Source organism: Echeneis naucrates, chromosome 13 (genome assembly GCF_900963305.1).
Source record: "Echeneis naucrates chromosome 13, fEcheNa1.1, whole genome shotgun sequence".
NCBI classification, from domain to species: domain Eukaryota; kingdom Metazoa; phylum Chordata; class Actinopteri; order Carangiformes; family Echeneidae; genus Echeneis; species Echeneis naucrates.
The window spans coordinates 9,368,786-9,420,940 of NC_042523.1; the positions used below are offsets into that span (position 1 = coordinate 9,368,786).

The 52,155-nt window shown below is 41.4% G+C and overlaps 2 protein-coding genes across 2 annotated transcripts; both read left to right on the forward strand.

Annotated features, from left to right (window-relative positions):
- The first annotated feature begins 823 nt into the window (after positions 1-823).
- On the forward strand, positions 824-10,082 carry nek8 (NIMA-related kinase 8). The gene is made up of 15 exons (XM_029517583.1): positions 824-895; positions 1,795-2,000; positions 2,608-2,840; positions 2,942-3,073; positions 3,263-3,471; positions 3,626-3,705; positions 3,794-3,978; positions 4,320-4,467; positions 4,914-4,990; positions 5,443-5,560; positions 5,715-5,865; positions 6,353-6,516; positions 6,628-6,780; positions 8,044-8,202; positions 8,953-10,082. Exons 1-15 carry the CDS (start codon positions 849-851, stop codon positions 8,979-8,981), a joined length of 2,091 nt encoding a protein of 696 aa, XP_029373443.1. The 5' UTR covers positions 824-848; the 3' UTR covers positions 8,982-10,082.
- A 1,197-nt stretch (positions 10,083-11,279) lies between these two features.
- Positions 11,280-44,141, forward strand: traf4a (tnf receptor-associated factor 4a). The gene is made up of 7 exons (XM_029517440.1): positions 11,280-11,842; positions 35,247-35,298; positions 37,839-37,943; positions 38,111-38,272; positions 39,351-39,512; positions 40,232-40,387; positions 41,228-44,141. Exons 1-7 carry the CDS (start codon positions 11,700-11,702, stop codon positions 41,858-41,860), a joined length of 1,413 nt encoding a protein of 470 aa, XP_029373300.1. The 5' UTR covers positions 11,280-11,699; the 3' UTR covers positions 41,861-44,141.
- Positions 44,142-52,155: the final 8,014 nt, after the last annotated feature.

Genomic DNA, 52,155 nt, shown 5'->3' on the forward strand with positions numbered 1-52,155 from the left:
CAAGAGGAAGGCGCTTTATAATCACTAGGCATCTAGATGTAAAACTGCAGTATCTGAAGTCCAAGATCAAGATGCAACACTTATCATAAATGTCTCACCGTTTCTCTCATCACATAGCTGTCTCCATTTCAGTTTTCTCTTTCAGTGATTTGTGGTAGGTTTCGCAACATACAGCTAAGTCATGAAAGTGTGACATATTTTTCACTTTCTTGGTCTTCCCTTAAATTTTTAAGGACCTGGCATGTTACAGTGCGTTTGCTTGTGGTTGCTCATTACATTTTTGATTATTGAGTTTATGAAATGTGGTGAACTTTCATCAAAGACAAGTTGATAGGAGTGTAAATAAGCAAGCAGAACTTCCCATTCAACTAATGTATAGCAATATAATTGTTAAAATATCTGTCACAAAATATATATTTTTTTTTATGAAAGCCTCGTCATGTTTTTAGTTCTGAACTTTTATGATAAAAACAATCAAATCTTGTTTTGTCTCAAAGACAACAAATGGACCAAAAAGTCCGGATTTCATCACATCTGAGGTTCTCTCTTCTCAGACTTTGAAAAGAAATTGTCGAACTTTTGTTAAATCTGTGCTTTGATTGGTTTGATTGGTGCTACAGGTAAATCCAGGTAAATCAATGCATCTGCATTGCAAGTCATCACCTGGGGTTGTGTTCAACCGTACATCGCTTTTATTTGACCTGTTTTGAAGCTTAAAGAAGCAGCCCAGTATATCTACGTGTCCATCGCGTATTTCTTTTTTACCTTCGCCTTTGTCCCTCGTTGCTTTCTGTAGTTGTAAGGTTGCCTGGAGACGGCGGAAACGTCTGGGAGCAGCAGCAGCAGCGATGGAGAAGTATGAAAAAATCAAAGTTGTCGGAAGAGGAGCTTTCGGGTAAGCTCCCAGTTTACTTACACGTCTTAGCTTTACAGCTGTTGTCCTCATCTGTTTGTATGAAAACGTAGTGATGTCAGGCGAGTGCTGAGAAAGCTACAAGTCCGTGAGGCCTCAGTTTTTCCCCCCAAAAAGTAACTGGGTGCGTCAAAAGTGCACCTCCCTCCGAAATACTTAAAAATAACGGAGCGTTCAACAAAGTTTATATAAACAAGGTTTGAAGGGTATATTAAAGCAAGCTATGTGAGAAACTCAAATGCTTGTGCTACTCTGGGCTGTTTCAGTATTTCATTTTGTTTTATCGGCCAAGTAGAAGATACAATCAGAACAAGCTTTAGTTGGGTAAGGGTGGTGGAAAAATCCTGCTCCACTACGACACTTTTGGACTGTTTGACCACTTATCTCTTTGTTAATGTTTTCGAGTTCAGATTAAAGAACATTATTGTAACAAACACATCTGCATTTGTTTTTGTCCCTAGATTTGGACTATTTTCAATTAACAGCAGCCAAAATCCACGTCAAGTTTAAAGCCTCAAAGTAGTATAGTCAGACTGGGCTGGGGGGTGATTCGACACCTTGCAAACCGAAAAGTTGTTACATGTGATTTTAAGTAGAATTTCTTTGTATTAATTATGGCGTGATAAAATACTGACTGGTACAGTGTAAGAAAACAAGAGTGTGTGGTTTTCTTTTTATTGTGTGCTTAAAGTGGACACAGCCGTGCAGTTCAAAAGTTAAAATTTAGAAATTTCCTTTCCATTGTTTTCTTCCTCCAATCATATAAAATGCCTGTCTGTCAAAAAATTTGCAAATGCTCTGTAATACTAGCACAGGATATCTCTGCTCTGTTGTTTATGGAACAAACTATGTAAAAATTTTCTTCATTTTCCTCTCGTCAGGATTGTTCACCTGTGCCGCAGGCGCAGTGACGGGGCCTTTGTCATTTTGAAGGAGATCCCAGTGGAGCAGATGTCTCGAGATGAACGGCTGGCGGCTCAAAATGAGTGTCAGGTGCTGAAACTGCTCAACCACCCAAATATCATCGAGTACTATGAGAACTTCCTGGAAGACAAGGCCCTCATGATAGCTATGGAATATGCACCAGGTAAGCTGACTGCAAGATCTTATTACATGTCCCCCTTTTGTTCATTCTATGACAAGTCACAATTCCCATGGTTTAATGCTTCAGGGTGACATGCAATTTTCAGTCCCACTTGATGCCTGAGAATACCACACGATAACAGTTTTTGGTAACATTATAGGGCAAATGTGAAAGAGGTCTTATACGGACTCCAAGACTCCAGGATCCAGCACTCATGTCATTAGACGTAACACTTGTGGCTTTAGGTTTTGATCAAAGTAAAAGACCAAAATCTTTGTTTTTAACTCTTTGAAAGCTGAATATCTTGAGTATTTCTCTACATCAGATTTTTTCATCATGAGGATTTGGTCTGTTATTTGATTCACTCCCAAAGATGACTGAAAATTATAAATCCTGTTAAATATAACAGTATCTCATATTCAAAAAGTTGATATGACTTGCTGGTTTTGAAATCATTTTACATTTGTTGTAACACTACGTGTTGTAGTTATTTATTTTAATAATTTATGAATAATGAATTTGTTTAATCTCAACATGAATCTATAGAAAACAAGTAAAGTCGGAAATCATCTGTAATTTAATTTCTTTTTTCAATGTTTTTTTCATGTAGGTGGCACTCTGGCCGATTATATACAGAAGCGCTGTAATTCTCTGCTGGACGAGGACACCATCCTTCACTTCTTTGTGCAGATCTTACTTGCTTTGTATCATGTCCACAACAAACTCATTCTGCACAGAGACCTCAAGACACAGAATATTCTTCTTGACAAGCACCAAATGATTGTCAAAATCGGTGATTTTGGCATCTCCAAAATTCTCGTCAGCAAGAGCAAGGCATACACAGTGAGCTGATTAAGCTTTGTTTTAGAAAAGTAATTACTTTACCAACATATATATGCTGATTCGTAAAACCGTGTGCTAACATTAAGTCATTAACTATGCAGGTGGTTGGGACCCCTTGCTACATCTCCCCAGAGCTGTGTGAAGGAAAGCCGTACAACCAGAAGAGTGACATTTGGGCTCTGGGCTGCGTTCTTTATGAGTTAGCCAGTCTTAAGAGAGCCTTCGAGGCTGCTGTACTGAAAATATGTTCTTTAAAAAATAATACTACCTTTGTATTGGCTTTTATAGTATTAATGTTTTATTCATTGCACAACAAATGAAATATATATCTGTGCAAAGACATTGATCCATACAAACAATTAGTAAATAGTTTTATCTTACTCTCAGATCAGATTTTGTGATGGTATTTATTTTGCTTTCAGAATCTACCTGCCCTTGTTCTGAAGATCATGAGTGGTACATTTGCGCCAATTTCGGACCGGTACAGCCCAGAACTCCGGCAGCTCATCCTCAACATGCTTAATCTGGATCCATCCAAACGGCCCCAGCTCAATGAAATCATGGCTCTACCCATATGCATCAGGCCCCTGCTTAATCTCTACACAGATATAGGCAGTGTGAAAATGCGCAGGTGGGACCTTAATGCTGAGGTCATCAGAGGAAAGATAAAGCTGATTAGGAGACATGGACCTGTTTTTGGGATTAATATCTTGTGAATACTTTGTGTAATGAGTCATGTCTTTATAGATATATGCAAATAAATCACTTCCTCTGGGTTTTTTAAGGATTGAGAAACCACTGTCTACTGTGCAAACTTGTCCTCAAGGGAGACCCGGAGGCAGAGTTCCCACCAGCAGGTCCAGAGGTGAGGCACATGATGCCCAGCAGAATCGGCTGGACGAGAATGATTTCAGTACTTATGAATTCGATTGTCATTTCTTTTTCTTAAACAGATGGATCAGTGGGTCTAGGATCAGGTAAGGTGCACTCCCTCCCTCTGTCTTCTGTGTACACCTGGGGAAGTGGCATCTCAATGCCTCTCCGCCTGCCAATGCTCAACACTGAAGTACTTCAGGTGTCTCTGGGCCGCACTCAGAAGATGGGTGTCACCAAGTCAGGCCGTCTGATTACATGGGAGGTCTGTGTAAACGCTTTAATATTAATTTATTATTAGAATTTAAATTTATTAATACTTGTTTACAACATAATTTTATACAATGTGCAACTACATTTACACATATATAGTGTTATTTCAGCAGTTAACTAGCTTGAAAAATTGCATTCCACTTCATTGTAACTCAAAACTACTGTTAAAGCAGAAATCCCAAATTCTTTCCCAGCAGTAGCTGGAACTCTTCACAATGCAAAGAGTCAGCACGAGTTCCTATAAAATGATATGTTTTTATGCACTCTCAATCTCTTGATATAAAGACTAATTTTCTTTATAATGATATAATGAACAATCATTAATTATCACAGGCTCCATCAGTAGGGTCTGGTGAGGCCAGTCTGCCTGGCATGGTGGACCAGATGCAGCCTCTGTTCATTTCTCGCTTCCTAGAAGGTCAGTCAGGAGTCACCATCAAGTCTGTGTCCTGTGGAGATCTCTTTACCACCTGCATGACAGGTTGGTGGGCCATTTCTTTTCTGATAGTCATCAGAAGGATCACAGCCATGCCGTCCACACAGCAATTGTGGCTGTAAAACACCAAGACAGCATTTGAGCCTGCCTATAGAATTTTATCAGATACTGGGATACATTGTGAAATAAACAACTTATGCTTGACTAGAAATTTGAAAGTACAATTTCTTGAGCCCAAAACGTGGTGCTGCATTAGTCAATGTTTTATTAAGCTGTTGTCAGTACATCTATCCTTTCAGAGCAGATAGCACAGGAATAAAGACCCATTTTCTGAGATTAGTTCCCACTCTTTCATCACTTCTCACTGTAGCGCTACAGATTATCATGTGTTAGATAGGGATTAGAAGCATTCTGTTGGTCTACACAAGAAGACTCCTATACACGTCAACAAATAGTACCTTTAATCCTTTCTTTCTATTTTCAATTTGCAGACAGGGGCATTATCATGACATTTGGGAGTGGGAGCAACGGCTGTCTGGGCCACAGTAACTTCAATGATGTAACACAGGTACATATTGAACCTCAAAAGGCAAATGTTTAAATGCTACTGTAAACTCATCCATATAAAAAAGCTTATAAATTACATGATCAAATTTAATATTTATGCAATAATCCTTTCTTTGCAACATTTTTTTTTTGCATACAGTGCATATGATACTGTTCCCTGTCATAGGCTGTGATGAAAGCCCTATTCTTCAATTTAACTTCTGAACTTCTTTCTCTAAATGGAAGATATTTTTAATCTCTATACATTTTTGAGAGCTCGTTTTAGCATTTGATATTTTTTAGACAGAGAGATGGCCGACAAATAGAAACAGGGGCTATGAGAGCCAGCAACGTACCCTAGCTTACCTAGCAAACACTAGGTGGTTAGTATGCCACATCACTGTGGTTAAAAATAAATAAATAAATACATCTACCACAAATGTAAAATCTCTTTCTCTGTCTTTTTTCACTCAGCCCAAGATAGTTGAGGCCCTCCTCGGTTATGAACTGGTTCAGGTGTCATGTGGTGCCTCTCATGTTCTCGCTGTGACCAATGAAAGAGAAGTATTTGCCTGGGGAAGAGGAGACAATGGTACACTAAATAATCCAGTTCCCAAATTTTTCCCATTTATCTTGGTATCCACCTTTTTCTTGCTTTTTATGTATGCTGATTATTTATAGGAGTCCATCGGCACACGGATTGGTTGATGCCTGTCTGACCTTGTATCTGTTGCTCTGTCTGGAAGGTCGCCTTGGGTTAGGCACCCAAGATACCCACAACTCTCCACAGCAGGTGGGCCTACCTGTGGAATTTGAGGCCCAGAGGGTAGTGTGTGGAGTTGACTGCTCTATGATTATCAGCAGCCAATACACGATCATGGCATGTGGCAGCAACAGGTATTCAGTTTTTCAACCCAAAACAATATCCGCTGAACACTGAAGAACAGGCCTTAGTGGTCAGCAGTGAAACATTGCTTATATATATATATATATATATATATGTTTTTCAATATTTTATGAAAGTGAGCTTTTGTTGTTAAGCCTCAGTAAAGTCACACCTCCCATTGGCTCACTATATGCTAAAACATATGCTACAACATTCTCTTAAAATGACAAACACTTGTCACACTTGTTAATTCCCCACTCTCTGAGAAGTTGAAGACAGCATGTATACTGCATGTTTGTAGGACAAAAAAAAAAAGAAACCTGCTGCTCAACAGCTACATGCAGGAATAATAGAAAACACCAATCATGTGACCATCATGTGTTTACATACTGTATACCTACGACATTATTTAAAAGCAGCTAATAATTTTTGATATTGTCTATTAACATACAGCTGTCTCTTATGACTACTTAGATTTAGTTGTTTTGTTGTTGTCAGGTTCAACAAGCTTGGCTTGGATAAGATAGCAGCTGGAGAAGAACCAAATCCCTCAAATCAAGTGGAAGAAGTTCATTCTTACACCCCTGTCAAATCTGCCCCTCTCAATTGTGAGAAAATTGTTTACATTGACATTGGAACTGCTCACTCTGTTGCTGTTACAGGTAAAGAAGTTCCTGATATTACGTTATCAAACACAATTTATTTACAAGTATGACAAATCTCTTTCCGCATGTGGTTTCAATCACCTCTTTCACCTGCATTGTCATCTCTAGAAAGTGGGCATTGTTTCACCTTTGGCAGTAACCAGCATGGTCAGATGGGCTGCAGTTCGCGTCGTAGCAGCCGTGTGCCTTACCTGGTGCCGGGCCTGCAGGGTATCACCATGGCTGCCTGTGGAGATGCTTTCACCTTAGCTATTGGATCTGGTGAGTAGAAAGAACTGTGATATAGTTGAACCTGTTTTCCTCACAGGGGTTTTTAGCTATTTTGACTTATCTCTGCTAAAGATGATATTGTGCCTGGGTTTGAACAAATTAGATATTATAAAACAAGTAATCTTTCCAAACTTAACAAGTACAACACTTTTTACAGAAGAATCATTAAGATATTATTCAAGTGCTCCCTTTAAAGATCTACTCACAAACTTTAAAATGGAGTGAGATAAAAAATAACGGGGACAAGGAGAGCTTGGATAGAGTTATAAATATAAACTGCAGACACAGTTATAGCTACCATGGGTATGAAGAGCATGCAGGGTTTAATCAAAGATGTTTCTGTCTTTAACATCATTACTTGCCCCACAGTTTAATCAATTCCTCTTCACTGCTGCTTTTATTGTGTTGAAGTGCATTTATAAAACAAGAATATAAGTAAACAGATACTGAATGCCAGTGAGGTGTTATTTCATGTCAAAGTCTGAACGAGTGAAACTGTTTCAAATCTTTGACTACTCCACTCTATAGTTATATATGTACATAAAAAACTTTGATTTTGACGATGAGCAAAAGCATACTATCTCCTTATACCTCCTATACCTGGAGGATAAATAATAAGCTCTTATACACCTAAATGTCCCCAGAAAACACACAATAAGCATTGTAAAAAGGAACAGACTCTTTTTTCCCTCAGTTTTAATCCTTCACTAAAAAGAATGTTTATAGCTGTTTATGAGTATACACAGGACTTGGCCAAGCCCTAAGGACAAGATTTTTCAGATATCTGGGTTTAGCTGCTTTTGGAGAGAAGAAGACTTTTTCAGTTTAAACAATGTGATCACATGAGTGTAATGTAAACTCAACTTGAAAACAAAGTTGAAATATTTACTGTGATACATTTTGTCCATCGTATGCGTTTTATGTGTACAGGGGTTTTGGCCAATGGGCTAAAACTACTGGTATGGTTCTCTAAACACTCTGGTTAACAAATAACAGATGTGTGCGTGTTTTGTTCTTAAAGCTGAGGGTCAAATAGTATAATGTCACATTGTGCCAGTACATGACGCCCTGGGGAGAAAGCAGCAGTGCCAGTCATGCTTGTAAGTTGTCTTTGTTAGAGAAGAGCTTTGTTCAGTTTCCTGTGGATGGAGGCATTATGCTTCCACTGCAGGAGGACAGAGTTGTCACTTAAAGATTTGTGTGGATTAATGGTAGGAAACAGCGACCAGCTCCTCATTCTCCTGTTTTCCACAGAAGGGGATGTGTATACTTGGGGTAAGGGGGCCCGCGGCCGCCTTGGCAGGAAAGAGGAGGATTCTGGGATACCAAAAGCGGTGCATCTTGACGAAAGTCACCCATTCGTGGTGACATCAGTGGCTTGTTGTCATGGCAACACTCTGCTGGCAGTGAAACGTAATATTTTCCTTATTACCCTTTGTTAACAAACACTATAAGATGTTGGGATGTGGTAAAAACTGACAGAGGGGCGAATCCCCCAGATGAAAGAAATGCCTTCCTCATAGAATCATGCCTTTCCTCTGCAGAATTATAAAGACATTCAGTTGTAAGTTTGACAGCTCAATGAGTAAAAACATGACTATTGTTTGAAGGTGGTCTATATGCCAAATATAAAAATGCAGTACAAATTTGCGAAGTGCTTGTTGAGTTTAGCCACAGAATTCTTACTGAGGAGACATTAATTCAGCAGTCCACTACAGTAATAGTGCACAACCCAGAGATTCTGATACAAACTAAAAAAAAACAGTGAAGGTTGGATTAAATCATCACTCCACAGTCCAAATTGAAAATAGCTGCAGATTTAGAGATTAAACTACACCATGATTTAATAAGTAATAGAGATGTTGGTAATCCTTGCCACAAGCTGCAGCATTTGGCCAAGGTAGTGCCTTCAGATTCCTTTTTCTATTTTTTAATCCAAACAGAAGTACAAAACTCAGAGACATTCAGTTCATTTTATACGCAATGGAGGCATCTACAAATGTCTGTATATGAGATTATGTAAAGCAGTTATTGTTTTTTCTGTGAAATGACAAAACTATTTCTGCTAATTAATATTTTTGTCCATCGACTGCTTAATAAACTGCCTGGTAAATTCTGGTTACCTGATATTATAACCATTTCCTTTACTCCCTCCTGTTTCAGCTTTGCTTGAGGAACCTGTTCCAAGATGATTTTATCTTAAAAAGAAACCTATACCCAATGGTGATGTGAGGTGAAGGACAGCTTCCTGTGAATACTCTTCCCAGAGGCCCATCTGCGCTGTATTTGAAAGATTCCTTTTCATACTGCACCTGTGGCCTCAGATTGTCACTTGGTCTTTCCTGAGCTCTCTATCGATTTTTTTTTTTTTTTTTTTTAGGAATGAATGTTTGTTTCATTCTGTGGCTGGATATCGTGCAGCAAGGCATGGAAGAGGTCAAAGCCTGAACTCTTGTTGCAGGTGTTGTTCTCAACAGGTTGGTGAAAGGGATGTTGTAACACTGTTACTGAAAGTGGATTGCAGGAAGTCGTTATGCAGCTTTCGTGTAGTGAACTATTGTCCTCTGCCATGTGATAAACTATGAAAGGCCAGTGAAAGCCAAACTGGTTTGAGCTCTCTTGAGCAGCTGGTGAATGTGATGATACAATGCACAGGCATACCAAAAGAATGAAGCCACTTCAGAGTTTATCAGTCAGATGAACCAAACACATTAATCTTGATCACTTCGTCAGTGGTCACATTGTGCTTCATTGGATTAGTCCTCCAATACATTTGTAACTGAACAGTAGGATTCAGACCAGATAATGACATGCTGTTTAGCATTGGACTGAACCAGGGCTTTCAAATGTCAAATGTTTTTAAGAAGAGAGTGGCTGTGATTGAAATCACTCAATTGTCCGCTCATCCATTACCACCTTAAAGACTAATGAGCCATTCATATTTTATTATCTACATTTCACAAATGTAATCACTTAGGTGAGATTGCTATACTAACATTTTCTTTCACTCCTTTCTGGGACCCATTGAGGGAACTAAAAACTGAGTAAATTTCACTCTTCGTCACTGCTCATGGAAAATGGCAGACAGTGACTATAATGCCCTAAAGGGTGAGTGATAATTATATATATATATATAGGATATAAATATAGGATGACCAATAACTGTCGAGAAAAGAAAATGGCCAAAGCCAGAGCTCACATGGGCATAGCATTGGTGAAAGAAACTGTCAACTCTCTTAATTAGGCGAAAGTAGCTACATCACAATGAATGAAAATGCTCAATTGCTGCACAAGACACAGTTACTTTTTACTGCCAATGTAGAGGAGTGACACATTTGCAGAATATAATACATTTATATATTTATATTTTTTGCGTGTTATTATCAGTCACCATGACATTTTCCTTGTGTCAAAGCTATAAAATAAATCATCTCTGGTTGCTGACCTTCTGAAATGTCTAAAATTACAGATGATGATGTCACCTCACATCACAAAAGCTGCTGGAATAAGTATTAGATGAATTAAATAATAAAAAAAAATTCTGCTAAGAAAATATCTTAATGGGAAACTACACAGTAAGAGAAAACAACTTTACCACCTTGTAGTGGTACATTACCACCTCAAAATTGTGAGTCAGAATACCTTTGCCTTAAAGCACAATCTCTTTCTTCCATTAATCACTGTATTCGTGTATTTTCCATTTAATAATTTAGTTATTGGTGTATATTCAGTTAATATATAAATCTAGATTTTAATTGTAATCGTCGTTTCTTGTTTTTCCTGCTGAAATCACAGAGCAGCAGTAATCATTGCTCTGTTGCTCTGATGAGTTCAACCTTTCCTGAAGACACGGATCGTTCAGCATCGTGGCTTGTGTGATGATGTAATGATGATGTAATCTGGTGGCAATACAGCAGGTGAGACATGATCAAAATGTGCTGATTCTCTTCATTTCCACTTTAAGAAGGCGCGTCCAGTTTGTCCTGACCATCGCTGTCGTTGCTGTTCGTCAGTCGGCCTTTGTTATCGTGTTTAATAAAGAGCATATTTCTAAATAAAAAATTGAGGAAGGAAATGGCATTTCGCTTCATTTTGTGTCACTTGTTTACCACCAGAGGGCATCAGCCGCCTCTGCTGCAGACTGAGCGAGGCTGACATTTTATCAGTATTGATATTATCATTTTATTTGACCTAAACCTGAACAGTGATTTCAGCTGGGAGAGCGGTGTGATTTTAATTGACCCAAGACGAAGAGCAGCTTGTTCCGGTGTTCACCCCGGTAAACACCGGCTCCGTGCACATGACAGAAATAATATCAAGCATCTCATTAAGAGTCCTTATGCTTGCAGACAAAAGCCCCAATTAAAGGCCCATAAAGGCGGATCAGGGGTGAGACTGAGCAGCGGCGTTCCGGCTTCCTGACTCCTCCTGCGGGGAGCAGGAGGCGGGACTCGGTGCACCTAAACAGACGGAGGGGCTGTGCTTTGTGCTCAGTGTCAGTGCTGCATCCGCGGAGAGAGACGGAGGGCCACACCGCCGCGCCGCCGGCCACAACACAGCCTGTCTGCACGCAGGAGGCGGGGGGCGGCCCCTCGCCCGGATCGATCTCAGCGGTCTGATCATCTCTTTCTTGCGCCGTTTTTCTGGACCCTGTCCTCTTGATCTCTCGCTGCAAGCAGCCCCCAGAAAAAAAAAGAACAAGAAGAAGAAAGCAGCTGCGTCCCCGCAAAAAGCCCAACCTGTCTGTCTGTCTGTGGCGGAAGGGACGTGATATGAACCCCACGTCGGCGTGAATCGGCAGTTGCGGTTCGATAGCCCCGTTTTCCGGAGGATCGGAAGGACATTCAAACGTTTGTTATTATATTTCCTTCTTCAAACCTGCAGCTGAGATAAAGGCAGAACCTGCAGCGATGCCCGGGTTTGACTACAAGTTTCTGGAAAAGCCAAAGAGACGCTTCCAGTGTCCGCTCTGCAGCAAGGCGATGCGGGAGCCGGTCCAAGTGTCTACCTGCGGACACCGCTTCTGTGACACCTGTCTACAAGAATTTCTAAGGTACAGTGTGTGTGTGTGTGTGTGTGTGTGTGTGTGTGTGTGTGTGTGTGTGTGTGTGTGTGCACTGGTGACACACAGATCGCCACCTCTTTGAAGGCGATACCGGAGACTACAGCCTTGACTAGTTTCGGTCGAGCAACAGTAAATAAAGGATGTGAAGGTGTGTCCTCGTCACCTTTCCTCCCATGTGTTTTTATATAAATTATACTGTTGTGTGCAGAGTATGAGGCCTGACTTGACCCCCCCCCCTCACCCCCTTCATATATTTGAGATCCAGATGTGTTTTCTCCTAATCATCCTGTACATACAAAATACAAAACAAAACACAATAACATGGGATGAGTCCATGCAGGTGTCATGTTGAGGGGGGGTTGAGATGAAATCATGCATAAGTGGAAAATGTGGCTTGAAATGGAGCAAATCATCATAGTGTCTTTTCATCTTCACTGTCATGCTGTGGTGTTTGTGTCCTGTAGAGGGCCCCTGTCTGTGTTTTGGCCCTGGGGTGGCTGAGTTTGCATGGGCTGTGGGTTGTGCAAGAGGTAGAGTTCTGTCTGTCTGAAGTCCAATATTGGATAGATGCTGGACGGGGGGCACTGAGAGACCTTTCACTCTGAGGTCAGCAGTGTGACAGACCCCCAGCTCACCTCCTCACCTCCTAATCTGCTGAACACTGACGTCTGTGTTCAGACTTTTCCAAAGGAAGTCTTTGTTCTAACTTTAAGGATGGCAGTGTCACAATACAGACACTAATTGTCATGTAGAGAATCTCACTTTTAACACCAGTGGTAGGTGAAAAGCACCTGGACATCACATGAAGTTGTATCAAGCACTCAGCTTTCAGGCTTTTATAATGAATGAAGTGAACTTCTAAAGCACAGTGTCAAGGTTGGACCAGCAGCTGACTAAAGGTGACGGTGACCCAGGAGACTCCATTAGTCTCAACCGTAGAAATCCCTCCATCTTCTAACTCTAGAAAACACATCTCATATCTATTTGCCTCAATTTTTAAGTGATACTAACTTAGAGAGCCTCAAGTACCATCTAACCGTCTTAACAATGACACACAAACAGTTAACTTAACCTTCTGCTATCAAAATAATTTCCAAAGCATTTTCTGTCAGTTTACAAGTCAATTAGACATCTCATCATTTCAGATGGAAAATAATCTGGTTTCTTTGTGCTAAATTAAACTGTCATGAACAATGGAGATCAGTGGAAAGTGGGGGGGGGGGCAATGACAGACTTTTGCCCCGTGGCAACAGTGGAAGGTCAATCAGGCCATAGATGGAGGAGATAGCCTCATGTCTGTTCTGCTTCGTTTTTGTATCCATGCTAATGTCTTTTTATTGAAGTTGAAGAACAGCAGCCTGGCAAGACGTTATGTGTTTATAGAAACTAAAAGATGATTCTCTGATTTTGAGAAAGTGAGGCTTGTTTTCTTTTGTGCAGTACAGTCAGCCTGCAACTATTGATTATTTTCATGGTTGACAGGCTGACCAATTATTTTCTCTATTAATTTGCTTTAAAAAAAGAAAACAATCAAAAAAAAAATTCTATTGACCTTTAATGAACTTTTCAGTGGAGAGTTGGCCAGTCAAAGGGAAAACCTAAAAGAAAACCACATTTCACAGCCCTGCCTGAGCCTATGAGTCTCACTATGCGTGACACAATGATACAAGCTTCTTTCAATTTATTCATATGTTCTGAATGAAAGTGGATATTCTTTTTTTCACACAAAGAGCAACCAGTACCAGTGTTGTTATGGTTACTGAATCATGTGTCTGTGATTTTACACAAGACCAACCAGGCCCTGTGTTGTCGATCTGTTGTGTGATTCTTTTCAGAGATTCAGCCATGTTATGGAAAGATAAAGAGAGGAAGACAAAACAAAAACGCGCTTCTTGCTTTTGTGAAGAAGTGGACTGTCTGCAATTCTCAAATAAAGAGTTTTGAATCATCTTACCTCCTGTCCAAATGATCAACGCGCTTGAACAATGAATGAAATAAAGCATTTTAATTGTAAATACAACATTGGACTGCTGGATATCTAATTTAAAATTGACAGCGGACGAGTCTGACTGGTCTGCTGTTGCTTGGAGTTTTATTTCAGTTGCAGAATTAATCTTACTGCTGTTTCACGTTAAGCAACACTGCAAAAAATTTTGATTACTTTAGTTTCACTTGATGAAACTTGAAGGCACCCCGAGGGAAACTCAAATAAATAATCAACCTTTACCATGAGGAAAACAAAAATTCTAATCTCATAAAAAAGGGGTATCAACGTGTTATGCTTGTCACAGGGTAGCAGACAGGGGGGAGGTGGAGAGTGGATTAATGCTGTAAATACATTAACCGCTCTGTTGTGAGTTGCTGGCGTGCACCCTGAGTCATCATGAAGCCTCCTCTGGCTTACAACACAGCGGCAAATTGCATCGGGCTGGAAAGCAGAAATTCAGATGAACAAAGCGAGTGAGGGAGGAATGACGTTCACTGCTGATCAATGAGTTTGGCTCGATGCATTGTCAGTCTCATCCTGCCCACCTCCCTCTTCGTCCTCCACTTTAAGCTCTTTTTTTACAAAACTCCCACAGATTGATGGAATTTAACTAAAGTTTCACAACTTAAAGCACTTGCTTGAGTAACACAGAGCTTCTGTTTGGTCAGCATGTCATCAGTTTCTCCCTGTCTGACCTGCATGACCCGAGATTGGACCAGTTGGTGCAATGGTGGAGAGACTCAGCTTCATCACAACAAAATGAGTACACAATCCTGCATGAGGGCAAAAATACAATTTCATTCTCAGGGATCCTTCTTAAGTGTTGTATCTAATGGCTTTGTCAATTCTTTAATATATCAACTCGCATTTTATGATGGTATTGGTGCAGGTAGTTGCAGTTAACAAATCATCAGCAAGAGGATGATTGCTTCAGTGGTGACTGTTTGTTAAGAAAGGATTATTAATAAAGAAATTAATGCCATGGAGTAACATTCTTCTGCTGCTTGTTTCAACAGAGCCTCAAGCTCTGGAGACAGCATCACAACCGTCAATGTGAAAATGGGCAGACTCCACTGACAAGCCCAAACTGGATGGTACACAGCCTTCATTACTTCCAGGAAAAAGATCAACCTAGTTGCACAATGGGCGAAGCATTAGCTAACAACTGGCTGTCAACCTCGATAAACTAGAGCTGGCCTCACAAAAGATGTGTGCGCTTGATGGCTAACAGAGATGAAAGTTGTCTGGACTGGCACGCTTTGTCAATTAAAGAGGTGACAGAGCAGCCCGTCTCTGTCAGTGTGGTTGATGGCACTCAAATGTCATCTACGGTATTTATAAATGTTTATATAAACTTGAAAAATAACTGAAACAACTTTGTCATCTTTTACACCGAGATGCAAAAATAATTTAATCATCTAAAACGTTTAATTTGGGAACATGCTCACACACGAAATCTGATAGGCCCCCACAATGAAGGCTTTATAAACTATAAGTCTCATCAGCAGCAAAAACATAGATAAGCAAACCAATACGTCATTAAAAAAAACTTTTCACCGTCTTCTCTCTGTTTAAAAGCATGACATGAGTGTTTAATAATGAACAATATTGTAATTTCTCTTTTGAATATACCAGTTTGTTCTTGTTGGTTGACAAACACATATACTAAATAAGGGGGGTATAAGTACTTGTTTTTGAAAGGTTTCAACCTGTATTTTCACTTCAAAAGTCAAAATAAAGTGAAATGTGCCCAAGAGCCACCAGAGAGAACACATGGATTGTTCTTACTTGAGCGTGTCAGAGTGCTGAACAGAGCTGGTGTGTGTTTCTGTGTCCACAGGCGTGTTAGTATGCAATGCTAATGGCTGTGTTCCCACCCTGGGGAGGAATGTCTAAATATTCTGCAACAGCAGTCCTCCGGGTTGTCCCCGCTCTCCGGGAGAGTCATGGGGTAAAAAGCAACCCAGCCCTGCAGCTTCAACACATCTGCAAACTCATATGAGTCATATGCTTCAACAATTCAGTGCTGGCTGATGGGGCGGGCCTTTGTTTTAGCAACACTGCCTCTTTAATAAAGGAGAATCACACTTAATGGTATGTAACACAATTTCCTTCACTGTGTGAGGGCTAAGTAGGGCTTATATTCGTGCCACACATGCCAGGCCTCATGGCTCATCAGTCCTGGGTCTACTGAGCCAGAGTAACGCCATGCAATGTGACAGTGGTTCCTCTGTGGGGATGATGCAGTGCTGTGCCACGGCCTTGACAGGGGTGTAATTGGTTTGTTCGGCTCGGGAGCTTCTTCCTACAGGCCGCCGCGTAGTCCTCTGTAGTGCAGCTGCTGACTTATCCAGAGTCACGAGGATCTCCAAAGTGAGCTCATACAAGAATTTTTCATGGCTTCATTATTCACTGTCCAAGAGTCAGCACAGTGTGTTTGGAAATGAGCCGTGATTCATTTTACCTTTGGTTGTTTTTACATTTTTTTCCGCTGCTCAGTTATTTAGGTGATACTCATTGCTTCTGCAGCGCTCTCTCACATTTTTATAGTCTGAATGCCCTGGCGCACGATCAACAGCATTATGAGTACTACAGCCAGACTCCCCCTCCCTCCTTTATTCCTCTCTCAACAGCATCCATTTGTCTTATTTCAATATGTGTGGGCTTACTTTAGTGGAAGAAATTTGGTGTTGGGTTTCTCGGGTCTGACTAACACCTAAGCCTGCAGCAAGTGATTATTTCTATCATCATCTGCTGATTCTCAAATTACTGAGATGCGCCGTCTTGACATCTTCAAATACCTTCTATAGTTACCAATCATACATTTCTGTGTGAGACTGCTGAACAATAAATAACTTCATCTCTACAGTTTATACCGTGAATCAGCCAATTCGGGCTGGAGCTCACAGTTGCTGGTTAATTGATTAATTGTTTTTTTATAGAGTGTTAAATAAATCAGTCTCTTGAATAGTCTCAGTTTGATATATAAACTGCTCAGAGGTGTAAATAGCAAGTCTGGCTCTGTAGCTCAGGTAAGCTAACTGACTGCTGACTCTAGACTCACATTTAACATGTATGATCATCCGATCTAACACATGACAAGAAACAAGATAAGCATAATCTGTCAGTTTTTTTTTTTTGTTTTTTTTTTACAGAGCTAAAGAGATCATTGTTTTTCTTACGACCTGTTCGTCCGCATATTTGAAAGCAGCACCAAAAAAAATCCTGAGAACAGATGTGATCAGATGGATGTTTGGCTCTTTGAGCACATTGTTATCTGGAGTGAGATTCCTCTCCTTTAGGCAGATAATAAATCCACTTCTGTCCATTGTGCTTGCAGCCGCGCAGAAGGACGTATAGAGCAACTCTTTAGCCGGTGTGACAGGGCGTTTCTTTAAGGGCTAAATGGAGCTGTGTTGCTTCGGTGCCCAGCGTTGTGTGTCGGCCTGGCATTTGAAGCAGCTGTGGCTTTGTGTCTCAGTGGGTATCTGTATCTGAATAGGACCAATGCCACGGATGGCTGATAAATGACTGTGTATTCATTAGCATCCCGGTCCCTCATCCCCATCACAGAGACATTCACAGTCCCCTGCAGGTGTCCGAAGGCTACACGGGCGTCCTGGGTCCAGATCCGGAGAGTTCGGGGGGACTTCTGTCCCATCCTTCTCCGATGACAACGGTGGTCAGTGAGCTGCACACAGAGAGATGCTGTGTTGGGTTGAGTGAAAGCCCTCAGGCCTCTGTGCTTTGGGCTCTGTGAAGGCCTCTTGGAGCTGAGCACTGAGGCTGCTGTCAGCTGATGGACTTGGGGTGACAGAGCTGGAAAAAGCCCAGTAAATTTTAACACATCAATGCACAGAAGGAGACACTCATTCAGAGCAGCGAGGAGAAAAAATGGCCGCAAGATACAGCAGGATTTGTGTGAAAGAACAGTCAGTGCTCTTTGCTCTGCATAAATGTAGCTACACTTTAATGATGTTCAGCACCTGGCAAGTCAAGAGACAAACTTCCACTACTGTGAAGCTGTGCTGCCCACTCTTCGGCTTTTTTCTACATCAGGTGAATAGCAGGGAAGTCAGGCGGTGATTAAACGTTCCCGAACTTTACAAGTCAGCAACTTCCTGGACTTTGAATCTAATGATTATCAAGTCACTGATCTTTAAAGTTTAACATGGATATTTACTTCCCTCTGCTTCACGTACATTACTCTTTCAATTCAAAATACAAAGCCTGCAGCCAAGGCCTTTTAGCACAAAGCCCTCTTGAGTTTTTCATTAAAAATATTGTCTATGACACAGATACATGCTTCAGAGTAGTAGTGCCAAAAAATATTAAATCGGCTGTCAAAGAAGAAAAATGAATGACAATACTCTCAACAGATGAGTTCGAACGAGCAATGATTTGGCCTTTTTTGTCATCGACAAAAGAGTACAATAAATATGCGATCCATCGCAGCCCTTCAGGAAAAATAACCAAGTCACTGTGACACTGTCATGCAACTATAGTGATTTATTTAGTAATCAGCTGGTTTAGCAACTGATTTTGTCTGTAAGTTGTCAAAATAGTTTAAAATGGCTATTAGAATTTACCAGATGCAAAACTGACATTTGTTTTTTGTTATATCCAAACACTCTACTCTGAGAGAATACGATTGAGGTGCGTTGGGCACTTTTTAGCCCAAAACGACTGAAATGATGAATCAGTTATTTAAAAATGAACTAGATTTTGTCATCCGTGTATTTCAGCTTGGAAGCGCATTAAACCAAATGAGCCCAAGTTGGGTCTGGGAATGTAATTCAAACAAACAACAGGAAACGACCCCAAATTACAGTGTTGTATGGATGCAAGGAAATGGATGTTGATATCGGATAGCCAGTAATTACCCATGATTGTAAGGCATAAAAGCTAGCATTAAAATTGAACTGCAGTTTTGACCCGTAACCTGGTTTAAAATTAGCCCGTGAGAGAAATTGCACGACTGTGCCAGTTCTTGAGTTTCCACCTGTGGACAAAATATTTACTTTTCCCACTGCGATTTCAAGAACTTTGAACTGTAATTTGTTTGAATTTGTACCAAACTACACCGTTCTTTCTGGGACACTTTTGAGGAATGAACGTAAAACAACAGGCCGGTAAGACAAGTGACGTGTTCTGCAGAATATAAGAGCTGAGTAAACTTGAGGTCCCTTCGTCCACCCTTACCCCAGAGACAGACTGAGAGGTGTCAGCCAGCCTGCTCCAGGGCGGGATAATTGAGCCGAGTCTCCGAGGAGGAAGTTGCGGGGCTTTAGAAATGCAGCTGTGATGACGACATTGCTGGGAGAAAGTGTCCTGACCGTATCACACAGCTGCAGACAAGATGTTGTGAAGAGACCCGTGATGTCACAGCTGTTTGCATGAATGTACAGAAAACATGGAGGGGCCCTTTAAGTTCTCAGGTAGAACATAAAGCACTGCACCATTAAACGTTTCCATTTTATGACACTAAATGTTTCTTAACTGCAGTTCGAACTGAAATATTTTGACACAACATCCATCCAACAGCTTTAGGTATCGAGATATCCAGAGTGGAAATGAGTTTTGTATTGTTAGTTTTATTATTTTTTTATTGAATTTTGTTCCATGCCAAATGCTGTCTTATACATTAATGTGTCAGGGTTTTTACTTATGATGACGTACTTCTGCAGAGGTATTAGTACTTTCACTTAAGTAAAATACTTCTTTCACCACTGCTTTTCTCATCAGTGTGATGGGGCAGCTCTGAGTGAGTCACTTTCAGGTCACATCATCTGTCGGCTGCAAGGGAGTGTATTCGTGACAGCCAGTTCAGGCATAATTCATCTCCTTTGAAAGACTCTTGAAAGTGATTTTATTTGATTCATGAGCTCAGGCAGTTGTGGCTTTAGAGGAGAAGGCGCATCCGAAATGCTCCAATTTGCTCATTTTTGGCTACTTACAAAGAACTCGATCTGAATCCAAAATCAGTGACCACACAAAGTGTCTCTCTCTCTTTGTTGTGTTTTTGAAAACAGCATGAAAGGCAATTTACAGCGTCGAGAAAGTCGTAAAGCCGTGACTCCCATGAATCGCTCGCAACTTCAAGTGGCTCTTTGAAATCAGTGCTGAAATCATCATCGCAGGTGGTTTACGAAGGCTCCCAAAAACCTCCAGACTGACTCAGCGACGATTTAGTGTGCGATAATTCATTTAGTTGAATGTTGGTTAAGGTATTAGATCCACACAAATAAAATATCAGTGCAGTCTCTGCTGCCTACATAAATGGGAACAGCAAGTTTAACATCAGGTGCCCGATGGTAGTTTAAGCCAGCCGTGTTGCTCTCTGTGTTGAGTTTGATTAGTTTGTGAAATATTGTTTCTATCGTTCCTTTTGTTTCAATCTCCTTCTGACATTTTTAGATGATTTGTGAAGAAAGTAACCATCCACCTATTCAAAAGAAACCTATCTCTGATAATTCTCTGCTCTTGCCAGGTATTCATTTGATTTCTAATAATGCCCATCAATCAAAGGATGAACTGACAGCTATGATTAGCTGAACTGAGCAGCCGTTATAGACATGCCTCAACTTGTCCTCCTCTATACACACTCTTTAAAATAAATCTCTCAGCCTTTTGAGCCAAACAAAGACTGAAAACATTCCAGCTATGCAGTGAAGCACCTTGCCCCTCATGCAGAAAGCATGCTGGGACCCAGCCGCCAAACCAAGCCCTGACTGCTGGACCGCAGCCAGTTGGCCCGGATCTGAAAGGCATGGCTAGTGCTTACACGTGGCTGGGTATGCATGCTATGTGACCCAGCTTAGATAGAGATATGTTTATGATAACATATACATGCTGTCTCTGTGTTCCAAGAACACGTGAGAGCCTCCAAAGGCTTGGAATGAAGGCTTGTAAATTGTCTGTTAATGGCCATCATCGGGTTTAAAAGTACGAGAGTTCAAAACCATTTCACTTCTGCGCACTATTGTGTTAACCCCCCTCGGTTTGTCTTGTAAACAGGTCACTGAACCAGCTAAAGAGCCGAGAGCCCTTATACACAGCGTGCACACATGTTCACACTCCCATAATGATGCCAGATGTTTTCTGTTCATTTGTGTCAAAATATTGGAGCAAACAGAGGCTGCAGCGCTGGGTATTCACCCAACAAGGCCACCACTGGGCTGATCTGTTGATTCATAGAAAATAATCTTAATGATTTATTCGTTTCTAATTATCTAAGCCCACACAAACACACACACACACACACATATATATGTTACTTGATAAATTTAGCTATTTAGAAATAATGAATCATTGATTTAAGTCTTGATTCCCTGCTTTTTTTTGTTGTTGTTGTTGTTATTCAGGAGAGTAAATGATATGGGTGTGGAGGGGAGCGGTGGAGGTAATCTGATATGACGCTGGGTGGGGGCGGGGACAACCTGGATAGGTCTCCACTCTATCACGGGGCCACATATATATAAAGCCTCATGCCTCACACACACGTACCGCACTTTTTAATGACCCTTTAGCCAACCCAGCAGATCTAAATCTAGACAGCAGGCCTCCCCACTGTGTCACTGTGGTGCCCCAAATGTTGATCAGATACAACAATAATGTATTTGAAGAATTTTCAGAGAAATGAGAAACTTTGCTGATTTGGAAGTTTATTTCTCTTTAACTTGAGTCAAACTGATGATCCAGATTGGAGCAATGTCTTATTTTTCATACGGGACGTGAAGCTTTCTCACACTTGTTGGAAATATAAAGAATGAGATACACACCCTTTAAGTTCATAAATCAAGAGCGTATCTTGATTTCACAGCAAACCAGTGCAATGGAGTGGGATTTCCACGTAATGTCAGCTTGATGTGAGAAACAGCTCGTGTTTGTGTTGGGGAGTTGTCTTTGGGAGCAGCGACCACTGCAGCGGTTGCCGTGCGGGCAGAAATTAATGTGAGGAATCTGTGTTTGAGGCCTGAGAGGCGAACAGCTGGGAGCAGAGCGCAGAGTGAGGGGAAGTGGGCGGCTCGCTGCCGAGGCACCTGTCTTCAGTGAAAGGCTCCTCTGTGGAGCTGAACAGGTGTCGGCAGTGAAGTTAAGCCCTCCACTTGAACCGAACACACACTCTGAACTATCATCCGTTATCCACAGGGGGCCACATCAATGTTAAGGTCACTGCTCAGTTACCGCTCTGCGGCGCTTTTTTTTTTTTTTTTTTTAGAAGTGATGGGGGCTTCCTTCCTGCCAAGACTCTTCCGTCTTCCCCTCATTAGCTGCTCTGTTCACTGTGGTGGTCCTTTAGCCCAGCAGCTCAGTGACAGTGACAAGTGCATTAACTCCCTTGTGTTTGTTGCTTACAGCTCATTTTCAGATATGTCAACACAATGTTGACGCCCTGAATCTTTTTTTTTCCTCCTTCTGCTCGGGCCAACTATTGATCCCATGGGAGGAAGTCGCTCTGTCAGGTGTGCATCCAGATGGATCATTCAGTCAAGTCCTTCTGGATGCTTGTTTTCTGAACTCTTAGCTAGCCAGCCATTAAAACTGACTGGTGGCGGGCTCCTCATTTGGCAACTGATGCTTGTTTGTGTCTCTTAATAATCAGTAGATTAATTTCTTGATTAATTCATTAATCGCTGACCAGAAAATGAATAAACATGAAAATGCCAAAGGGCTAAATGATGAAATAGTTTGTGTTAATCAACTAACAGTCTAAAACCAAATGATGCTGAGCATACAGTCACGAACGAGAGACAGTAATCTGTCACTTCTGTGATTTGTGATAAATAATGACAGATAGTTCATTATCGAAATCACATTATCAGCAGTTCTGTTTCTCAGCTTTCCCTCAAATGATTCATTCCTACAAGAGAAAGATGACATCTCTATTTGCTACCGATTCCTCTTTCTGTTTCCTCCTTCGCACCCCCCTCTGCTCTTTTATGCGTTAATTGAAACACCGTGTCATTTATCTCATTGTTGCTCCCAGGAATGGGAGCCGGTTGAAGAATTCACACTAGACAAACAATGCAGCTGAGGCGTCATGAAACAAAAGAGGCGATTTGACGTCAGCACCTCGCCTCGCTGAACAAAGAAATTGCATCCACAAAGCTGTGAAGTGGACAACCCGCAGGAGGCAGAGAGCTCGGAGCTGGCTCACAACCAGTCACAGGGGGGCATGTGCAGGCGGGCGGCGGTTTCTGTATTGTTTTGGATTTTATCTGCATGTATTCTTCACAGATTCAGACTGATAAGGGAAAAACAGGAGCCACGACATATCTGGGATGTGATCACTTGTAAGAAGAGCAATGATGCACTGCTGTGTTTGTTTTTTTTTGTGAATTAGTGCATGTATGTGTGTCTGCCAACTGCTCCCTCTCTCTCCCTCCCACACATACATACACCTAAAAAGCCCTAAACTTCCTTCCCAGTTACCATGGACACAAAGGCACAGGACCTAAAATTGTCATTGCCACTGATGTGCACAACTCACAGACCTGAATCAGCTCAGTGACAAATCAGGAAAAGGAGCTTTTCCCTTCGCAGCTCAGTGGCAATGCAAATAAGCCAGAAGCACAAATTTACATTCTATAACTCTGTTTTTCTTTTTGATACCTCAGAGGGAAGTGAGGCATCAGTCAGAATGCGTTAAATTTAAGTCCGCTTTTGGGAGAAAAAGTTTTCAGCTCTTCTGCCTAAGAGAAAGACAAGTGACTCCCAACACGTTAGACTCGTGATTGTGCTTCCCCTGCTGTGAAAACAGCGGAGAAAAGCGAGGCAGGTCACAGACTGGGGTAATCCAAATCATTACCCAGTCTCTGCAGACGCAAAACCTGAATTGCATATGAGCCTCTCCGCATTGAAAACTATCAGTTTCAGTGCTGCTGAGTCAGTGTTTGAACAGATGAAAAACTTCTTGTCTGGTTTTACTGCTTATGATCCTGCTGGGCTACTCCACCTCTGTGTAATTAATGAATGTTTTACTGAGGCCGTTGCACATTTTCCCAAAGGTGTTCTTGTGGGATCAGACCAAAATAACTCCCACACACAGCAAAGCTTATAATGGTTAACCCACACCTGTTATCTCACACACACACACACAGAGCAGGTCAGCTCGACAGGCGAGTGCATAGAGTGGTGTACTTGTGTGTGAAGGACAGGAAAGAAAAGGCAGCTGGTTGACAACAGGAGAGCAGAGCAGTTGTTTCTGGCATGAGCAGCAGCTTAATATATAGTTTTCTACTTCTGTGTACCCACCTTTTTAAACAGGTTAAAACAAGTTTATTAATTGTGCGATCGCAGATTGCTGTGTCTCATTTCCTTTGCTGGTGCACGGGGTGAACAGGTGCAGGTTAATTAAAGGCTTTGTTGTCCATAAGATGCTGCTGGTCGCAGGGATTATCTCTCCTGCCCACCTGCTGTTGCTGCCGCTCAGAGAGGAGGGCAGAGAAGATGCAGAGATAAGGTGAAGCAATCGGGACCTGATACATGAGCTTCGTCATTGTGCTGTGCTTTTGTTGCGATTCATTCTGACTGCAGATGCTTATAGACTCAAATTAGGGTCGCCGAGGTTTTGAGCTTGTTAAATGATCCCTAGCCTGCCGCTGCTTTCCGAAGGTGTTCGCTTGATGTTTCAAGTGATGGTCACTAATGATGTCGAGGTTTGTGCGTGCAAACCTTTAAAAGTCAATCTGTGTCAGAAATTCAAACTAGTGCATGTGTGGAAGAGATATATACATAGAATCTGACTGGACAGTTATAGACCATTCAAAAAGCTGTGCTGTTTTCCCCTCTCAGTTTATTCCCAACTGAACTCTCCCCTTTACATTTTCAAATTTGCTCTACAATGCCAGAAAAGAAAAGTATGATTAAAAGAAGTATGATTGATCTTTGTTATTTTTCAAAGTTACGGATCTACTGAGAGGGAGCGCTCCAGAGAACCAGCATTGGGCTTTGGCTTTTGAGATTAGATCCCAGAAAGAAATTCACTGAAGCAGTCTGCTTACCAGTTGCATAATTTGATTTATTGTGAGAGCATGCCCACCTCAGCCCGTTGCTCTGCATCCTGAAACTTTACCTTCCAGTGGTCCCTGACTGATGTCTTTGCTCTGGTGGCCAAGTACAAAGTAAATTCTCTTTAAAGAAAAACTGTCCCTCTTGGCTTCTGGGCAGCCTGAAACCGATCTTGTCTTCGAAAGTCATAAAACAAATCCCACAGAGGCCCAAGGGAATAATGTACCATCAGAACTAGATAACAAGCTGCTGGCATATTACTCTTTACTCTTCCTCTCCAGCTAAGACTGTCTTGGCATCACGACACTTAATTTACGTTGAAATCAGAACCACTTTATTTAGGCAACGGCCTGTGAATCATTCTACCATGGGATGACCTTGTACATGGCATCTTAATTAGTTAAAAGAGCATGAAACCTCTGGATGGAAAATCCTTTCTTACATTTTTTTATGACTTTTTAACACAAATGCCTTGTGGGAATTTGTATCTGGATGGATTTTTTAAATCTTTATTACTGTGAGGGGGACCACGAGAAACACTCCATTAAAGCTCGATCCAGTCATGACTGATGGAGGGTTCATATTTCACGATTGCACTTTTGCTCACTTTGTGCATGAACACAAGGTTTTGGTAAATTCAAATTGCTGCGTTCCCCCGACAAAAAAAAAAGACAAAGGCAATAGAGTTTGAGAATAGCGGAAATTAAAACAAGTTCAGAGCCAGGTTTGCTGGTTGCCATGTTTTTATGATAAGCTAAGCTAACTGCTGACATTAACCTGGAGAGAAAAAAAAGTTGATTTATCGTAAATGTAAAGCAATTGCTAAGCTTTAATTGACATCACATGCAAATGAAGAATGAGGTGAAGAAAATCAGTTTCTGTTATTACAGAAGGTTTGAAAATGCATGACATCCTTTTTCTCTTACTTTGATAAACAGCTTGTACAATAGACTGAAGCGCACTGCTGCTTCGGCACTTAATCTGAATCACTGCTGCGATTTCATGCTGTGCTTCTTGATGATTGTGACTCCAATCACTGATTCATTAATGCTTTTGGAAGAAAAAATTAGGCGACTCTGTCTAGCACTGCTTTTTCAATGACATATGCATACAGTTGGCAAGCAGCTCTACTTTTAATAGGCCAGGCAATTCCTTGGCAATCTCCCCCTCCGTCCAGTGCAGGCATTCAACAGGATTAGTGTGGGAGCACCAGAGCTCCTCCAAGCCAGACACCATTTCGCCCTTATGAGCAGAAATCTGCCCTCTGAAGCTGGGCTAAAATTAGACTAGCCATCTGTGATTAAAAAAGATAAAAGTTGCATGTGCCTGGAGAAATTTGTAGCATGCAACTTCCATTTGGGCTCAATAGCTAAATAACCGCCGACAAGCGTTTTCTTTCACAGCATTTGAATCCTCACAAATGTGTGACAGTGGGTAGTTAAATGGAAATCGGGGGTGTTTCACACCTACTGCAAACTTGACAGCAGCTTTTAGCACTTTTACACAGACCAGTGGGTCCTTCTTACATGTGTGACATGTTAAAGCTCAGGACTCTCATTGATCTCTGGGTGCAGTCCTCCACCCACCCCATCCCTCCACAAACCGCCCTTCAGCCAGATCAAACGCAGAGCATCTCCTTTCAAGCCCTGCTTTCCTTTCATGTTAGCAGTGCAGGGCTTCATGCATGTGCACACGCCTCTGCCTTCTTCTGTTTTGTTTTTTTTTTTTTCCCCTATGCATGCTGTGGGTGAGGATGCAACATCATGCATGCATGAGATCAGTTCCCAGCACAACCCAGATCAGCAGCAGTTAATGAAAGTGGATCGATTTTCCTGTGCCCTCTCGCATACAGCGGATCATTTGCGGGATGAAATCGAGCAGGAAAACAAAAGCATCCTGTTACATTTTCGGTTTTATTTATTTATTTATTTATTTTTGCGGTTAACCATTTTTCTTAATAGTTGGCTGATTAGAGGATCATACCAGTCTAATGTCTGTGTGGGAGATATAAGGCCTGCAGCTGGTTACGTTAGTCCATCGTAGCAGCCAGGATGGTTTCGTTTGGAGCTAACAAAATATCTATAATGTTTATTAATTAGGGCAACAAATGTTTAAAATCAAAAATCTGCTAGAATGTTTCTTTGAGTCAGACTTCCTCTACCCGTCTCCAGTTTGTACCTACTTATCTGCTAGTGCTACTTCAGCTTGAACAGATTTGCGAAGAGTGTTGAAGTATTCCTGTAAACTCACGATATTAGAGGTCTGCTTCGATAACTTAAGAAGAAGATAAAGAAGATAGAAAACACCTCAGAAAAATGAACAGCCTTCCACTGTGGCAGATACTCTGGACTTTCAGTTCTGAGAGTTCATTGAGAACTTCTCATATCCGTCAAATTTTAACTTCATATTGTCCGAAGCAAATTACTGTAAGATGAGCTGTGTATTTCAGGTTATCGTCCTTCCCTCAGCGATAAAGAATCTTTGTCAGAGCCTGATCACAGTGATGGAAGGAGATGGGTGGAGGAGTGTGGGGGGATTATAAATACTTGTAAGTGCTGCCTCCCCTCCTCACACACAGGATGGATTAAGGCATTGCGCAGACATGTGTGTGGCTTGCAGATGGCCGCTCCTCCTTCCTGTGACCCTCCCTTGTCTATTCATCCATCCTTCCTTCCTCCTCCCTACCTCTTGCTTTTTGTTTTCGTTGCCAGCTCGTCCTCTGGCAGGTGGCTCTTTCCTCTACAGTTTGCTATCATGGCAGGGAGTCTAAGATGCAAGTTGATGAGTCATGGTCTAATTGCTCTTAAATTCAAATTGGCCATTTCTGCCTCACCATCTTCAAAGACCTACTATGATAATCTTGGAAGTGTATAGTTATTTGGGGTTTTTTTTTTTTTCTTCTTCTTTTCATTTCATTTTCAACCATATATCCGTCAGGGCTGCAGGGGATGCTAGAGCCAATCCCAGCTGGCGTCTCAGCTGAGGGCGGGGTACACCCTGGACATGGTGCCAGTATATTGTAGTGCCGAAACAAAGAGACATAAAAAGACGTAACAATTCAAACTCAGGCCCACCAGCAATGGAGAGTTACAGTCTTGGGACTGTGGGAGGAAGCCTGAGTACCCACAAAAAGGGCCCAGCCCTTGGAATCAAACCAATGACCTTTTTGCTCTGGAGCAACAGCACAAACCACGATTCCACTCTGTCTTTTTTATTGGAGTATTTCATACTCGCCGGTCATTTAAGGAGATATTCTCATACTCTTTAAGAGCCTTTTCACTGTAGCAATAGTTGCATCACATTTTTGTCATTGTTTCCCAGGTTTATATGGTAATAATAATTCTTAGTAATATAATGAATGCCATAATGAGATCTAGAGTCAGATCAGGGCCAAAAGGATTGGTGGTTCGAATAACAGTTTATGTTCTGATTTATTTATTAAGTTATTTAAATTTGCTAAAAAACCACAAACGAGAAAGTCTGCTACGATCCACTGTCACAACCTGTCACAATGTCCAACAGACGGCATCCAAATATATTGTATCTGATGTTTCCATCTATAGCAGACAAGAACTGTTCATGGTCTTCTTGGGATACTTTTTAGGGAACTGAATTAAGCACTTTCACCTGTTGCTGCCCAGTTTTGCCATTATCCAAAAAGCTCTGAAAGGATTTGGGAAAAACAAATTCAGATTTTGTTCACCCTCGTACACTTTAGAGCTATGTCAACTCTTTAGCAGATGGCTCGTTCTCACCAATATCAGCATGGAGAGGTAAACTGCAGGGAGGAGTGAATATCATTACATAAGTGAGCTGGAATGGCCTCAGGTGTCCTGACAGTCAGGATCTACAGCGTTTGCGTGGTAGTAAAATTATCTCTGCGTAGGAATAAAAGAATGGAAACAAAACCCCAGCAGCATCAAAATCCACTTTCTCTTCCTCAGGTTTTGGTGCTTTCGTAGTAAAAGCATCCTTTTAATGGATTTCTATCTTAGTCTACATTTTGTCCCAGTGACTGTGTTACATGGGGTACTGGAGATGAAGCCAGGGAAAGAGGCCAGACATCCGCCCACGCACACTCACTCCAGTAGTAGTGCCTTTCTGCTACTTGCATCTTTTTTTTTTTTTTGCCTGCTTTGGCAAAGCAACACAATAAAAACTAGAATTTTCTGGCTAAGTAAACGTGAAATAGACTCTCAACCACGCTTTAGTTTAGTCCTGCTTGATTTATATGAATTTGTGTAATACCATTGAAAGCATTTTAATTTTCTGCCTGTCTTTCTAGGTTGTCTAACACTGAGTCAGAAGTAATTTATTTCTGTCTTGTTGATGAGCATGATCTGCGAGCTGTCATCCATTGTTGCTTCATATGAAGCAGCTGCCAGTTGCTGTTTGTGACCAGCACAGTCAGATAAGATTTTACAGGTGTCATAGTCTGGATGGGTGTGAACACCAGAGTTCAATGGGCCAGTTTCTAAAATCTGCAAAAATCCGTTAAAAGAAAATTTTATGTGAAAACCAGACCAGAATTAACAATTGATTTAGGAATATATCCCCATCGTCTTTGCTCTTTAGAGTCTTCCTATTATAATAATAATAAAAAAAAAACAAACTACGATTGAACTCAGATTTATAGATCTTTTGATGGCTGCTTTGTCAAACGTGCTGCTCAATTAGCTGTTTGTGATAAAAATTCTTCAAATTACTGAAATACTAAATCAACCTGTACTGATATTCATCAGATAATCCATGTGTGCGGTGAAATATGGTCAGTAATTAATGAACTAATTTATACATTACGAAGTAATGATGGGACAGATTGGACCAGGATTTAGCACAAAGACAATTACCCCTATAACGTCTATAAAATCACAAAACGACCGCAAGTTAGGCCAATCTTTCTGCTTTCAGTCTTTCTTCCTGACGATTAAAGTATCCACTTCTTCACTGAATGAAAGGGCTTCGCTCGGTGATGGAAAGACAATAAGAGGAGATACAAAAAACAAGTCTCTAATCCTGCAAGACTTGTCATGTCAGTCAGGAAGACAGTAAATGTGAACGTTGTAAAGAACAGATTGATTGATGAAGGATGATGATAAAAATGTTGAGTTCATCAGCTGGTGGTTTCGGCTCATCTTATCTCACTTTGTACAGTAGCAGTGGCCAGTGAATTCAGATTTGATTGATTTCAGTGTGTGATATTAGGAAAGGTAACACACCTCAGTGCCAGAAAGACTAATTTAATCTGATGAAGTATCTTGTTTGAGGGTGAAGTGCTTAGTTTGGCTTCTTCTTGGACATTACCTCTCTGTTAAAAGTGGCAGAACGTTCACCACAAACGTCAGTGGCCTGATACGCGCACTAATCGCTAACAAACCCCAGGTATGGACATTTTCTCTCATAAGGAATGAATCCCACACGAGGCGCTGTCACAGCCTCTCTATGTGTGAATGTCCCACACAGGAAGCCTGTGAAGGAGTGCGCAATCCACCTGTGGGCTGTTATATCATCACACTGTGAAAGTAAAGACGGGCTTCTCCCTTTTCAGACAAATGAAAGGGCTGCAGAGAGCTCATGTGAAAGCCCGATCAGCCGTGGGCAATGTGAGCTATGTGCTCATGGTGTATCAGGTTCCACTGGTGGAAACACCACCCAGCTTCAGTCCCATCACTGGACCTCATTTAGTCAGCCAGTGATGACGAGGAGAGGGAGAACATCTTCGGGCTAGTCCCCATCTGCTTTACTGATCTGCTCAAAGTTGTGTTTCGGATGTTTTATCAGTTAGATGAAAAGCATACGGATGCAGCGCCATCTATCTGGGCCGTTAGCAGAGGTTTTTGTTGCGTGCAGAGATATTGCTAGACAAAGTAGCCAGGCGTGATCCTCCCCCCCCCCAATTGTCAGAAAATACGACAGAAATGCCTTTATTTCCGTTTTGCAGTGCTGCCTCTAAGTAGTCATTCACACTTGAAAGGAGTTAAGACAAATTGTGGGTTGTGGTCAGACAGCTCCAGAGACAGACATCTTGGAAAACCTGGTAAAAGACTATAAAATCTTTGGAAAAACATTTAACTTTATGTTTGTGAAGTTTCCACTGTTAAACCGGCAGTAGCTGTAAATGTCACACTTCATATCTAATTTTACTGTCAGAAAAAAAACGGTTTCTTATGAAAACCACCAGTTGGAGGTACGACATTTAGTGCAGTCGGATTATGAGGATGTATATCACAGGACTTCATACTTCATACTGTTATATGATGTTTAACTATCACACAGTCTGTTTATGTTCACATTGAGTTCACTAATGGAATTTAAACTATATTTCATTCATTTGGAAACAGATACAAGTTTCATGCACGGAGCTGGCAGGTATTGCAGATGTATTCTTAGTTTGGTACAAAGACCAGACACAAAGGGAAACAAGTGTGGATCAGTCCAAATGTAACTTAATCCACCCACCAGCCTGTGTACAGCTAAGCATGTACACCATATTTTCTGGCGTATTCCTAAAACGGAACAGCCAAATGCGGAGCTGCACTAACAAATTGCTTTCATTATGAATTCATGCTTGATAATTTTCTTATATCACTGATAAATCAACTGTTATGCACAAAACAGTAAAAAAAAAAAAAAAATTCAAGAGGTCATTGGAATGTCGTCAAATATTCTGTCTGACTGAGACAATGTCAAAAATGTCTGTAATGTAAAAGGAAAATCTTTAGTTTGATTCTTAAACTATTAAAAGTTTTGGATTTTTGGTTGAAAATGGCTTAAATAGTTGTATAGACTGACTAATGTGAGAAAACTGAGGATACGTTGGAAATTCACAGGCATGGAAGCTTTCAGCCACATATTATCATTTCTTTATAATGTGTTCAATTACTCTTCAAAATAGTAACTAAAGAAGAAGGAACTGATGACAGCACACAATCTAAAACACATAAACCCCAAACCAGATTTGGGGGATTATAAGAACTCTATGTGAGATAAAACAAAATTCATGTTTTCTCCTAACTTCCTGAGAGGAAATAAGGGGGGGGTTTGATTTCAGCTGTGAGACCGAGTGCCTTCACAGGTGCCACTGGAGGAATTGAAGGGTTTGTTTGTGTATATAAAACGTTAATTCTCATTATAAGTTGAAAAGACAAAAGGGTTCAGCATGAGGATGAACATAAAAGCTGATAGTGAGAGCCTGCCGGAGATGAGTGGGGAGTCCCCTCTTCCTATCAGAGTCAATGAGAAAACACCTGGTGGGACAAAGGTCTGTTTACAGTGGTAATGTGGCACAGATTTGTTTTCTCCAAAGGCCTCGTGCTTTTAATTTAGTTTGGTTTGTGTGTCCTGACAGTCTAACTTGCTGCATTGTTCAGGAGTCTCTCTGTCAGATTTCAAGGTTGCACAGTGGTCCTGGCCTGTGAGAAGGCGGCCTGTCACCAACACGTCCTCGCTGTGTGGCCTGCAGCCTGGTCACTGTCACTTGAAAAACACTCCTCTGCCCCGGTGAGATTAAACCAGAGGGATCTGTGCTTCTCACCATCTGCCTGTCAGGAGCCGTGCACTGAGTTACGAAGCATGTTGTGACGGCTGTCCTACTGGTATCAGCTGGATGAATGGATGGTTGTTTAATCTGCACCTGAAAAAAAAAAAGATTTGAGGACAGGGTGGAGCGGGGGCAATTAGAGGACAGAGGGATTTAGGGCCCATAGCAATGATGAGTTTGACTAGTAAGTGCATTTCACCTGCAGAGGGAAAAATAGTTTTTAGTTGTTTGTACCTCTGCCTGACAAAATGTTTGAGGTGATTTATACACAAACGTCTCTGCAGCAGAACAGCTGTGGAGCCTCCTCCGCTCTCACGATCTGAGGGGACACAAGCAGGAAATGAAATTTTAATGAGGTGATTGTCTTATGCTGACAACCCAACACTGAAACACTTTATTTATCAGTCTGTCTGGATGATCACTGTGTAGGGCATGAACTGTGGCCAGAAGTGGAGTAAACAAAGATTTGTGAGAAACTTGTTTTAAAAGAGGCCGACTTGTGTGTTGCAGGTTCCCACTTGCAGAGTTTAGTTTGCAGAGTTTACCCTCTGGGCTGCTTTTAACAGTCATGTTTATCATTTACTAAGTGTATCAGGGCCACACTTGACCTACTGATCAAGCACTAAACATTTAGTTTTAATTTCAATTTTGATGGGGAATTCATTTACTTCGGGCCCCAAACCTATTCAGTTATCAATAAACCTCAGTTGTCACAGCAGCAGCTCAGCAAGAGTGTACTTAAAGCTAGAGGGTAGAGTTTCCCACAATATTAAATATCTTCCCACAGTAACATGTTATATAACAAAATAAATGTAATATTTGCTCAGTACTACTACTGAAGTGTTTAAACTACAGAGCCATTGATTAATGAATAATTTTAGTTATTCTGTGCCATACTGCTGTTGTTTTGTGTTCAGTATTAGCTGGTGAAGGTGGATAGAACCGGACTGCCTCTGGGTTGTAGCAGTGGCCCTACCTTTCACTGCTAATGTCCCGTCACAAAGCAGCAGTCAGAGAGTGGAGCAGTATTATTAGCAGTGGGGCCAAACACATGACTGTGTGGCTGCAGGAACTTGTCTGCGAGCAAGGAATGAATTATCCTGACAGGCTGTGACTAGGCTCTTTTCGCCTGTCTGCCTCTCTGTGTGTCAGATACGGGGGCCTCTGGCTGTCCCCTGTCCAGAGCCGACCCTGTCGCTTCCCATCTCCTCTTGCTCTTGCATGCGGTACCGTGGATACTTCCTTTTCTGCAGCGGGGGATGATTCCTCAGTGATGGCGATGAGCACTGTAAATAATTTCACACTACGCATGAGATGCTGACTGGGCTCTCCGAGCCTCGAATCGATTGACCCTCTTTTACAGCCCGTTGTAGCTTGTTAATTGGTATCCAGCTCCCTGCTGACACAGTGACCCTAATGGAGAGGAATTACTGCCGTCTCGTCATGCATTAACCTCCCTCCTTCCACCCCCCTCTCACCAAGCCGTCCTCGCTCTCAGGCTCTAACCTCTGCTCCCATCCCCCTCTGCAGCCCACTCCGTGGTTTCTCAGCAGCTGGGTATATGGAGTGAAGTGCACATGCACTGCTGCTCTGTCACATGTCGCTGTGCTTCTGGGAGCTGTGATCGGCTGACACAGCAGCCAACCAAATGAAAGCACAGAGAGGAAAGCATGTCTTTTTGTATACTGATGCTGTTTAATTGGTGTAAATATAATTCAGACGTGGTCTGACTTATTTCTTTGAACAAGAGGTCAGATCAAGACTGATTACATCTTTGTATCTATCAGTCTGTCCGCCCATCCATCCATCAGTCTGTCCATGGTGGAAGATCTTTTTCTAATGGCTGCTAGCCAGAGTAGGACGGCTTCCAGATAGGAGATAAGGCATTTATTTATTTATTTATTTGAGTAACCTATGTCTTTGCCAAGCAGCTGCAAGTATAGACTGTGTGTAGCAGCTCCCCTCATGGCTGCTACCTTCATTATATAAGGATAAATATTTCATGATGACATCAGGGTAGGGACTTTGGAAGAGAGGCCTGGCCTAATGAGCCAGAGCACTTTGCTAATTTGGCCTCAAAACAGGCCACTGAGGGCTCCTCTCTGGCGCCACAAAAGCTGTGTGGGGGCCTGTAGTAAAATAAAAGTTCAGGTTTTATTTTTGGGTTAAACTGCCGCAGGAGAGAAGTAAGAAAAAGAACAAAAAACTAGTCTCACCCGCCCACCAGCAGATCAGCAAATCGTCTGTTTTTCCCGAGGAAGAGCCTGAGGCATGAGGGCCAGGTTTACACTGCTTTATTCTCAGGAAAACAGAAGCCTGTTGAAACTAGCACACTGTTATCTCGACTGTGAAACAAGGGCAAAAAAATGAAACACTCTAAGCTGTGAGAAAAGCGGTACAAGAATCTGTGAAGTGGCGTCCACAATCATCGTACCTTTTTTTTATTATAGATAAACAGATCAGGCGCCAACTTGTAGTTTTTCCCGCTGTAGTAATAAAAGTCTGTGCAGACGTGTCCTCTAAGGGAGAGATGATGAAAGCTAATGTAATTAAAGCCAGTGGCTCAAAGATCTGACTTTAATGTGCAGTATGTTTGTACAGCATACAGTGTGATGAGTCAGAATTCTTAAATTAAGAGCATGCTTGAAGAGACAGAACAAAACCAAAGGCTAAACGGTCCTTTTAGCTCTGCTTGTTCCCAGTCAGGGCTGAGAGTTCGTAATCTTACTGAGCGTTGAATGTGGTTTGAAAAATGTCTGATTGTCCACATAGAGGTGTTTTTATCTGTTTTGCTGTCCTTTTTTTTGAGTGATTCTAATAATAAACCCATTTTTTCTGCTGATCCCTTGCAGTGAGGGTGTCTTCAAGTGCCCGGAGGATCAGCTGCCCTTGGACTACGCCAAGGTGAGATAACACACACGGTGCATGTTGGGTAAAATATGTAACTTAAAGTTGTATCGTTTATTTATAGCATTTAGCATTAGCATTTCGACATAATACGCATTAGAGCTCAGGCCAGTTCTCTGATATTATGAATTACAGTTTTGGACCAATTTAAATGTAATATTACAAGCCCAAAGTGGACTCAAAACCAAGCAACAGACAGAGCGATATTTTCATCCCCATAGTAGAGCTGAATTGCTAAAATAGATTTATGCATATTTATGGAAAAGCTGTCCAACATAAGTTATTTTAAAACATCTTGCAGCTGCGGCAGAATATGAATAAACTTGTGTTCACTGGTCCAACCCGGAAAATTGCAAAGAGAACATAATCCTGTGACAGCTCCATACAGTCGGGATCTGAGTGGCAAAACATCAGGAAGCATTACAATGGCAATGGATAAATAAATATCATCTCGTCCAAAAGTTAGTCCAAAGTTCCAGTTTGGTTAATTACAGACGGAGAGCAGCCTGGTTCTCTCCAAATCAGAATTTGACCTAAACGCTGCCTCTACTAGGAAGAGTTCAGTTCATCAGATTGTGCCTGGGAGGGAGAGGGGGGATAAAGACTGAGTGTATTCCGAGTCAGAGTATGTCTCTCACACATGATATCCCTCTGAACCGAGAACCTTTAGAGCCTTATCAGCACTCCCTCGTCTTCTCTGCAGCTTTCAGCCCTGATTAAAAGTAGGCCGCTTGCATGTAATTCTCCTGTGCAGTCCGTTAGCTTTTGCCTGAATCATCCATTGAGCCGGTAACCCGGAGCTGCAGCTGGATCAGCAGGGCACCAGTGCAGTTGTGCATGCTGCGCTGCGAGCGATAAAGGCGCCTGTAATAGCAGGGACTCTCCATGGGAAGGATGTGCTCATGGCTCACCTGTCAGACGTGGTTATTTACCAAGGCCTTCAGAGGCTCCCAGTCGCCTGAAAATTACCCCATCGCTGGTGGTCTTCTGTCAGGGTTATTGTGATGCTCACTGCGCACTGTCCTCTGGAAAAACAAAGGGAAAAAAAAAAGAAAGAAAAGAAACATGCGCAAATAAAACTTTGCTCCAACAGAGCAAGAGTGTTGCAGTCATTAAGGGATTGTGCTGTTGCTGCTGCTGCTGCTGCTGCTGTAGTGGCAGTAATAGTAGTGTGGGACTAACAAAGGCTACAGCAGACAGTGTAAACCTCTAAGTTAGAGCTCCAAACAGCTTAACCCCCCTGATCTGACTGGGACTAAGTTATTAAAAGGTCATTATTGCCTTCTCCCTGCAGATTCCAGGACTGGAACAATGAGAGAGTGTTTCAGTTTACTTTAAAGGATTTTCTTTCTTGTGGCTCTCCTCAAAGTGAATGTAATTTGGGCAGCAGGATACTGCACAAGTAAAACACAGCAAAAGTCAAGCATGTGTTTTCAATTTAAATATATCAGTTTTCCTAAAAAGCATTAGATAACAAGTATATTTTTATGGCTCAGTTTACTCTGGCAGAGGCATCTATCCCCAGACGCAGCAGCAACACACCAGAAGAGGGGAGATATTTAATTGCAAACTATTGTACAAATTAACTTTTAATTTGATGGCGACGGCTCGCATTGCTTCGCTGCAGAGGCACATGGGTACACACAAGCTGATACTCAGATGTTGTTTGTTTAGAAGGCTGTTGTGACATTCTGAGGAAGTGGCTTTTCTTGTTTGACCAGCGCTCTGCTCGTGTGACAGCAATGGGGGATGGAGGCGCTGAGCAGAGCTTTAAATCCTCAGGACAGTGAACTGCAGGGGAGGATTTGGGGTGTTTGGGCAGAAAACTGACTCATCCCCATCGCTCTGAGACCAAGAAAAAATAAATCTTTTGCTCTGCCTTCCCTCTTCTTCTCCCTCTCTCTCTCAAAGGTCCCATAAACCCATAAACTAACATATTGTCACTGCAGCGACTGTGTCGAATCACTGCTGCAGTTATCTATACACTTTTATTTGGTATGATGTAGAAATCAGCTGTTATTATCATTTCTAAATGTTTGAAAATCATTTGCTTCCTTCCAGGACACGCCAATGCAAGTGCATAGCTGCTGGAATGTTTTTAGCCAAACCATGCAGCGAGGGCCAAACACGTCCTGAAGTCACTTAGTTACACATTACATCTTTTCTTTTGTATCTTTACATAAACATAAATGTAACATCCACAATTTGTGGTTGTAGAGGGAGTTCAATATTTGAGCTATTTCCTGACATATGGCCAGGGACCAAATACAGCTGAGCTAAACAGTCCTCGTGTGACTGAAGAAGAATAATACCTAGTGGGCCTTACTGGCCTTTTCATGGGATTATACAATAAGAAAGAAGAAGAAGTAGAAGAAAATTTCTTCTGAAAATTTCGACTGAATCTTTCAGGGTTTACTGGGTCCAGTTTTTAAGTGCTGTGGTTTAGCAGTCAGGTATGAACATATATATTACAGTCCTCCAGCCCCTCTAACACCTTGTTGGTTTGCAACTGAACTTACCTTACTTCTCCTCTTCAGATCTACCCAGATCCAGAGCTGGAGCAGCAGATCCTGGCCCTGCCCATCCGCTGCATCCACAGCGAGGAGGGCTGCCGCTGGACCGGCCAGATGAAGCAACTGCAGGTGAGAAGCTTCCACCTTCTCCCTCACTTTCCCTTCGTGTCTTTCCCATGCTCATCGTATCAAACACTCCCATCTGCTCCCTCGCGTCTTGCAAGGGGAGGGACGCGGCTTTATGTTTGCTTTGCGTCTGATGACACGTTGCCACTCTGCCGTTGCGTCTCCCTCAGGGCCACTTCTCCACCTGCGCCTTCAATGTGATACCCTGCCCCAATCGCTGCTCTGTCAAGCTGACACGCCGCGACCTGCCCGACCACCTGCAGCATGACTGCCCCAAGCGCAAGGTCAAGTGCGAGTTTTGCGGCAGTGAGTTCACCGGCGAAGCCTATGAGGTAAATACTCACTTTAGAGTTGTTTTTATTTCCTTTGTTTTCTTTTTTCCTGTTGGAGCTCAGTGGTAAATTGACAACAACCACAAATCACTTCCCCCGACTAAATGAAAGCTGTCTTTGTGGAAAGCAGCAGGTGGGACTAATGCACACGTGTGTCAATAGTTTCTGAGTGTATGGGTCTATTTTGAAATAACACGTGTGTTGGCAGAGGGAAGAAAGGTTTGACTGGGTCTTTCATACTGAGTGTGCTTTTCTCACTAACACTTCAGTCATTTCTACCAAGTTGCCCCTCCTCTGTTTACCCTGGCCCTCCCAGTCTCCCCTTTTCACACAGTTACAGGGGCGTTATTGTACCTTTTGGCGTTACATAGTCATAGTCAAAACCAAAAACATACATCAGTGAGCTGCAACCAATTGTATTGATGAATCTGCAGGTTATTTTACCAAATACATTTTTTTTTTTTTTTGCAGAAATTGGCAAAAAAGGAAATTATGCAGGTTGTGGCACTCAGAGATGTTCACTTCAATAAAGTAAAATGGGAGAAAGGATACAAATCCTAACTGGAGAAGAAATAATGGTTTTGCAAAGAAAAAAGACTTAAGTCATTAATAATTTTAATATCAATACTGAACGGATTTTTTGTTGTTGTTTTTGATACTTTGCTTGTCATAAATACATTCAAACTGTATTCGTTGAAGAAACATGTCTTCTCTTCAGTTCTTAAAAGACAACATGTTAATAAAACAATTATGTCCAAAATCCCAATAAGCAGCCTGTCCTTTCAAAAAATATAATGACTATCTTTTTTCAAATTTTGGAAGTTGCTGTAAAATATAACACATATTTATCGGGTTGGGGGTTGCACAATTTTGTGCAGATCCAGATTATAATCTAGACTCATGTAGGATTATTTGCCTTTGGTGGAGATAAGCACAGTATTGGGCGCCATTCGTGGGGTTTTACTTATAATAGATTACTAAAAACTAACCTGCAGCTTCAGTGCACTCAGAAAAATGTATATATGTTGTTAAAATGCTGTTTTTCTTTTTTTCTGATCATCGTTCCTTTCTGTCTCAGAACCACCAGGGTGTGTGTCCTCAGGAGAGTGTTTACTGTGAGAACAAATGTGGGGCGAGGATGATGCGTCGTCTTCTTCCCCAACACAGCATGGCTGAGTGTCCAAAACGCACACAACCCTGCAAGTACTGCGGCAAGGAGTTCGTCTATGACACAATCCAGGTCAGTTTGACACAGAGTTTACTAAAATGACTGCACAACAGCTTTGCTGCGTTTGGAATGATTGTCAGATTGTCAGAGCACCTACCTCTCTGTACACATCTGGCCAGAGGCTGAGTGTGCCTCCCTTCCCACATATATTGAGCCAAGATATAATAATAGTTTGTTAGTTACCAGCCCTATTTTCATTAATAATTATTCTCTCAATGACTGACTTCATCCATCAGAAATCAGAGAATAAATAATATGGTCTGTCATGATTTCCCCAGAAATCAAGGTGGCCTGTTAAAATATGTTGTTGTTGTGTTTTGTTTTGTTTTTTTTTAATCAGATAATCATCAGTGATATTCAGTTTACTATCATGTCAGATAGGTAGAAGCAGTAAATTCCTTCTCTGGACAGGTGTGAACCAAAACTATGACTCACCACAGTTTATCAGTTCTCAAATTGGTTGCTGATTAATTTTCTGTCCATGTTATTACTGTTTTGTTTCACTGATTGCTTCACTGGAAGCTTGGTCTAATATTTTCTGTGGCTTGATAAGTCACATCATAAGTTGTTGCCTATTTTTTATTTCAATACTGCGTGTCTTTTTTAATTTATTGAATAATTAATTTAATTATTTATTTATTCAGCTCCTGCGCAGTATGTACATGTCCTTATCACTCGTGCTGTCAGTTAAGCTGTGCACACCGCCAACATTGTACCTGACTCCTCTACAGAACCACCAGTACCACTGCCCCCGGTTTCCTGTCCAGTGCCCAAATCAGTGTGGTACACCCAATATTGCCCGAGAGGACCTGGCCAACCACGTGAAGGACAACTGTGGCAGCGCGCTCGTTCTCTGTCCCTTCAAAGACGCTGGCTGCAAACACAGGGTAAGACTGACCTGCATCATTTAACCTCAGCAAGTCCTTTTTTCCTCTGGAGGAACTTTCCTGTTTATAGTACTCTTGATATGTGATAATCAAATGACAGGCTTGTTTGTCTCAGTTGTTTACATGAATTTGTCTCCTTTATCTTTCCCTCACATCCTTGCTCACTGTGTCCAGATGAATGATTTTCCTTTCTTTTCATACATATAGTGTCCTGCCTGTAGGGTCTGTTTTAATGAGAGCAACACTTCCGTATTCAGACTGCGCATATCTGTCTATTTTTGAAACTGACATCAATTTGTGAAAACGCGGCCACACTCAAGGAGGAGCGGCAGCTCTTCCTGTGTGCCCTAGGCTCAGAGCTCTGTTATGAATCACAAAGCATCTGGAGGCTTAATGGATAACATTTACAGATATGAAAATTTGTCTCCATTAAATACAATAAGTGTCCACATTACACTCATTGTCCACATTATCTTCCTCAGTACACAGCAAGCTCATAAACAAAGGTTGATCTGTTGATGCAATACTCTGTCATTCACCGTTGTCAGGAGATATGAATATTCATGCTCTTTTCATATCAAAATTTGGTACAAATATCGTTCAGCTTCTTGTTAAAGTTGTATTTCAACAAACAAAAAAGGCAGCATAATTTTTAAGGATTGCAAAATTCAGTGTGCACATAATTCTGTGCTCCTTTATTTGATCAATTTTGACCAAATTATTTTTGCAGCAGTGGGAGAGACAGATGTTGTGCATGTGTTGTTTTGTAAAATCTGTGGATTTGTAAAAGGAAAACCTGTATACCTCGTCTTTTCTCACCCTCACGCTGTCTCTCTTCAGTGCCCTAAACTAGCCATTGGTCGTCACCTGGAAGATACCACTAAGTCCCACCTGACCATGATGTGTAACCTGGTGGGTCGCCAGCGGCAGGAGATCCTGGAACTGCGGAGGGAGATGGAGGAGTTGTCCGTGAGTCACGACGGCGTCCTCATCTGGAAACTCAACGACTACTCGCGCAAACTCCAGGAGGCCAAACTCAGGAGCAACCATGAGTTCTTTAGCCCGCCCTTCTACACTCACCGCTATGGCTACAAGCTGCAGGTGTCGGCCTTCCTGAACGGTAACGGCAGCGGGGAGGGCTCCCACCTCTCCGTCTACATCCGCGTGTTGCCTGGAGAGTATGACAACTTGCTGGAGTGGCCCTTCTCCTACAAGGTGACTTTCTCCATCCTGGACCAGAGCGACCCATCTCTTTCCAAACCCCAGCACATCACCGAGACCTTCAACCCCGACCCCAACTGGAAAAACTTCCAGAAGCCCTGCAGCAGCCGCAACTCGCTGGACGAGAGCACCCTGGGCTTCGGCTACCCAAAGTTCATCTCACACGAGGAGATCAAGAAGAGAAACTACATCCGAGACAACTGCATCTTCATTAAGGCTTCTATAGAGATTCCCCAGAAGATAATGGCTTAAGATCCAACCGCTGTTTTCTTTTTATGAAGGAGAAAAATAGGTTAAAGGCCAAAACTGACACTTAACCTCGAAAACTTCTACCCACTTACCCTTTAGCTACTTTCTGCCCTTACAGCCTCTCCACCACAGGGTTAGACGCAAGTCTGTTTGGCTGTGTGAGCTGAATTGGTAGACTTGATCACAAAGGAGAGAGTGTTTGGTCTGCAGAACCATCACTCTCTGGTGTTTCTTTTTATTAATTTTTCTGTCTGTTTGCTGACCTTTTATCACCGTCTACAACACAAAGCCTTGGAAATCAAACAGTGCCTAGAGAGTTTATCTTAAGTTATATTTTTGTTTTTATTTCCGCAGTGCAGATATTAAAGATTATGGAAGCGATATAAAATAAGGGTGAAGGGCTTCACTAAGCCTCTACACTTAGAGTAGAGTAAAAGTTGGAGGCTGGTTAGAGGCGTCCTGTTTTATCTGGAGTGAGGGAGCTCAACAGACTCATGCTCAAGCCCAACTGCCTTTTGTTTACATGCCCGTACAGTATACTCCCCAGATCCCTTAACAAACACAGATCCCTTGGTAAGAGACTACATGTGAGGTTTGTGTACACAGAACCTAATAAATCAATGTTTTCAGGGTTTTTTTTTTTTTTGTTTGTTTGTTTGTTTGTTTTTGTGGTTTAGGCCTAAAGGAATGATTTGGCATTCGTAGTTGAGGTCTAAATGGGAAAACCAAGACCACTTTCACACGTTAAATATGCAGACGCAGCTTAGCTTAGCATAAAAGCTGGATACCGAGAGAAAAGGTTAACTTTGTCCACATGCACTTCTGTTTTCTGGCCTAATCTATATAAAAAAAAAAACACAGTCAAACCAACACATTGTGGTTTTACAAAAGGCCAATTGCTTATGCATGTTGAAAACTAACAAGGCATAGCATGTTAGCTCATAACTTTTAGTGCTGATGTCAGTTGGAAGGGCACGAGACTGGCTGTTTTGCCCGGTTTCCAGTTTTCATGCTCAGCTAAGTTGCAGGAGTTAAAGGGATAGTTTGTTATTAGCGGAAAGGTCCCTAATCGCTCTTAACTAAGAGTCAGATGAGAAGATAGACAAAACACTGTTGTCTATAATGCTTCAGGAGTGCGGCCATGTACTAAACACAAACTTGATAGTGTTCCCATGAGGCTTTGCAAGCATTGCGGAGCATGAGAGAGAAAAAAGCACCTTTCGATGGTCTTTGGATGAGCAGACAAAGAGGCCAGTTGTCACAGTACACGTGCATTTAATAGTGAAGGAAAAGCCATGTGGCCTTTTTATACAGTATGTCTTCGCATGAGGGTTTTAGGGGTGAGCAGGGCAACATAAACACATGCATGCTTCATGTGCTACCACCTGGACCACATTTTTTGTACTGTAACCTGTATTCTTGAAAATACTCTCCCATTGATGGCTTTTTTTGTCTCTTTTATGGACCATTTGAAAGTTGACAAATTGTCTAAAATAATTTTTTTTGTTTGTTTTTTTTTTTTGTTGTTTTTATATAATGAAAATGTGAACACTGTTGGTAATGTAACCTATAAAGACAATGAACACTTGGCTGTGAAGTTTATTGTTTTACAAAGCCTGGCCATGGATGGTGCACAATGGCTGTTTTAAAAGGTTGTTTATGACACGATCTTTGCAAGTATGTGAGTGTTTTGGGACTCACCGCACCTTTTGTCGTTATCATGGTCACTGGTATCTATCTTCAGCTCGAGGATGGCGGTTGGAGGGAAGCAGCCCTGTGCGATACGCCCGTGTCCTTCACAGCACCATCAGAGGGATGCTGGACTTTGATGATACAATACACTTATGATGTATGTGAATACTAATGTAAAAACGCAGAAGCACATTCTGTCTTTTTATTCTTATCCATGGAAAAATTCCTGATTTCTTGTCATAATACCAGCTGATATTTTACAGTGATTTAAAGAAGTGAGAAGATAAAAACCTTTTTTGTAAGATTCTGTATTTTTAAAAATACTTAGCTGTTTTATACAAACCCTTTTCGTTGGAGAGTCGGGGTTGACTTTGGGAACTTTCAGGCCCTTTCGTCTCTTGGAGATTTGGATGATTTGTTTGTCCGTGTGGTTTGAGCCTCACATATTCTGTCTGTATTATTTCCTCTTAAAAGTATTTATTTTAAGGCGCCGTCATGTGAGTTTGCACAGGCGGCACAAATGTTTTAATATGCTGACTGATGAGTGCTTGTCAATTTCTTAATTGAAATAAAATACCATATATTATAGTTGTTTCATCTGCTGACATTTTGTACATTAGGTATTCTCCACACTGTTGATCACTTGTACTCACCACAGCTGTAAACTTTAACCATGTGGAAGCTTTTTTTAACCACCCCCACCCACAGTTTATTCTGTGGCATTCTCACGAACTTAAACCGAGAAAGACAATTACATATATTTTTTCACATTGGGATGAAACTGTTGGAAATTGGCTGAAACATTCTGCTGTTGGTTGATAAGACTGTATAAGGACATTGTTGTCTCACAATTACAAGTGCAGACACTGAAAATCCATTTTTTTTTTTTTTAAATCTCAGCAATGCATCTTTGTCAATCATTTTTGCTTCTGTAATATTTGTAGTGCTTTCTCCTGATGTTACTGTGAGTTTTATGAACCATTTGAACATGATATTAAAATAGGTTTCTCACAAATCAAGTAATCAGTGAGGCCACACTGCGCATTATTATGAATGATGGTAAACTTTACAAACTTTACAACAACGTATTTCTTCATACCTATATTCAATCATTGACATTGTCTGTTGTGAATGCCCTCTACAGCCAGCAGATCGGTTTGAATGGAGTGCAACGCCTGCACTGGCCAATGTTGTCCCGGATCAGTTTTCAATGACATGACAAATCTGAAACTGCAAACATCTGTTGTAAAAAAAAATCATCACCATTTAAACTGGAACACTGATTTCATGTGAGGTTGCAGCCAGACCATCCTTGTGACGTGAGAGGAGACCAAAAATGATAATAGTAAGAGGCTATGTAGTGTCAGCCAACTCACAGGAGAGTTGGCTGTGTTCGTGCAGTTCGTACCAGCTGTTACCTAAAACAACGCAGAAGAAGAAATGTCTGAAGAAATTGTCTGAACGTTTGCGTGCAGACAGCTGTCTAAAAAGGTTCCCACACCGAGCACGTTGACACGCACAGTTAAATCGAGCTATGGTTTTCGCGCGATGAAGCCAGTATACGTGCACGGAAGTTAAGCCGGTTTATTTGTAGAAATCTTGACAGGTGGCGATATGCACTCTTTCGGCTATGACGTCACAGACCACAACAGCGGTGGAAAGAAAAAAAAAAGGACCGGTGAGCTAGCAAGTTAGCCTCTGTATCCATCCAAAAACGATACAGCTTTTGCTGCAGACTTTGCCATGTTGTGCGCGCTAGCAGTTAGCCGGCTACTTTTGTCTGACCTCCTATGTTTGCGTTTACGTTTTAAATGCCGTTCGACTTCCGGGTCAGAGTTTAGCGCGAAACTTCAGCACATGCGCAGATCTCCTCCTCCAGCAGCAGATCGACTTTCAGTCGCATAAACTGGACGTGTTAGTCCGACTATTTTAAATTCGATTTCAGTTGAGCTTTATATGTACTTTAAAAGTCCAGTTTTGGTCAGACTAAAGCAATAATGTCATGTAAACGTGCACTGTGTGGGGCACTGAAGTTACGCGGGTGAACTGAAGCAGTTTCTACACCTGAATCTCAAGGCCATCACAAAGCGTGCTATCAGCGTGCTATCAGAGGTCATTTGTTTCTTTTCCCCTCTTCCTGAAAGGGGTCATACATTCTCAAGACTCCACCGTCGTCCGTCTTGAAAATCTGTGGCAGAGATGTTCATCACGTCAGTTTGATGGTGAAATGTTCAGGTAAGCAGGCAAATCATCCAATAAGCAGGATTAATATTGATGACGGAATACGAACTACTCGGGCAGATAAATCTATAATGCATCACAGACAAAAATATCCAAACAAATAGGTTTGTCTGTCTTTGTAAGAAATTCCACTGGATGATGAAATCTGGCAGTATAATAATGACCTTTTCTTCACAGAAAGTCAAAATGAACAACCAGGTACTTATTTAACACATTTCCCAGCTCCCTTATAATTATGAACACTTGAATTGGCCTTTCTTGGAGATAGTTTGGAAATTTGCAGCTAAATAAGAGGTAATTATTTGGAAATTTTAATGAGCGTTTTGAGTCAATTAGGTGGAAAATATGGAAAACAAAGTTTTGCCAGTTATGTTTTTATTCTGGGCACACCTTCTGAATCCACTGCAGCAGTTTCTTTTATTTCCACTTCTTCACCCACTTAGAGATCTAGGTCAGAGGTGAAAGCAGCAGTTTTTGTTATGCTACACTTGAAGTCTCAAATGTTACTCAGCTCAACATGCAGCGGAGAATGAGGGGAGGGGGCGGTGGGCATAGGAAGTGAAGCAGACACCAGTCCTGCTTTGAAGCAAAGCCAGGGGTTTGCTTGCAGTTTGGATGATGTTCAGGGAAGCAGGATTTGGTAAGAGGGAAATGAGCTTTTAAAGTCAAAATCACTGAGAGATCCCTCCAGAGGACAGTCCTGTTTTCCACATACTGTACAACCGCTGCCCAAAGTCTCCCTAAAATATAAGTATCTGAACTAAAATGAAAACATCTGTCTTACGGACACAGCGTGACTCCTCTTCACTCCTTGGAGAACTTTGTTTTCATTCAGGATAGCGGCTTTTAGATCTCCTTGCTATGAGGGGGATATTTGCTCTCAGGGAGGGGTCAATGGTCGGGGCAGTCATTTCTGTCTCTCCTCAGACCGATGCAGAATTTTAAGAGCTGGAGTTGAAGTGTATAAGACTCAAAGAGCCATACTGACAGCCTCAAACTTTCCTGGCACAGAGAGTACAACCAACAGCCCTGTGCTGCTTCAGGGCAATGCAGAATGAAAATAGTAACAGTTAATTTCATGTTAGCGGGCTCCATGTTTCCCATGCAGAGCAGAGACACGTGCAGATCAGTGTACAGTGCTGCCCTTTGGTTTTTCCCTCTTTCAAATGACCCTCCACTGGCATTGTCAATGATTTGCAGGTAGAGTCACGTTCTCATACACACTCACACACACGTGCCACACACACATTCATGTTGTTCCTGTTTGGTGAGCTTACCCAGCCTTTGGTCAATGCAAGCTGCTCGTCAGATGCCAGCTGGGTTGAGGGATGAAAAGGAGGAGGAGATGGTGGTAGTGGTGAGGGCGGGGACGAACCCAGCCCATGAGGCTTTCCTCTCCCATAAAAACACATCAAAGAGGAGTTGTGGTTTATGAAGCGGTGCCATGCTGTCGTGCCTCGTACTGATGTTAAACAATTCAGCCTCACAGTATGGGGACTGAACAGGGGTGGCATGTGTGAGAGTGGCTTGCATAGAGCTGTATAAAACTCTCAGCGGAGGTTAAGTCACTCAAAAGTCAGACAGATCATCTGGCAGGAAGCCAGAAAAAAGTCAATACACATTTTTTTTTTTTTAACTTAAGTATCTAGTACGTCACCATCTGTTCCAAAACAACAGCTGTCACTGGCACTTTTTTTTTTTGTCAGTGATAGCTACTTTACAATAAATTGTTGGAAAACACAATTTCCATTCCAGCAGCTTTGTTTAAAAATGAGAAAAAGGCTGTTAGACATTCACTGGATGGCTACATGATATTGTGCCGTAATGCAAAAGCTCAGAAGTTAAACAAAAAATATAGTTTTGTGTTGCCATGTCAAACTTGTGTTGTGTAATATAAAAATACATTGAACCGTTTCTGTTGCTTATATACATGAAATTTCATGAAAAAGAATCACGAAAAAGGAAAATTAGATTAATTTACTTCATACCCAACAAACCTTGTCTCTGTTTAAAATGTTGGCGTCAGCACACTGTAGAAGAGAAAATACTTCTCAGATGAGGAATAACAGATTAATTTGATCAACAGAGTGGATGTTGGTTCTCATGGTTTTGGAATAGTGATGTCATGTTTAATAGCTAACCATCCGGCACTGTACACCCTGACTGTGGAGCCATTCACACACCATTTTCGTGATTCATTGCAGTTTGTGCATATTTGAACTTGTGCATCATTACTATAATCATTAGAAACAATGGCTAATGACAGATGAAGCATTAAATTCCCATCTCTGTGTTCCCTAAGTTATAAATACAGAATGACGCAGCACAGGGTATATTGTTTGGATATTAATATCATCACGTTGTATTAAGAAGAACGTCATGCATTGTAGTATCATAGTGTAAGTAATTTGTCATCATCGTAGACACTATTGTCATTGCTAACATTTATTTACCTTGGATTTTTTCACTTTTAGTCTCTTCTTGTCTTCTATTAGCACCAGTATCTTTACCGAACGTTACTCCTGGCATTTCCATCCAGTTTACTCTTATTCTGTCTTGAAATATTGAAACAGATCCTCTCCTACTCACAAGTAGCTCCACCCTACGCATCTTCCCAAACTTAAAGACATTAAATGTGACTCACTGTTACAGTGCCACTTATTTGCACCTAATTGTAACAACTGCAAAGGTGTGGTTGTAAATCATTTTGAGTGCCATGACATGAACTTTATTTGCAAGTAGCACTTAAGCTGCACATAAATCATTAAAAAGAATATCGGAGATGCTCAGCTGAGACCCTAACCACACATGAGTCATCTTATTTAAGCAGCTGTCTTGTCAGACACACTGTGCAACATGAACTGCTACATTGAAGGATATTTTCTGTGTGGGACTTAAAGTCTGGGTGATTTAGGGTTAAAAAAGGGGGCTTTTTGCATCAGAGACTGGATGACCGCTTCATAAGACAGCAACCTTTTCAACCTGAAAAGCAAGCAAAGCATAGCTGGATGGTTTATTACATTTAAAAAAAGACACTCTCCTTTGTATTCATTTATGCACATCCATCCCTCCACTGAGTGATTGATAGGTTTCCTCTCTTTTTAAAGCCAGTCCAGTAAGAACAAAAGCAATGATCTAGGTTAAGGGTCAGTCACATTGACCCTGGCTGCCTGCCAGCAGAAGTGTTCTGCCAGGCCTGGTTCAATTACTGGCCCGGATTAATGGAATAACACACACTAGCCTTGGGGAAGGAAGAAGGAGGCGTTCGCAAACCATACACCCTCCCCCACACACACACCAATGAAATATATGATCGATCCTTTTAAATATACTGCAAATACTGTGTGACTCATTCCTCCAAAAAGGGATTACAGGAGAAAGGTAAATCCAGCATCATATGATCGGCATAGGCATGAAATCCAGACAAATTGTATATAAACTTATAAGACTGATGTGCGTCACTTATTCACTCCGTGTTTTATTTAAGGCATCCAAGAATTTATCAATTTAAAGGGAATAACTTGCATTTGTCTATTGATTTTAAGTTTATTCAGTATATTTTGGTAGATCTGTTGCACTTCAGATAGACGTGTCTTTTGGTGAGTTATAGTTGTCCTTGATGTTTGTATGTATTGTTTATGACTTTTATGCCACACCCTTGGCCATCTCTCCCTTTAAAAAGACTGAGGTGGGTAAATGAGACGAAATAAATAAATATAATCAATATTTTAATAATTTGTGACTCCACCATCTGGCTCAAGAGCCAGGGTGATAAGTTTTAATGGGAATATGATTAATAATTACAATTAAATAAAAACAGACACAAATGAGTGTTGCATGAAAAAAGAAGTTTAAAGGCAAGGCCAACCATACAGAAAATATTCAAAACTTATACCAATTGTTATATGCACAACTTATTCTCATCCCCACTTGACCAGAATCAGTTATTTCAGGAGTAAACAAAGAAGCTCTTTTGATGTGACATTTGTCATGTGCCGAATGGTGTGGGAAATGTATTGTTTTGGCCCCTTGACAAGTCCGTCCCTCCCTGAATCTAACAGACGGGCAGAATATTTTTGTTGACAGTGTGTGCCCCTTTATGGCTCCAATGTAACATTGTTTAATGGCCACTTCCAGCAAAATAATGAACCATTTCAGAAATCAAATGTTTTTTTCTAAATAGTGTTGTGAACATGACGTGAGTGAGTTCTGTGAACTTTGTCTGAATCCAGTACAACACCTTTGGGATATGGCAGAACAAGAAGTTTACATCATGACTGTGCAGCTGAGAAATCTGCAGAAATGCTGTGATTTAGTCATTTCAACTTGAATGTCAAAGGAACATTTCTAAGATCCCGTAGAATCCATGTTTTGAAGAACTGATGTCATAAATACGGTGTTCCTGGTTAATGGCACCCGGAGGGTCTTTTCTCATGTTAGGAGCCTGTGTCCCATATTTAGCTTGACCCCATAGAATGTTTATTAAATTTGAGCTTATTGCTGTTTTGTCCTTAGGAGACACACATCCTACTGTCCTCATCATTGCTCATCTGTGTTATTTGGAGTGATTTTTAGAAAGCGTAGGATAATCTGACAATATTTGACACCTCTGAGGATTTTCCAACAGCACTGACGCAAACGTCCACAGAGGTGTGAGGGTCTGCCGACCTCTGTTTGTAGACTGTGTGAAGAAAAAGTATGTTTCTCACATGTGTTTGCATGATGCTGACTAATAAACACTGCACAGCTAAGTAGGGAGGCTGTATTTCTATGTGACTCAATCTAAATTTATCACAGCATTGAAATAAATTTTAAACTGAAGACAGCAGATGAAAAAAATCTTTTTCAAATCAAATCAGATTTATTTGTATTGCGCCAAATCATAACAAAGTTACATCAAGGCACTTTACATATAGAGCAGGTCTAGACCAAACTCTTTATAAATTTATTTAAAGAGACCCAACAGACCCCCGATGAGCAAGCACTTGGCAACAGTGGCAAGGAAAAACTTCCTTTAAGAGGCAGAAACCTCGAGCAGAACCAGGTTCAGGGGGGGCAGCCATCTGCCTCGACCGGCTGGGTAGTGAGTGGGAGAGAGAGAGAGAGAGAGATAAGCATTGGAGGGGGGGGTGTAGGCAGGAACATGTTGCTGCATGAAGTTCATGGAGTTGAGCTGTAATACAGAATTCATGAAATATGGGACCAGCAGGTGTTGCATAAAACTGTCTCTAAAACGTATGTAGTTTACAAGCCATTTGGTCCTTAGGCTAGAGATAAGGAAAGGGGAATTTTGAACTAAATAACTTTAAAATAAAATTAATGTATTAAAATAAATTGCTTGCATGTATAACTCACAGTCATCATACAGGTACAAACGTGTTTGGTAAATACTGTTTCACACACTAAATGACATCATTCTCGCTGTAAAATTGATTCTTCAAAACAGAAACAACAACAAAAAAAAGATGATTATTGGGCTAAATCAGACTTAGTCACAGTCAAAGCTTTACTTTGATGACTGAGACTAAAGCTCAACCAGGCCAGCATGGGAATTTGAAAACTCGAGCCACATGGACACACAATTTTGTCACAAAGACTTTTTTTCAGCAGCGGTTTTGAGTGATCAGAAAGACTCCAGAGGTTCACACGCTGCTGGGATGATTTGTCATCATGAATGTTCTGGGATGTAAGCAAGAGTCACAGGCAGGATCTCTCAGGTTCACCCACTCTTACCGCAAATCCCTCTTCACACACTGTATGCCTGTCCATGAAAGATAAACATCCAGTGTTTTATTTTGAAAAAAGGTGCTTATTAAGATGCCAAACACAGGGAGGGAGTTTTGTTCTCAGAAATTCACAGAGCAGTGACTAAAAAGAACTGCATGGTGTGATACTGAACCTTTGGCAATGCATTGGGTTGATGTTCAACCTGTATCCTCCTTTTTTTTTTTTTTTTTTTTTTTTGAAGATGAAGATTTGGTCATGGTGGTGATGAAATGATGCAAAATGCACTGATCCAGAATAATTGTCATGTTTTAGCAGCAGGGAAAGAATCACCTGCTCAGTTTACACTACAAAATCTACCCAAATTGATTTTTCCGCTGTGCTTGTTTTGTTTTGTTTTGGGTTTTTTTTTCTTTTCTTGACCACACACACAGTTTGTTTTTTTTGTTTTTTGTGTGTGTGCACGAGTGTGTGCACGAATGTATTTTCTGCCAATTTGAAGTTGCATTATATTAATGAATTGATGAGGTTAGATGAATCAGCCATTATATGCTTAGAAATCCACTGTTGTTTGAGAAAAGATGGAGAGCAGGTTTGGATAGCAGCATGTTCTTGTCACAGTGCCGGATCTTTGTTTCTTC

Coding starts and splice junctions, on each gene's coding strand:
- nek8 (XM_029517583.1), top strand. CDS start 849: ATGGAGAAGTATGAAAAAATCAAAGTTGTCGGAAGAGGAGCTTTCGG. Junction 3,074..3,262: donor AGAGAGCCTTCGAGGCTGCT/GTACTGAAAATA, acceptor TTTTGCTTTCAG/AATCTACCTGCCCTTGTTCT. Junction 3,472..3,625: donor GGCAGTGTGAAAATGCGCAG/GTGGGACCTTAA, acceptor GGGTTTTTTAAG/GATTGAGAAACCACTGTCTA.
- traf4a (XM_029517440.1), top strand. CDS start 11,700: ATGCCCGGGTTTGACTACAAGTTTCTGGAAAAGCCAAAGAGACGCTTC. Junction 35,299..37,838: donor TGCCCTTGGACTACGCCAAG/GTGAGATAACAC, acceptor TCTCCTCTTCAG/ATCTACCCAGATCCAGAGCT. Junction 39,513..40,231: donor TCGTCTATGACACAATCCAG/GTCAGTTTGACA, acceptor ACTCCTCTACAG/AACCACCAGTACCACTGCCC.